Source organism: Acartia tonsa, chromosome 12 (assembly GCF_053477335.1).
Source record: "Acartia tonsa isolate MP-2025a chromosome 12, ASM5347733v1, whole genome shotgun sequence".
Taxonomy (NCBI): domain Eukaryota; kingdom Metazoa; phylum Arthropoda; class Copepoda; order Calanoida; family Acartiidae; genus Acartia; species Acartia tonsa.
The window spans coordinates 30,482,493-30,554,581 of record NC_137271.1 but is presented as its reverse complement, the minus strand read 5'-3'; the positions used below and the strand labels follow the sequence as shown (position 1 = coordinate 30,554,581).

The window sequence follows — 72,089 nt, the reverse complement described above, 5'->3', positions numbered from 1 at the left end:
AATACAAGCTTTTTTATTGATGTTTACTTTTGTCTACCCTTAATGTCCCGTTTTTTGGCAAAAGATCCCACTGTGTTGCTTTGCTTATAACATTATACTTTGTTGTCCCAGGAATTAATATACCAAAAATCAGATCAATCGGATTATTAGATCACATGAAAATTTGTTGTTAAAAAAGTAAAAAAATCGACATGTTTAAAATGAACGTACGGACATTCTGGTAATGATTATAGAGTTGCTATGCTTTCTAAATAGTACCTAACTACTAAAGGAATCACCATGCAAAGTTTAAAATCAATAGGACAATTCTAACATGCCTAAATTAACGGAAAAAGCTATCCGTTACGGACGGACGGACGGACGTACGGACGGACTGACCCTAATTATAGAAAAGCGTCGCTTTTAAAAATATTCATATGAGTAAAACTAGCACATTTTGATGTTATGTTATATGGTTCGATGCTTATGATTGTAGGAAAAAATGCATGTCATGATAGATAGAATTTTAGTGGGACAGCAATCCAATATTTAACCTTATATAATATCCTAAACTAGCGGTTACGCCCCTAGAGGCCTCTAGTGGCACTTTAAATGTTTTTTTTTAATATTTAAAACATGTCTATTGCGTTAGACGTTTATGTTTGCGTTGAACTCTCTTTCTAAAATCGAGAACGTAAAAAAAAAATTAATTTTTAAAAAAATTCTCTTTGGAGGGTGGTGCTACCCTCCCCCAAAATAGTTAAAAACCTTCCCGGGACCTATAAGAATCTACCCTGTCAAGGAGAACCCGATCGGTTCAGCAGTTAGCAAGATCCTTTGGTACAGACACACATACAAACAGACAAACATCCTGTTACTTTAGTATAAGGATAATCATGTGTCATCTCCATTCAATTGAACGATTGAGGACTTTCACATTTTATTTAGCACAGAGGGCGTGTTGACGCTTCGGGTACAAGTCCTCTCCACGTCTCTGCATTTTGAATCGCCTAGGATAACTAATACCCATCGAACAACCAACCCTTTGATTGCACGACTTTTGTCTGAGAAGTCCTAAATGTGCATGTTAATGAGTTGCGCCTGTTTTGGGCCAAGGCATACCTCATACTCTAACTATCTACGTCGCGCATCTGACATAGCAGCAGAAAGAACCATTTTAGATGTCTTTACTTATAAAGCAGTGTCGGACCAAGATTTGAACCTGTTATGTTCCAAACAACGAGGGGATGCGCTAAGTGTTGAGACACGGTAGCGAATACAGAATATGCTATTAAGCTCCTACTTATGAACAATTCATCCTTGTTTTCTAAGGCATCCATTACTAACACCTACGTTTATTTCTCTTTTTAACCAAGGTATTAATTTTTGGAGACAAGTATTAAGAAACAAGGATGGAACAACTAAGGTGTAGCAAAGCTAAAAAAAACTAATAATCGGTGATTTCCCTCAAAGGGACTTGGGAGCATAGAACGCCCCTCCCTTATTTTGAACTAAAGCGAAAATAAGGTAAAGTAGTTATTTTTAGTATGTTTATTTCAAAAATGATCGCTATGTACTTTAAGGGAAATAATGTTTTAAGCAAGAATAGAGAATAATAATCTGTTCAAATCAAGAATAAAAAATCTGAGAAATAAATCGACTAATCAAATATTAATGCCCATCAAACATAATTCCCTTAGTTGCTATAGAAGATAGATTGTTAATTCTTTTTTTGTTGATATAGTTGGAAATTTCTATTTAAAATCAAAATACCATATATGGATAAAATATTTTTGGACATACACAGACATACAGATAGAGTAAGTTAAAAAGTAGAGCAGGTATAACAGATAATTTCTACTTTTAAAATGCATCTCTACCACTGTCAGGAATTCTGGGTTAGTTTAATGGAAGATAGAATGATTATCCTTAAATTATCTTGTGAGGAAAAGCGCAGTACATTAGTCTAAAATCATCACAAGAATCAATATTAAATTTGAACTTCCCGAGAACTATTTAAAATTTTCCTAAACTGGAACAGATCTATAGTATAGATGTATAAACAGATAACTACCTCCCTTTCTTTTTCAATGGCCTTTTTCGTCTGCTTCTAAATAATTTTCTGCTACTTGGCTTTGTTAATATAAGCGACACCATTGATTGATTTTCAATGACCCTGTAGAAAGGTTGCACAAGGTGGTTTCGATGGGAAGATACAGTTATTTAACCCATTCTCCATCTAGTATTTTACTCTAATAATCGGTTCTTGTTATTAACTTGACTTAAAGAGACCAACAAAATCTTACTACTTTAAATATTAGAATTTAAAGACTTTATACCTATGATTCTTGAAAATATCTCTTCTTTCCTTATATATAATATTACAAATGAAATTGTTAGATCTTATCAAGGGCACTTTATAAGATATCTTAGCCAGGGATCTGAAAGGATAAGACAACAGTGGGGAATTAAAGTACACCCCAGTTATGATAATCAAAAGTACTCCTTATTTAGATAAAAGATTACTAGTTTGTCCAAACCAAAAAAAATGAAATATCCAAAGTTTTAAGCCAATGAATGTGAAAATGGGCTTTTAAAACTTTGGGTAACATTGTAATTTACCAGGGAGTAAGGGAGGGAACAATGGATCGAATATTCAATTTTTAGGAGTCTCAGACTTTGGGTACTGGCTTAATGGGAATGTGAAAGAATTTAGCAGTTTCTGACTGCGTTTGGGTACTAGCGCATGAAATGTCGCTACTCGATATGTTAGTTTTGAATATAGCAGACGAGTATCAGTTTGTTATGATATGGCTGGTTTTTCAAAAAAAATTCTCCAAAAAATATCATTTCAAAGATAAAAACTTTATTGTGATATTTGTGTAATAAACATTCTAAGAACCCTAATCTAAGAAGGGTTTAAAATCTAGAAATATGGGGGTTGAACGAGTTCCAGAGAGATTTTTCTAGTAATTAATTACAGAATGGTTACATCATTCTAATATACTGGTAATCTAATTTACAAATGATTGCTTTTTTTCTTGGAACTTTTTTCTTATTTTATAGTTTTCTCAATTTCATTAACACACCCTTTACCATTTCCTCCAAATTTTCTGGATTAATCTGGATTTCATGGCCTTTCTTTGAATACTCTTAAATTGAATTAATTTCCCATTGTCCCCTCCCTTACTCCCTGGTAATTTACAGTCCAAAGTCCCCTCCCTGGGTCCTACTACTGTTCTTTCATTAATTTTGATGGTAATTGTTTAACACAAGGAAAATGAAATTAAGAAGCGCAGCTATAACCAAAAATGGAAATTGACGGAATGGTTTGAATGTATGAATGAATCATAAATAATATAATAATATTATGATTTTGTTGAATGTCATGCTTTATTGCCACCCTATGTTATGTTTAATTCAGACTTGACCTTTTAGTGACCTTCTAGGGAACATGATTATTTTTTAATTTGTTAATCAGTTACCAGGGATCTAAAGGGATAAGACAATAGTCGCTAACTTGATTTACATATCCAATGATGATAAAAATAACCCCTCTGTAGGTTACACTTGGTGCTCAAAACGTTTGGACATTCAACTTAATGAACCAACAATCATATTTTACTAAAGTCCAAAAAGTTGTTAAGCCATCGAATAAGAAAACGTTATAATAAAACTTTGTGGACTAGTGTCACAAACAGCTCATTGCCCCCTTCCTCCTTGATTAGTTATTTATGAAACTTTTGGGGAATTTTAAAAACAAGTATGACAACTTCTTAGAAATGCCTTGATTAACACCATCATTTCTTATAAAATTTAATCAATTTACATCATTTCTAAATAATTTGAATTTTTAAATCTGATGATAGATTACAATTTACTTTTATATAACTTTGACTGTCTTGAAAGATTTTTAGCAGATATGAATTTATTTTTGTTATTTTACCGGGCTAAAAATACCATTAACAACATTTTTTTTTACTTTTAGCGTTTCCAAATCCATGAATTATTAGTTATTACAAAACTATTTCTGCTTTTAATCAGAAAGAAACAATTATTATGAAAACAAACTATTTGATTTTTTCTTTGTGGCTTAAACATAGTTTTGAGACCCCCTTAAGAAATTTTAAATTATCTTTAAACCCAAAGCAAGAGAGGTCTAAGGTGAGCTTTAGACAGTGTAATAAAGATAAAAAAGAAAGGTTAGATAATTTTCAAGTGGGTGTATTCACACCTTTATTTGTCCATAATCAACAGCATACTCAAATGTCAAACAAGCATCGTTTTTTCACAACAATCTCAACTTTTAGGGGGTGCAGTGTTATTTCTTTTAATTGACACCCCTCATTGGCTCTTTTATGGGGTTGTTGTTGACCCTTGTTAAGGGGCGTGTAGAGTAGTGCAATGGAGTGAACACCTAAGGAGGTGTATTCAACCCCCCCCCTTTAATTTTGACCTGGGAGTAGGTACACCCTTTTTGCAATCTTCTTGATCTAAATTTTTTTTTTGCATTGCCATATTTGCTTATGTGACAACTAATGTACTAAAAACCCAAATGTTTTCATGCCTAATGATGATACACAAAATTGCCCCTTATGTTATCTTCAATTAGTGAATTACACTCTACTTAATGACCCGACCTATGAAAATTCAACAAAATTATAAAACTTTGGTGACTTGAGTAATAAACAGCCCAATGTCCCCGTCCACATTGAATCAAACTAGTCTAACATCTAGTCAAAATTTATTATTTTTTTTTAAAATCCCTGTCTTTGACGATAACATGACATAGAAAGTGATTTTGGCACACAGTATAACCATTATCACACAATTATAGCATTTACCATGCTTCAACCATTTTCAAATCACATTTACACATATTTACTAAAATTCAAATTATCCTATATTGAAATTTAATATAGTTTTAAAACATTTTTCAGTATAGCTTCGAAAATGTTTAATATCCGCTGGAATAAAACCGGTTCTCAGTCACACTGAAAAATCATGTATATCATTGTATTACAGACAATTTAATCCGATTATTAGAATAAAAATCATAAAATCAATTCTAGTTTAGATAGTCCAGGACTTTGGCCCCTCGAGGCTAACAAAATTGGTAATAATCCTATAATTTCATTTGGATACCTGCGGAAAGCTGTCTATAGTAAATAAGGGTATAGTCCCTTTCGTGGCAATTCTTTGTATTTTCCACAGTAGGATTTCTCCTTTTTCTAGCTCTTGCGGATGGCTCTAACCCTGTGGGACAATCACCTAACCCAATATAACCTAACTTAACCTAAAATAACCTATAAAAAGCCATTTTAAACATACAACGAATCGCTCATTAAATAATTATTGAATACTATTTCTTTATTTATGAAAGTTGTAGAAGTTTTGTGATGACATCGATACAACCAGATAAAATGCATGAATTTAGCTGTTTGTCTTAATCTTTAAAGCTTGCTTGATTAATAAAATTAATGAGGGACCAGATTTTTATCATTTTCCTCCTCCTTCGAATATAAAGTATCTTGCTAGAGCCGCATCCGCTAAATCTATTATAAACAAGGATGATAACATCCATAAAGGCGAAGCTCTAAAACGGTGGGATAAACGTATTTTTATATATTTGTAGAGTGGCGGAACTGAATAAGCAGAATATAAATGTATAAGTCTAAACTAAAGTGTAAGCAAATTTGTTGAAAATTATAATACACAAAAACTTGTTGTCAACAAACTATAAAAATCAGCATGTTTTAAATGGACGTAAAAACTTTCTTGTAACGATTATAGAGTTGCTCTGCTTCCTAAATGAAATTCGTACCTAATTGTTATAGAAATCATAAGGCAAAGCTTGAAATCGATTGGACAATGCTAACATGTTTAAATTAAGGAAACAAGCAAATCCTGTCGGTTGGACGGACGGACCGACCCTAATTGCTTTTAACAAATTATAAAAGCCAAAAATTAACTTTAAAAAAGAAAGAATCTTATATAAATTTGCTAACCGAAAATAACTATTATATTGTAAACTTTTGTTTTCCATGATTTAAACTTGATATATCCTAGTTGGAATTTATCATTTTTAAACACAAAGCAAAAATCAGAAAACCGTGAAACTGATTTGTTTATTAACCTACTTTTTACAAGCGAAGCTTTTCTATAATTATGGTCGGTCCGTCCGTACGTCCGTAAAGGTTAGCACTTTTCGTTAATTTAAAGTTTAAAATTGTCCTATCGATTCCAAACTTTGCATGGTGGTTCCATCATTAGTTAGGTAGACTTAGAAAGCGTAGCAACTCTATTTTCGTTACCAAAAAGTATAATCTATAATTTAAGTATTTCGCTTTTGGATGTTGTCATCCTTGTTTAAATACATAGTATCAGCCCTGTTAGTACAGCTGTTTTTGGAAGTGATTTTTAATGCCAAGGCATTCCCCCCACTCTTACTATTTATGTCTTGCACCTGACATAGCAGCAATAGAAACTATTTTAAACGTCTTTAGTTATGACGCGGTGTCGCCCGAGATTCGAGCCTATCACTTCCTCGGTGACGAGCTGATGCGCTACATGTTGAGCCACGATCGCGGGTTATACTAATACACATAATGAAAAGCCAAACTTTGATTGCTACCTCAATTAAATTCGAGGGAGGGGGGGGGGGGCGTGACTTTTTTTGACACACTTTAGCTGTATGGGGGGGGGGGTACCACCCGTACAAGTGGGGTGTTTGTGTAAAATGTATAAATCCTATTCAGCCTACAGTTACATTGAATTTATACCCATATCAGAATAAACAGTTGGGTAGTTTACTGCATATCATATATGGCCAACTAGAAAACTTTTTTTAACAGAGATTTGATGATTATTTAGGTTAGGTTAGGTAAGGGCTCAAAAGAGCCTTGTAGTAGTAGAAGACAGTAAGGTTTCTAAAACAAAACATAAAAGGAAGGGGGTTCATGTGATTCATGTAAAGGTATGAGAGAAAGCACCTTATGTTGTATATGTTTTTGCTCATCAGGCCATAATTTGATGCATAAGTTTTGGACAAATATAGACATTCTTATAAACTCCTCGTCAGATCAAATGTAAAATGTACGTATAATCTTATACTTAAAAAGATACTCTTTCATTTTAAAAAAAAAATCATTATATATTTCGTAGTAACGATACTCTAATGGTAAAACTGTATCCTTTTTTTTTTCTTTTTTCCATCTCTCTATCACTCTCTCTCTCTCTCTCTCTCTCTCTCTCTTGGGTTCTCCATCCCTTCTCCTTTTGGTTTAAGGTTTTGGAAAGCTTCGCTTCTTCGGACAAAATCTTTCTTGTTTTAGTGGTGATTTATCTCAAATTAGTTTTATCTAAATCTGAATCTTAAATCTTAGGGTTAAACAAAGGTGACAGCATCCATAAGCAGCGAATCACAAAAAAACAAGGATTTACAAATGGACAAAGTGAATGAAGCATATGTTCAATGTTCAAAAATGTTCAAAAAAAAAGAAACTTGACCTCTGCTAAAATAAAATTCCAATAAGAGAGCGGTTATATCAGATTTCTTGTTTATTAAGTAGCGAATCTACTCTATAATTCGACTTGTCCGTCTGCCCTTATGTCCGACTGAAACATTTTGTGGGAAACGTGATTGGACGTTTTTGACGATTTTGACGTTCTGTAATCAATATAGTAGAGAATTACTTGAAGAAACTTGTAGTAAATATAATTTGATTACAGTTTTTTGAATAAATGGGAATGTCCTTTTACCGTCTAAGATTGTTTGATTAGTTTCTTTTACCTCCTAGATCAATGTAAATAATAGGGGTGTCAAATAAAAACTGTCCAATTTTTTAGATAATTAAAATAGCATATTAAAAAACAAAGTTGTACATTTCATTGTAAAACAGAGAGACCCACCAAAATCCATGTATTTAATGTATCTATAACATAATAATGTACAATTAAATGCAGAATAAAGTACATACATTTGTCTAAGTAACGATCATTTCTGATCATCAGAGTTTGTGAATAAAGTTTCTCTTTGAAAGAATAGACGACAGTTTGAATTATTAGATAAATAAATTACACCAAATAATGGGATCTTTCCCTAAGAAAACATGAAGGATCTTACCCCCCCCCCCACCCCAATTTTTTAAAATAAATTGAAAACAAAGGGAGGGGGGTGTATTTCTCACTTATGCTTAAAACCACAGAGGAAGGCACTAGCCCTGTGCCAAGAAATTAATATGACCTAACCTAAAGTAATAACAAAACAAAAGGAAAATTACCCCCCTTGCCCATTTATTATCAATTTATTTCAAAATAATGGTAGGGTTTTAGTGATTATGATTTACCTTTATATAAGAGTGGTTCTTCTTTACAGTAAAGCCTTTTTATATATGTTGAGAATAATAAGAATGGGTATCTCTTAAAATTGAACGTGGAGTGTCGATTTCTCTCCCCTTCTTCCATCATATACCCCTAGGAGGGCCTAGAGGCGTAGCCGCTAGTTATTGATATCAAGAATTTAGAAGAATGGGGGGTAGAAATAATCTCAACCAATAATGAATGAGCCCTCCTAAATACTTAATTTCTAAGCTTTGTATTAGCAATTGATCATGCCCAAACTCTCTTCCTTATATAGACCCAGCCATTTTTAGTCAACTCTATGGTCTGTAATTCACTGAGATGTTATAGACCAATCAACTTTATAGAGTTCATCTGAGATAATATTAAAATCGAATAAAACAATTAATTATAGATTAATGTGCATTCTTAATGATAACAAACAAAATTATCCTTGAAGTTTGGATACTGCTCGTTTAAATCAACTGATCGTCACATAACATTGAACTTAAAAGCAAACGAATACAAGAACGTGTTTATATAGTTTTCCAAAATCAAAAAAAATCCTCAGACAATTGTATATTGCCAGACAGAAGTACAGACGTACGTAAGGACGTTGATGAGTAGCACCCTTATTGGACATTCAGGATATAGTGTAAACTTTAATAAAAGAAGTATTGATTAGTCTAAAATGAACTCTATTCTCATAGATTTTGTTCTCCCCGCTGTGCATAGTTTCAGGAAGTAAGGATATGTCAATGAAAATTAAATTATTAATCTCACCCCAACTTATTTAAGTAAAGTTTTGTTATTTCTTTAATAAATGGGGAAGCAAGGGGTGTAGATTAATTATATCATTGATGTTCTCTCCTCCATGACTTAGTTTGCACTAAGTGTTAGTTTATTATAGCAAATCAAACAATCTATTTGTTGTCAATTTAGGTTGCTAATATTGACCCATTTATTGGTCAGTTCGTTCATCTAGTAGGAGAGGAAGCGATGGGTTAAAGGGGTAGAAGGAAGACAACTTTATTTTAGCCTGCTGTGTGTTTCACTTTATTAGAGAACATGAATTTCTGGTGTAAGATCCAAGTATTAATATATCCATTGGAGCATTACGTTAACTTGCATAACAGTGAAAAATAACCTTATCTGAAGGTTTTCTAGTTGTAGTAAGATTGGCGCAAATTTTTTTTGCGAATTTTTGCGCACACCTTTATTTTTTGGAGTATGGGTTTCTCCATAACTTTGGTTTGTCTCCTTTTGAACAGTTTAAATGATACCACCGTTCTAACCACAAAGAAACCAAAAAATAATGTGATCCCAGTAAAAAATTACTGATTTGTTAAACAATATAAAATTGATGAAATTTCTTTCAATATTAATAAAGTGAATTTATGTTTTAAATGACCAAAAATATATTTTGCTTTTCCTTATTTTTTATTTAAATAAAAAAAATGGTGTATTTTTATTATTTTTTCATCAGTAAAGTTTCAGTAAGTTAAAATACCAACAACAACAAATACTTTTTATGGTAGTTATAGTTATTATGTGTTTTTTTATAATTTGCATAGAATAGTCATGGATGTAGTCTTGCAAATCTTAAGAGAATCCCAAGCAAGTTTTGGGCATAGTATCGTTATCCTGAAAGGCACAGATCAATTGACTGCGCCGTTTATGAAATTGGTCTGTTTGGCTTTTGGGATTTTACCAAACCTACTTTTGATATATCACGGTTGGACCCTCAGATGTCAAAACTTTATTTTAGTGTTTGGCCAAAATGACTTAGCAATTGTATTTGTAAGTACGTCTAATAACACCCTTTGCTATTTTTAAAATCCTAGAAAATTTTTTTTGCAAGAAAATTGCATAAATTCGCAACCTTTTTTAGAACCACTACTTAACTCGAGTTTTAAAACTTTTTATATAAAATCCTTTTTACAAAAAATATCAATAATTACTTAAAATTAAACCTGAAAGAAAAAAATTCTCATTACACATGTTAATTTTCATGTTTTAGGTCTTTTTTTGAGGAAAACATAACTTCTCCTTTTTTGACAATAATATATTTTTTTAACAATTCAAAGTAAAATATAATAAAACTTAAACGATTTTTCTTGAATTATCAGTTGAAAATTTCATCAAACATGCAATTTAAGTGATGAAAATTTAATAAAATCATTTTTTGAATGTTTAGAATTACCAATTTTCTACATTTAAAACAAAATGTTAACAAAATTTAAAAACATTCTAACATATAACTTCAAAAATCAATAACATTTTATAAAAAGATGTTTCAAAAAATAAATCATTAAAAGGTATTAAAATGCATTTGAAATTACTTAAAATTAAAACGAGAACATCTTTTTACACTGTATTCAGTGTAATAGACTTTAAATGACATGATTAGTGAATGAAATATTTCCCAAACTCATTAAGCCTTTTTGTGACTATATTAAAAATAATTTATTTTGTTTTATATCGTTTTTTTATTCAAATATTTGACAAAATTTTCCCTACGTCAATAAAATAAAGTCAGTTTTTTACTGTTTCCAGGTTTTTCTTTATAATTATAACAATTAAATATAATATAAATCTTCATTATCTTTTATTTGAATTATCATACACATTAAAATGTGAAGTATAAGCTAGAATAGCACTTTTTTCAACGAATATTTTAATGACATTATATCAAAATAATTCCTCTTAAATATCACACAACATCTGATTGGGAAGTATAGCCATTTCCTGGAGGTATAATATTTACAAAAATACCATTAATTCTGTTTTTATCAGAAGTTAAAAAAATTGAACAATTCTAAAACAATGGTTGGCTGTCTAGATATTGAGTACACTAAGACTACGGCTCTGTTCTATTGAAATAACGTTGCAAAAAGAGGGGTTCTGAAAGTAATCTACCTAATTTTTTTTAAAGAACCAACAAGTACTGTCAGTATCTTTTTTCTTGTAATCTAGCAGACAATCAAATCATAACACAATTTTCATGATAAATATTTCAGGTTTCTACTTCACATTTTAAAAAATATTCTGATCAATAAAATGTTCAAAATTTTACTTTGTACTAATTGAAAAAATATGTTGTAATTCTTATTTTAAAGTTACATTTTTATCCCTGACAAAATCATAGACGACTTTTAAAGGCATCTTATCTAAACTTTTTGAAGAAAAACTTAAAAACGTTAATTAAGTATGAAAACTATTTTCTTCGATTTTTCTGAAGTTATTATCACATTCTATGGGTTTTTTATTATCATTTACTTATATCGATATTGCCAAACATTGTACCCCAACTTATTCATTTAATAAAAAACGAAGCGTGATATCCTTAATAATTATATCCATTAATCTCTCTCAAGTAGTGTCAAAGTTATGGGTTAATATCCACGATAGTCTGATAGTTAGATATCCTTTTAGGGTATTAAATGGGTGGCTTTTACACTTTTAAGTCGCGCAGCTACTCTTTGACTATGTTGTGTTGTACATTTTGATGGAACAAATATCTATCAATAATTTTAAATAAATTAAGTTTTAATAGTAAAAAAATGACTTGATGAAAATTTTAGGATTTACAAGGCATTTATAAAAGCAGTAAAGTAACTTTAATATCTTATTTATAAGTAACAGTTCTATATTAGGTCTTACATGATAGTAAAACAAGAACAATAATATCGAAAATTAGCGCAACATTCAAAGTTCATTGTATTTTAAAAGAAAAAAAGCCAAAAAAAGAATTTAAAAGAGAGAGAGAGAAAGAGAGAGAGAGAGAGAGGGGGGGCGTAGTGGAGAGAGCAAAAAAGAGAAAGATGTAAGTCAAAGATAAATAAAATAAGTAAAATCGTTGTTTTACTGATTTAATATGTGAAGCTTTAAACAAGTAACGGGATGTCGGTTTGTCTGTCTGTCTGTCTGTTTGTGTGTACCGAAGAATCTCGCTAACCGCTGAAGCGATCGGGCTCTCCTGAACAGGGTAGCTTCTCATATGTCCCGGGAAGGTTTACAACTTTTTTTTACCTATAGAAACTCGAACGCAACATAGCAAGGTATCTTAGAGACTTGAAAGCAACATAGATAGATATCGTATTATTTAAAAAAAAAAACATTTAAAGTGCAACTAGAGGCCTCTAGGAGCGTAGCCGCTATTATAAAAAAAGTGTTAAATATAATAATAATGAATTTAGAAGCACTATGCTAAACAAAATTCCTAACATATAGTTAAAAAGTTTGGATCACGGAAAGAAAACAAAGTAGCGGGTTTCGTCGTTTTTTCACAGTAGCTTTTAATATGTTATTTTAGGTTATGTAAATGTTAATGATTGCCCCGCAGGGTTAGAGTCCCCCGCATGGGCCAAAAATATGAGAAAAGCTAATGTGAAAATAAAAAGAAACCAGCTACTTCGTTTTCTTTCCATGATCCCAAAGTTTTTGTGGAAAATATTTTTTTCTGCTTTCAAAATTAAATCATTCATAAATTAAAAGAAGAAAAAATCTTTGTAAATTAAATTATTTAGTTCATAAGAATACAAAACACGAGGACACGTACAAATATTATAATGGTTAAATTTATCTCAACGCATTATAGATAGCTTTCTGTGGATATTAAATTTAAAATTTATGAGATTAAACCAGTTTTATTAGTCCCGAGGAGCCGAAGGTCAAGGCTAACAAAGCTGGTATTTATCATTACTTTATCGGCTACTTTTTGAGATACCCTTTTCCATTAACCCTTAACGCCCCCCCCCCCTCGTTTTTTTTCTATCTCATTTTCTGGGTGTGAAAGATAGAGGGCTATAAATAGGTAACTTTTTAAATATGGGTATGACTCATAATTGAGAGTTAAAATATTTTGAATATCCAACAGGGGACATGCACAAAAATGTTTAGCACCTTAACTCTAATAGGAGCTTAGATAATAACGCCCCCCCCCCCCCTCCCGACCGATAAAGGTGCGGCAAGTGGCCCGACTGTTAATGGTTAAGTAAGCAGGAAACGACTCACATAGACCGCCAGTCTATCGGTTCTGCTACAAAAGACATATATCTATTTCCTATGATTTGTTTATGACCACTGAATATCTGCATCTAAAATTACTTTGTTTATTAGTCCATCCATGTTGTTATTGATGTTCTCATCCTTGTTAGTATTGTAATTTCAATAGTTTGGGATAAAGATAAAAATAGAAATTTATGCATAATACTTTTTTGGAAGATTATTTACTATACATTGTCAGGGGTAAGACAATGGCGGATAAATTAATGTATATCCCAAATAACGATACACATAATTACTCTTTTTTAGAGCAAAATTTGTAGTTGAAACGTTGAACATTCAACCTAATTAACCAACCAATCAAAATTCACGATAGTTCCCAAAGTTGCTAAGCGAATGAATAAGAAAACGTTATTATAAAACTTTGGGGACTAGTGTAATTAAGAGCCCATTGTCCTATCTCTGTGTAAGATGAGTAATGTTCATCCAGTAATTGTTTTTATTGCTTAAAAATTGCAGAACATAAACTGTAAAAATTTAATAATAATCAATCACAGATTTTACTCTCATGTGAAAGTAACAGGATGCCTGTCTCTGTCTATCGATCTGTAGCTTATATCTAGCCAGCCGTTGAACTTATAGTTTTCTCCTTTGTAGTGAAGCTACTTGTAGGTTCAGGGAAGGATTTTGACGAAGGGTAATTCCACTCTTGGAATAAATTGCAATTTGTAATAAAATTATGTATTGTTTACTTTTCAAATCCCCCCGGTATTTTTATTTTTAGTTAAAAAAAATTACAACAATATTTTATAAACCTTCCAAGGACCTATGAGAAGCTACCCTGTTAAGGAGAACCCGATCGGTTTAGCGGTTAGCGAGATCCTTCGGTACAAACACACAAACATACAAACACACAAAATATTTACAAAAAAAAATAATATTTAAATTATTTTTTTTACAGTGCATTCTTGATTTTATCTGTATTATTTTTTATACATCGGCCTTCATTGCACAGTTATTAAAAGATTCATCTAAGATTGTGTGATATTTTTAAGTGATTTAATAAGAAAAACAAAGATGACACTAAGCATAAGTAGCGAAGCACAGTAATATTTTATATTCATCAAGAAAATAAACAAAAAAATGGATAGTACCGGACAAAAAACACCAAAGCTATCTTGTAAAAGATTTTTAAAAAGAGGTTAACAACAGTCCGACTGACATGAACGGTTTTGGTAGCGAAGCTACTCAGACTAAATAATTCACTGTCTGTCTGTCAGCCAATTCGTCCGTAATGCTACTGGGGATATGAGATTTACTCAGCATCTATTAAATATAGATTTTTGATTAGCGGCCAAATGGCTGAACGGGCGGGTAAGGTTCGTATATCATTTAAACCAGTAATATACAAACGGCCATTTCAAATTATAATAAGGATCTAAAATAGCCAAGACCCTATAATTCAAATGTAGGACTTTTCTGGCCGGAGAAAGTTCTGCGATAATTTGATGTTACCAATAATGCAAGCATGTCATAATACATTGAACATTAAATAACCAATATAATTTGTTACAATTAACTGTATGTCTGTCGGCCAGTCCGTCTGTAACGCTATTGGGGAAATGAGATTTACTCAGCTGCTATTAAATGTATATTTTTGATTAGCGGCCAAATGGCTGTACGGGCGGGTTAGGTTCGTATATCATTTAAACCAGTAATACAAACGGCCATTTCAAATAATAATAAGGATCTGAAATAGCCAAGACCCTATAATTCAAATGTAGGACTTTTTTGGCCGGAGAAAGTTCTGCGATAATTTGATGTTACCAATAATTCAAGCATGTCATAATACATTGAACATTAAATAATCAATATAATTTGTTACAATTTCGATCTTTTCGATCGATCTAACTGACTAAAAAGCTTAAAGCAAACGTTTCATGTACAATATACAAGTGTATATATATTCCTATTATCCTTTAGCACACAGACACTAATATAAAAGTTTTCTTTCTGTAACAAATCTGGTGTCCACTCAATTTTGCATATTTTTTTGAGATTTAAAATCAATTTGAAAATATTATATTCTGAAAATACTCGCAGCTTTAGCTAAAAGTGTAAATGCGTCTTAGATGTGTTGAAAAGAGAGACTGGAGAGGGGGGGGGGGTTGATAAGCATCATCGAAATACGTACAAAAATGGATTTATAATTGTCTCTTTGTAGTGAAAGATCTCGCTAACCTAATATATTTTGTAATGTGATCAACTTATGTTTTGAGAGACATAAAACTTGCTTTTTGGCAGATTTTAATTGACACTACAAATTTACAAAGAGATCTTCAACTAATAATGTTTACAAGAAACCTGGAACTAAGAAAGAACAGTAATATTGATTAATTGATTGTTTTGATAGACTAAAGCCATCCAAAGACTTCAATTTTAAATGTAAGGGAAACAATCTAGAATGCTTTTTTAGCATTTTGGACAGAGCTTTTTATAAAAAAAATTAAAGAATAACATGTCCAAAATAGACAGTCTACTGGTATATTAGCAGTAATCAAATTAAAAGTTTATTAGGAACCATATAACATATACGTATATATGTTATATTTTGCCAGAGACTCAAAGCGCAAAAGAAGTGGCACTTTCCCTTAAAGCTACTTGTTGAGCATAGAAACCCATCCTCAATTTAAAACAAATTTAAAACAAGGGGGTTGAATTTGTTTCCTTGGATACTACTTTAGGTCATGCTAGGTTAGAGTTGGGGTTCCCGCAGGGTTAGGGTACTGCTATAAAGACAACGCAGGATCCCATAAATGTTCATATACAAAAAGGGGTTGTTGATCAGTGCTCGAAAGGTACTTTGTAGTAAAGCACCAAAGAAGTATTTACCAAACAGTATAGTTAGTAAAATAGTTTATTTAGGAAACAATAACATGGAACCAAAATAAAATACCAAAAACATCTCGAAAAAAAATCTTTAATCTTAACAACTCTCAGCAAACTTGTAAAAAACAATTTTAAAAAAAGAACTATAGAGTAGGAAGCTACTCTACAACTAGGCTCTATATCTGTCCTTCTGTCCGTAATTTTAGGGTGAACCTACTTACCCTTCAAAAATATAACATTTTCAATAAAAACAGAGCAAAAGCATGCGGACTGGCAATAAAGTTGCTATTTTTAAAATGTTACCATTTACATGTCGGACCATAGACCATATCTGATTATAATTTGAACTTAATTATTAATGATTACATATCAACAAATTTATCATTATTTTATCATTAACTTTCAAACATAATAGATGATTTTTGAAAAATTGGTTAACACTTTTATTTTATTAAAACTTAAAATATCGTTTTGATAATAATCCATGATTGTTCTTATAAACTCTTCAAAAATATATTTTTGAAAAGGTATTAGCTTTTTTTAAAAAAGTCTTTTATTATATGTTTGTCCTTTAAGATCTCACTAGCCACCTAACTGGTTTGTCTTCCATTTTAGGGAAGCATAATTTAGCTCTCAAACTGGTTTTAGGAAATATTATTTTAAAATTTAAATCTTGTAGTAATTTTTAAGGCTCTTTTCTAACCCTTATCTATCCCCTCAAAATTGTAGTTATTTTAAGGGTTTTTTCTGCCCCTTTTCCTTCCCCTCAAATACAGTTTCCTTTGATTGTAAGAGAGAGAGAGAGAGGGGGCAATGGACTGTTTATTACAATAGTCCCCAAAGTTTTACAATAATGTTTTCTTATTCGATGGCTTAACAACTTTAGGAACTTTAGCGAAATTTGATTGAATGGTTTATTAAGTTGAATGGTCAAAAGTTTGAACCACTAATTTTAATCTACAGAAAGGATAATTTGATTATCATCATTGGGGATGTAAATTAAGTTATCGGCCATTGTCTTTTCCCTTTAGATCCTTGGTTGATACTAGGGGCGAAGCTACTATAATATATCCATATAAAGTATTTATTACTATTTTTAAAACTTTTAGAACAGCCACTAGGCAAAATCTTTAAAATCATTAAATTTTTCCTATTTTCAGACTGCAACAATATAAAATGTGACTTATACATCTAGGTGTTAACACAAAATAAATAAATTCAAGAAACAGCAAACATGAAAATTTAAGATTGCTAAATTTTTATTTTCTTGTTCAAGTTTGTTGTATATTGTCCTGTATAGACAAATTTCCTAAATAATCAGCCGGCAAACGCCCACAACTCTCCGGGAAAATCAACCTTTTACAATTTACCTTGTCTTTGTTTAATAACAGAGCTACTTGGCTTGGCTTTTGAACTATACATCTCCCACTACGCATTTACACATTACCTTACAGAACACACATACCTCTACGGACCCGGACAAACTACACGTTACACAAAATTTACACACACATCTATCAACTTGTATTTACTGAATATGACTTAAAATTATGTTTATTTTAAGTCAATTAAAGTTTACTGTTTAGTTTTATTTTTCTGCAATAGTGTAAGATTTGCTTTTACAATATTGCTTCTAATCCGATCAATATCCGCTGGAATAAAACCGGTTCTTGGCCACTCTGATATGTATAGCAACATATTACCGACCATTTTCCATAAATATTTAAAATAATAAGCATAAAATTAATTCCAGTTTTGTTAACCCGGGCCTTTGGTCCCTCAGTGCGAACTAAACATTTTATAAATAACTATTCTACCTTTGGATATAAGTGTACTTGTTTTAAAAATAGTATTTTGTAGCAAGCAGAGATATTAAGGAGTGGATATAAATATAATTCATATTAAAACAAATCATGTTTGAGGAGTGGACTTTGCAAGATAAGGATTAATTGTGTATTGAATCAGCGTTCGATACTTAAAAAAGTATTTGTGATTTTAAACTCTCAATATTAAATCAAAACAAAATCCTAAACAAAAAGGTTGTAAAAAAAGGTGAAGAAAGCAAAATATGACTTAAAAGGGGAGCTTTAAAAATTTTATTTAAGTCCTTTGCCTCAAACAGGTGCTGAGGTAACTGTTGGTGGGCACTCTACCACCACCCCCCTTCCCCAAACTAATAAAGGTCTGAAAAGAGCTCCGACTGTTAAGGGTTAAGAGATGTCCCCTTTAGTACATTTGTCTCCTAATATACTTGACCTCCTAGTACGTTTGTCTTATAGAAGGATCGTCTTCTAGTGCGTTTGTACCCCTAGTGGATCAGCATATAGTGCCCAATAAAAAATGACGTCGTACAAAACAAATGACCAATGATAGGCCAGTATACATTATATTTGTAAATTGTATACTGGCCTCTCATTGGTCATTTGTATTTTATGACGTCATTTTTTATTAGACACTATACGCTGTTTCGCCCCAGTACGATTGTCTACTTTTACATTTATCTCCTAGAGAGTCTGTCTCCAAAGGTTTTGTCTCCTAGGACGTTTGTCGCAATAGTATGTCTGTCATTCAAGACTCAAGTACATATGTCGGTGTACCATAACTAATCCTTAGATTACATATTAACAAATTCACAATTAATATCTTTTTAAGGAATGAACCTAGCTGTGTAATGAAAAAAATCCACCATTAAATAATAAAACTATGCGACATTGCAGTGAGAGAAAGTGAACTTGATCAACTGTGAAATTTGTTAAAAATAGTAATAAGTTATTTTTAACTAATTATTAGGTTAAAAATTATTTATAACATGGTAAGTGGTTTTTTATCATTTATTTCAAGCATTATTAGGTTTTACCACATAAATAGGAAATCAATATTAAAATAAATCATACAATATGATTAGGAAATGAAATAAGATATTAGATTTTTGTTGTTAAAATTAGTAGATTTTTCAAAGTCATATTAATTGGAATTAAAAATAGTATAAACAGTTTGAAATTAAATTAGCTAGCAAAGAAACATATTACTGCTGCGTTACTTAAAAGGATTCTTGTCCTTGTTCAATAACTTAATTATTAATAATTATAATGTATGCGTTATAAACAGATAAATTTGTTTGTATTAATTATGTCCTATATTAAACCATGTAAGTCCTATGCTATTATATGCAGTAGTAGGGTCTTTTTGTAGCTTAAGATTTCGAACCGATTCAGTTCTTCAATGTAGGTAAGCATCAAATAGGTTTTAGGTTATTTTTTTTCTAGATTAAGGCCTTTTGGTGGTTTTAGGATATATTTCAGCATCTGCGATTGGTAAGCATCTAAGTGCTATGGGCGCAGCCGCTAGTTTTGTGAAAAGCACCACTGCACTGTTTTAATTCTAAACATCACATGGAATATTCAAATATTTTACCTAGCTTACTATGACTAAGTTAGTCAGTGGCGTGCACAGGGCTATGCCAGTTTGTCACCCCTATACTCTCCTTCCCTTCGCCCATGCGCCCAAGTAACAGATTGACTTACAGTTAAACCAAAAACATTTAAACAGGATAATTAAGGGGAGCCAAATGTCTCCTTTTCTGTCCAAACTTCCGAGAATTTTGCTAAGTAACACCCATCAGACAATCAACTCTTTGATAACCTTTATCTGAGAAGTCCTAAATGTGCGTGGTTATAAGTTGCGCCTGGTTTGGGCCAATGAATTCCCCTTATTCTAACTATTAATGTAGCGCAACAGATATAGTAGCATCAGGAACTATTTTTAACGTCTTTAGTTATGACGCGGTGCAAAGCGAAGATTCGAATCTATCACCTGCCCGACTACGAGCAGATTTACTACGTGTTGAGCAACGGTCGCGGGTTAAACCAAAACAGTAATAGAGTAACTCTGGTAATACAATTTTATAGATAATATTTTATAATTAAAGATTACAATTGTATTTAGACCCAAGATTTGGAGCTGGCCATTGATGAATTTGAGGCTTTTGCTGAAAATCTAAAAGCTGAGATAAAAAGAAGAGAACAGGTATAGGCATTATAATTGATGGATTTATGTGTGTATATTTGCTAAGATCTCGTGAACTGCTTAACACAACATTCTACAATTTTCAGCGAAGTTTAGTAATAATCCAAGGCAGGTTTTAGTCCCAAAAACAGAATATTCTTGAGCACCCTTAACCCCCCGACAACAAAAAAATGAAGTCGTACACAAGCAGCATAAATAATAAGCAGTCCTCTTTTCACAGCCAGAACCGCAGTTAATCGCTCAAAATTTTGGACAGCCTTCCTTTATGTCGCAAATCTGTATTAGGCTTGGGATGGAGAGGACATTGGGCTATTTATTACATTAGTCCCCAAAGCTTTTTAGTCGTTGGCTCTTCAACTTTGGGATCTTTTCTTGAATATTTATTGGGTGTTTCATTAAACTGGGTGTCCAAACGTTTTAAATTTTAGATTTTACTGTACTTTTTAAATAAAAACTGAAATATATATATTTTTTTTAACTGTCTTAAAAAACAAACAAAATAAGGCATTAATTATTAATTATAAGTGGGGTAAAATTGATTTTAAAAAAGATCTCATAGTAAAAAATACTGTGGTTTATTTAACCAACAACAGAGGTGGATTCTTAAAAAAAAATTGCCACACTAATCGCTAGGTGGGGCAAAATTGTTTTCGTGAAAAATTTACCAAAATCACATTAAAAATCTACAAAAATTAAACAAAATCATAGAAGGGTTATTAACATAAGATTTAATTTAATTTTTGTAGATTTTTTATGTGACTTTGGAGGATTTACCACGAAAACATTTTTTTAAGAATTCACCTCAGATCTGACTTTATTTAACCAACATACCATGAAAAAAAATATTGCATAAAAAAGGAGAAAATTATTCGCCCTTGAAAAAAATTGTAAATTATTCTGGTTTATTAATATCATACATCATTTTGGACACATTGCAAGATAGAAATTATAAAATGTATACAAGCATAACAATGTCCTTAAGTAGCGCAGCAATAATCTACAAAAAAGGAAATAATAATAAAAATGATACATTCAGAGCTGGATCTTTAAATCATTTTAGTGGTGAGCCAGATCGGGGTGAGCCGAATTTCAGCCAATCACAGCGCGGCATTTCATAAAATGCTGTGCTCTCATTGGTGGAAAGTTGGCTCACCCCGATCTGGCTCACACTAAAATGATTTAATTTATCTCATATGTGTTTGTGCATACACCTTATGTGAGCACTAATGACCCCTCTGTCCCCTATTTTAAAACAAAATTTAAAATTAGAAGGAGGGGTAGGGTTTAATCTGTTTATTTCTTTAGGCCATGTTAGGTTATATTGTGTACTAGATAACCCCCGCAAGGATTAAGACTCCGCAGGTTTAGGCCCCACAGAGTCCATGGGTTTGGTTTTAGGCTATTTATGGATAAGCATCAAATAATTCAAATGCAAGAAATCAATATCATTAAAACTTTGTTGTTTTAAAGATCTAAAGAAAAAAGGACAAACTTATACTTTTCTACTTTACTATTTGATAAAACTCAAAATAAGATAGATAGGGAATTAGATTTGTATAAACAAGGATGACAACATCCATAAAAGCGAAGTACTGAAACGATAGGACAAACGGACATTAACACTTGTATAGTGTCAGAACTAAATAATAAGAATATAAATGTATAAGAGTCGAAGCAAAATTGCAAGTAAATTTGTTGAAAAACTGCTTGATAAAATTCAAATCAATCGGATTATTAGATCACATAAACTTTTTTTGTTAAAAAAGTAAAAAAATCAACATGTTTACAATGGACGTACGGACATTTTGGTAATGATTATAGAGTTGCTACGCTTTCTAAATCGTAACTAACTACTAAACGAATCACCATGCAAAGTTTTAAATCGATAGGACAATTCTAACATGCCTAAATTAACGAAAAAAGCTATCCGTTACGGACGTACGGACGGACGGACGTACGGACGGACCGACCCTAATTATAGAAAAGCTTTGCTTTTAAAGATAGTACGTGTTTTTTTAATATAGAAAATTAGTTTATTTTTCCATTCATTTTCAAGGGTGCAAAATGTGGAATATGGGAAAAATGAAACTGTTCCTTTGTATGTGTGTGCAGTAAGGTCATATTTTAGGTTAATTTATAGGTTTATAGATTAAAACTGCCGCAGGTTCAGTAGGTATATTCCCTGAAGATTATAGCCCTATCGGTCAAGCGGTTACCGAGATCTTAAGATTAAGACAGACACACATCGTTTTACTTTGCATGATGATTCTATTAACAGTTAGTTAGTTAGCGTAATAACTCTATAATGCTAATTTTAATTTTTGTCAACATTTTTGTATGATATTATTATTAGAATAGACACGTTACAATTATTCTATCGATTTCAAACTTTGCATAATGATTCCTATGGCAGTGATGTACAATCTAGAAGGCATAGCAACTCCATGATCGTTACTTTCATTTAAAACAAGATGATTTTTTTTACATTTTAACAAAAACAAATTTCATGATATAATTATCCTATTCGTTTGATTTTTAGAATAATGATGCTTAGAACAACAAGGTAAAGTATCATAAGCAAGGTAACTCTGTAATCAAATCCTAAAAATAAAGCATATTACAAATTTATTTGCAATTTCGTTCAGACTTAGAAATTATGTTCTGCTTATTAAGTTCTGACACTGGAGAAGAGTTATTGTTCTCTTGTCCTTCCTTCAGATTCTAAGGTTTTCGCTTTTATGGATTTTGTCATCCTTGTTTGGTATAAAATTACTTTAATATATACGTAAAATAAAATCAATTTCACCCTACATTTTTATCGTATTTATATTTACTTACATGTTTATACTTTCTTAGATTTCCTCGATTTTTGTTTTTTATACCTTTTTCATTATATTATTGTACCAGGGGAAAAGGGAAAAAAATCCTTGTAAGATTGAAATTATTGGTGGAAAAAATTGGACAAAAAGTGCCATAACCCAGTAAAAACAGTAACAAGCCCTTTTCACTCCACAGGGGGGAGCATAGGCCGCTGACAATTTGTCAGTGTTTCTGTAACCATGTGGCCCTAAGCCCTATGATTGCGGTGTAAAGCGTCCATTTGCCCATCAGACAGCCAACCCTTTGATTGCACGACCTTTGTCTGAGAAGTCCTAACTGTGCATGGTAGTGAGTTGCGCCTGTTTTGGGCCAAGGCATTCCCCCTACTCTAACTATTTATGTCGCGCACCTGACATTGCAGCAGTAGGAACCATTTTTAGCGTCTTCAGTTATGACGCGGTGTCGGATCGAGATTCGAACCTGTCACCTTCCCGACGACGATCGGAGGCGCTACGTGTTGAGCCACGGTCGCGGGCCATAACCAAGTAAAGGTTGTAAAACATTTATCGTCTATTGTCTTATCCCTTAAGATCCATTAATAATGTGAAGATATTAGTAAATCTAGAATATGTCTGCCATAGAGTTTTTATGTGGTAAATTCGATCATGAACACAGGATAAGGTCAATGGTGAAAAAATTAATGTAAATTATTTGATTCCCCATAACATTTAATTATAGCAGTGGTTTTCATATAGGAAGGAGACTTTAAGTTGTTTATTACACCAGTCTCCAAAGTTTTATAATTGCGCTTTCTTATTCGTTGGCTGAAAAACTTTGGGGACTTAGTTTTTTTATTAGTTGGTTCTTTACGTTGAGTTTCCAAACGTTTCAATCACTAAATGTAATCTACAGAAGGGGTAATTTCTTGTATCATCATTATAGGAATGTACATCAATTCATCGGGCATTGTTTTATCACTTCAGATCCCTGAAAAGTTTCCTATATCTGGGAAAGATTAATATTTAGTATATTGTCCTGTCCCTGTAGCCATGAGTAAATTTGATACTTAGTTGAGTGGGAGGCAAAACAAGATATTCACCACCATAGTCTTCTTATTATGGTGTTCTTACATTTCACAATATTTATAATGAGCGGCAATGCCCCTAGAGGCCTCTAGTGCCACTTTATGCTTATTTTTATTTTAGATATCTAATTTCATACATAATTTTTCTATAGATAAGCTGTTGTTTTTTTCCATGTTTTTTATGATACTGTTGCCGCCCTGTGGGATAATTAAAATATTTTTTTTTTATATTTTTCGTCGGATTTCTCTCGGGAGGGTGGTGGTACCATCCCCCAAAAGAGTTATAAACCTTCCCAGTACCTATGAGAAGCTACCCTTTTAAGAAGAACTATTTCGTTTGACAGCGGTTAGCGAGATCCTTCGGTATAGACACACAGACATCCTGTTATGGTCTATAAGAATGTTGCAAAATTTAGTTTTTATCCACTTACATAATTTTTAGTAGCTAAGATACTCTATAATTACCTTGATAAAGAAATATCTTGTCAAAGAACATCCAGTATACTTGGTCCGTCAGTCTATCAGACATGCTACAAAAGCCATTTTTATTGATTATGAATATGAAGATTTGGTGACTGTTAAATGAAATTATTTTAATGGACTATTGTGATTGCTTTAGCTTCTCTATAACCACAGTTAAAAAAGTAATTACGTCCCTACTATGATTTTTTTAATGCATAACTTATCTAAGATATATTTCATTCTAGGATAGCCTTAATAAGTTAAAATAAAAGAATAAAAACTTATTGACAGAAAAGAAAAAGCTTTCTTTATGAATAGATCAAATAAAGACATTTTGTTGTTTCCGAGTAACATATAGAGTAGCTGCGTTATTGTAAATACATAAAAACTCTCAAAGATAAAGAAAATAAACATTAATTAACAAGCATAATCAAGATCACAAATAGCGCAGTCAGAACAAATCAAAACTATGTTGAAAAGAACAAAACTGATTGCTCTTATAATATTAGAGTAAAATAGTAAAGGGACCTTGTGCCGACTCTCAATTTTGTCCTTGAAATTCAACCAATAGAATCGGAAATATTAACACAGCCAAGTAGCTGAAAACTATTTGCTAGCAGACGAAAAAGGTCCTTGGAAAACGGAGACAGGTAGTTCCATCTATACTATAGATCGGTTACCCTTATAAAAAGAAATACTAAATAAAAAGATTAAATTGTAACTTTAATGGACAATCATATGGTTGGACGTACATAATTTCCTATTGAAACAGTAGCTTTGCGCTTTAAAGAAAGCCTAAGATGCCGAGTTTTTACCAGAAGTTCGAATTTTATTGAGAAAAATCTGATATTTGTGTCTATGGAAAGAAAACTCATTTTAACTCGCTACTCTTTTTTATTCGCACCTTTATGGGATGTAAGTGTTTTTTAAAAACCAGCAGATAAAGTTAATATAAGATAAAGTTAAGACTTCCAAACAAGGGTTGTGTTCTGCAAGGGTTGGTTGTCTGCAGGGCGTTGACACATAATAGGGATCTTAACTTTGGGCGTTGACCACAAGATCATATCTATAGTACAAAGTAGAACGTCTTTTTGTATGTTTTTTTTTTGTACCGAAGGATCTCGCTAACCGCTAAACCGATCGGGTTCTCCTTTACAGGGTAGCTTCTCATAGGTCCTGGGAAGGTTTATAATTATTTTCTTGGGTGTGGGACACCCACAACCTCACCAAAAATGATAAATCCCCCACCAAATTTCTTTTTTTTTTAAACAAAAATTAAAAATATGGGATCGACTAACCCCCCCCCTCCAAAAAAAAAAAATCTCCTCCCAGAATATAAATTTTTAAAAATTTTTCTTTTAAATCTAAAATTCTAAAAATTATTTTATATAACAAGATCTGTTAAAAATATTCCAAAATAATAACTTGTGGCGTACATGTCCATAATAGTTATTTATCACATCGTATTATAGGCAGCTTTATGCTTTAATTTTAGATTCTTTCATTTTAATATACGTGGATAATTGCTTGTAATACTATGCTAAGGCTGAGAACCGGTTCTAATACAGCGGATATTAATCGGTTACTTTCAATCCATACTTTAGTTAGACAAGATGCTGTGAGTATTGGTGCAAAAAATATGACGTAACAAAAATAATTAGCCAATGAGAGGCCGTTATTGACCAATGGCGGCAATGGTAGTGGACTCTCATTGGCTAATTTTTTTGTTACGTCATATTTTTTGCACCAATACTCACAGCATCGTTAGACAAATTAGAACCCAATACCTACGTATTATCTGGCGTTTAGATAATTATTTTTCTTGCTGTTTTCTCTGTTTACTGTTTTATAAGAATCCCTTCCCCCCTAAAAAAAACCCAGAGGTGTTAAGACTCGCGCAGTTAATGTGAAGAAATTGGAGTGATGTGTAGGTTGAAATTTTATCGAAAATTACTACGCAGTGAGCTAAAAACAGTGTTTTGACAATTTTTACATTTTTACACATGTTTATGTCATGGCTTCAAAAATGTATTTATCCTAAAATAAAAGGAATAAGATTTGTGTCTTTCTCAGTGTGTGTAGCAAAAGATCTCGCTAACTTTTGGACCAATATGGTTCTCTGTTGGTCCATGGAAGGTTTATAGCTATTTTGGGGAGGATACCTTTACATCCCCAAGTGAAGTGATTATTGTAATGGAGATGTCGACTTACCCTTTATCTCATTTTATGTAACACTCCCCTCATGTGCCCCTAGAGGCATTTATGAGCGTAGCCGATAGTTATGTATTTAGTAAAATTGTGAACAAATCAAATTTATGTTTTTTTAGAATAAGAGATTAAGCTACAGCTCCTCAAGTCCGACAGGTAAGACTAACATAAACTAATTCATAGCAGGGATTTAAAGGTATAAGACAATACCCGATAAATTCATGTTCATCCCCTTTATTATGTTACACAAAATTACCTCTTCTGTAGATTTAAATTAGTGGTTGAAACGATTGAACAATTAACTTAATGAATCAACCAATCAAAATTAAACATGAGTCCCCGAATGTTAAGCCAACGAATAAGAAAAAGTTATTGTAAAACTTTGGGGACCAGTGTATTGTCCCCATTCTCTCTGAATTCCTAGTCAGGTAGTGTGTGCCATGAAGGAAGGGGACATTTGGATGTTTGTTACACTAGTTCCCAAAGTTTTATAATAATGTTTTCTTATTCACTGTCTTAACAATTTTGGTGACTTCTAATTGGTTGGTTCATTAAGTTGATTGTCTTAACATTTCAAAAACTAATTGTAATATACAGAAAGGGTAGTTTTGTCTATCATCATTGGGGTTGTACAACAATTTATCAGCCATTCTTTTCTCTTTAGAGAGGGAGAGCTGCCATTTCTACAACTAGCAAAATCATGATAATTTTATTTTCAATAAGTGTGTGTATTTTTGTCAAATTCAATATGTTGATTGAATGTTGCCCATGCCCATAATGTCAAACATTTTCTTTCTAAAAATTACACTTAAAACATTAATTTTATTAATGAGATAAAAGTATTTTGTCATGACACAATTTATTTCCAATCATATCGTATTTTACCATTTCTGAATTGGTGTTTTAATTAAAATAAACCAAAATTTTAAAGTACAACCGTTTTTTTTTTCAGAATGTGCTGTCAAAAATCTGGATAACTTATTAGCTGACATTGAACATTTTAGGTGAGCGGTTTTATTATTATTTCTTTTAAGTTTTAAGATACACTTATTCTTATAGTATTTCTATTATTCTCATTTCCCTTATGGTTTTGGTTGATATTCGCTGGATTAGAACTGGTTCTCAACCATAATGATAAATCATGTAAAGCGTCGTATTACAGTCAATTTGCAACGATCATTTAAATAAAAATTAATTAAAATAAACCAGTTATTAGCCTGGGCCTTAGGGCTAACAAATCTGGTTGTAATATTATAAGTTTTCATTTTAATATCCGCGTAAAGTTGCTGATAATATGATATGTTAATTAAATAACTATTTATAATTTCAGTGAGCAAAGACGACTTTCCCAGAGTTCCTCTGGCAGAAACTCCCGCGTACTCTCTCCGTCAACTGTTCTGCCAAGCAGCGGCATTCGTCCTCATAGTATGTGGGTAAGAATCTAGACACAGCAGGGAGGGAGAGGGCATTAGGCTGTTTATTGCACTGGTCCTAAAGTTTAATAATCACGTTTTAAAATTCATTGGATTAACAACTATGGGGACGATTATTGAATTTTAATTGGTTAGTTGATTAAGTTGAGTGTCCACACTTTTCAGCCACTTATTGTAATATTAAAAATGGGTAATTTTGTGTATAAACATTTCGGATGTACATCAATTTACCGATATCTTATCCCTTTAAATGAACCTAGTAATAGTGTCTAACTTTTTATCTTTGTGATGTAACAAAAATCGAAGGATGAGAAGGGAGGTGGGAAAGGAACCCCCTAAAAAAGAGATGGATTTTTGTTACGTCACAAAGATAAAAAGTTAGACACTATTACTAGGTTCCCTTTAAATCCGAGAGATAGGAGATTTTGACTGCTCTACAATTCCCTTTGTCTGTTCGTCCGTCAGCCAGTCCGTAGCGCTGTATGGGAAATTTAGTATTTCTCAGTTGTCTCAAGATAGACAGACAGCTGATTTTTTGCGAAGATTTCTTATAAATGTGAGTATCCAGTATTTAATTTTTTTTGTCCGTCATACTACAAAATATAAATATAAAGATATGTGTGAAAGGTTTAGTGATGAAAGGTCTCGCGATTATTGTTTTAACAAATGCTCTTTTAATCTCCTATTCCGTATATTCAAAATTATTTATTTTGTGCGATTCTCTAATCATAGATGTTGTCATCCTTTTATCATATTTTATTCTTTCATTAAAATCCACCAAGCCAATTTTCCTAGGACGAAAGCATGGAGCGTGATTTGGACGACCTAACACAGAAAATGGTCAACAGTTTCAAGGGAATTGGAGAGGAGGAAAATGGTTTAAAACCTTCAGAAACAGAACTAGGTAAAAATAAAGTCAGTATGTGTTTCCGCTCACCACTGCACTGTACCATTAAGGTCCAATTTTTCATTTTTTATGAGTTTTCTATACTTTAAAGCCATTTTAGATTCAGATGAAAAGAATAAATAGAGTAAATAATATGTTACAAACTAATTCAAACTTCAATTTAAATATTTTTCATAGTTCAGCTATATTATACAAGATCGTTGTGTTTGTCTGTCTATTTTTTGACCGTTCTGGGAATAGATCTGTAAATGAACTTTGTTAGAGATAGAAAGAACATTAGTTTCTTAAATTAATTTACTTTTTCTACTTTACCTTAAAACCACTATAGCTTTAGAATACAAAATTCAACATTTAGGAATTTATTATCTTATTAATTTATCTCTGGAACCTTAAAAGATATCCAATATATTACAATTTTTAGTTAAGATGATTAAAGTCTCTCCACATATTATGACGTCATACGATAGAATAACAAATGAGAGCCAGCATAAATTTTACCATTGGTCAAATGTGTATACTGGCCTCTCATTGGCTATTCTATCGTATGACGTCATAATCTGTGGAGGGACTTTAATCACCTTCTTGTCAACTAAATTATACCCTATACAACAATCATAACGTAAGTAGTAACAATTCTCGTATTCATTCGAATCCGGTAGATAAGAACCGGTTCTCATCCATACGAAAAAACTATGTCTAGCATCGTATTATATCCGGCACCACGGGGCTAAAAAAACTGGTTTTAATTTTTATAATTGTACATTCTATATCCGCGGAAAGCTGTCTATAATACGATGCGAGAAATAACTATTACTGTAAAAAGTATATTAATCTATTACATATTAGGAATAGCAATCGATATGTTATTACTTATATGTTGCATTATATTTTCATATACTTGCAGCTGGCTAAAATAACGATACCCCCATCCATCCGCTAACCTTCTACTGTATAAACAAACTGTCCAAGAAATGAGATCCATATTAGAAACCTAAATTGACGTAAAATTTTCCCTTGTCAATATATCCACGTTTTCTTTATCCATTGGAATAACTTTGAAAGAAATTATGGAGAATGGGCCGGGATAGTTGAATGAATGAATAATTAGTATTTTTCCAAATACTAGATAGATACTGTATTTTATAAAATATTTGGGGAATGAGAGGTTGCAGATTAATTCATTTGCCATTGTCCTCCACTTCCTGCAAAGAAGCTTAATCTTCTAATAGCTAAATGACAGTATAATGCCGGTTTTTAATGGCAAACTTTAACATTTCCTAAATTCAAAGCAGTTACAAAGATTTTAACTGTAGGAACTTCTTTACCAATCAACTGTTATGATAATAAATCTATTAATATAGATGTATAACCAGACAACTACCTGGATCCCTTTGTTAACGGCCTTTTGTCGTCTGGTAGCAAATTGCTTTCTGCTCTTTTGTAGCGATTTGTCTGTGTAAATATTCCCGACGCTATTGGTTGATTTACAAAGACATAATTGAAAGACAGCACATGGTCCTCGGAATGGGAACATACAGTTATTTAACCCCTTCCCCTCTAAATATTGTTTTACTTCAATGAAATGTTATATTCTACAGCTACTTAATGAACTAACTAAATGATTATTAACATTATTATGTACCATGAACTTTAGTTTTCCTCTCAATTTTTTCTGATGTTTAAAGTCTGTCTTTGGAAGTTTGTGACTTTTGTTCACTTTTCTCTATGAAAATCGATATTTTCAATACATTTTGTCTCAATAATGCCTATATTAACCTCCTAATTTTTGGAGGAAACTATAAGAAAAGAAAATAGAAATTATTCCATGTTTAAAAACCAATCCCCAATAAATCAGTCAGAGATTTGGCATTGCCTGCTCAACTAACCGTCCAAATATTCAACAAAAATATATTAATGTCTTTCAACATGTTAAAAGAAATCAATTTGTCTAATCCTGATACGGTTTATGGCTGACAGCTGTACACATTTAGATAGATAGATAGATAGATGGATAGATCGATAGATAGATAGATAGATAGATAGATAGATAGATAGATAGATAGATAGATAGATAGATAGATAGATAGATAGATAGATAGATAGATAGATAGATAGATAGATAGATAGATAGATAGATAGATAGATAGATAGATAGATAGATAGATAGATAGATAGATAGATAGATAGATAGATAGATAGAAAGATAGATAGATAGATAGATAGTTAGATAGTTAGATATATAGATAGATAGATAGATAGATAGATAGATAGATAGATAGATAGATAATGTATTTTTACTATAAATTCGCAATTAAGGTGTTTACTGTCCATATCTTATTTGTTTAGTGTGTGCTGTACTTTTAAAGGCAGTGTTGTCCTTGTATTTTATGATTTATGTACAGCTCTCTCCTTTCAGGTAGTTGTTCAGCTTGTGAGAAAAGTATCAAAGATAAATCTATCATAGCAGGTTGCTTTTAATTTCCATATATGCTTCACTGTTGATATTTTTCCTGGGAATGTGTCCTATAACTCAAGAAAAGGAATATAAAAGTAAAAGGATGATAACATCCATGAAGACGAAGCTCTGAAATGATAGGATAAACGAACATTGCAATATGTAAAGTTTCATAACTGAATAAGCAGAATGTAAATATATAAGTCTCAACATAATTTAAAGCATTTTTTTTTGCAAAACTGCTTAAATACAGTATAATATTTAAGGACATACCTACATTTTTATGACCTGACTATAGCGATGCTACGCTTATATCATTGTACCTTGTTGTAATAGGAATCAGTATTTCAAATATCAGATTAATAGAATATTTATATGACATAAATAATTGTTGTCAAAAAGGTTAACAATCAACATCTTTAAAATGTACATACGGACATTCTGGTAACGATTACAGAGTTGCTGCGTTTTCTAAATCGTACCTAACTGTTATAGGAATCATAATGGAAAGTTTGAAATCGTTCGGACAATTTTGACATGTCTGAATAAGCGAAAAGAGCTAACCGTTCCGACTCAAACGGACGGACCTACCCTAATTATAGAAAAGCTATGCTATTTTTTTAAAAAATCATTAGGGAAAATAGAGATGCTTTGTATTAATTATTAGAAATTAATAGGTATACATTTTTAAATTGTCGGATAATGATAAGAAAACGAAGTATTTTCACAGTAGCGTTTTTCCTATTTCTAGCTCCTGCGGGGGATCTAATCCTGCGGGGCCAGTTTCCTTAATTACCTTGCGGGTCAATCTTTAAAATCTACCTAACCTAACCTAAATTAAATTATCAAAAGCAACTGTGTAAAATAGGACGAAACCTGCTACTTCGTTTTCTTTCCATTATCCAAATTGTGTTTAGATGGGAAAAAGTTCCACCCCGACTGTTTTGAATGTTCTGTTTGTAATACCAAGTAAGTGCAATTATTTGCTAAAATAAAACTTAAAACTAAAATCATATGTAACATACAAATTAAGTAAGTTATAGGCTATTTGTACCCAAAGTTTTATAACAACACTGTCTTAGTCATTGGATTAAAAACTTGTATTAAATTTTAATTTGCGTTCTAAACTTTTACAAATAAATATGTATACAATGAGGGTTATCATTATTTGTTAATGTATAATTTATTGTCCATTACCTTTAAATCTCATTACTTTTTTAGATTAACGGACAAGTATTACATAGTTGACTCCCGATATTACTGTGAAGAACATAAAAAGGTTATATTTAAATTAAAGGATAACATATGTCAAGAAAAAATATGCCCATAAGACAATGGCTTCGTGTTATTTTTCTTAGTGAGAGATTAAGAGCACTAACCATGAAGAAGTATTTTCTTCTTATAAATATGAAATTCATGATGGTAAATAAATCTAGCATTTCTTAGAAGAGTTTGATATCAACAAAGCATTTGATACCACCAACAGCTTTGACTTTCTTAATACAGATATTTAGATATATTCTAGAATACTTTTCATTTTTTAACTTTGATTTGTCTAAAAACAGTTTTAAACTGACCAAACTTCTCTTTTTAGTGTTCAAAATTTAGCGATGTATATAAAGTATTTTGGTTGCTTGATAAACAATTTTATTTGAGTGTTTGCATGTATTTATTTTGATAAAATCTTTATTTTAAAATCTTTTTAATTCAGGCGGGTTTACTAGACTGCCATAACTGTGGAGACAAAATAGAAGGAACTGTAATAACATCCAATCAGGCACCACAAATCTTTAAACCATACCTTCAGAGGTTAAAATATGTTTCTCTCCTGTTTTATTACTTTTAAAGACAGAAGATGATAACTAATTAACTTTTTACATGTATTCTCATAACTTTTATTGTCAGCCCCGACCTCTTTTTTTTAAAGTCATATATAAACCATGATTTTTTTGACGAGGAGTTCTGATGAATGTTACGAAGGACCTAGAAATTGGAAATTAACATGTTTTTTACATTTTTAGCAGCAAATTTTGATTCATTAATTTTCAAATATCCTTTTTCTAAATTCCATTGGACAAAACTCCCTTTTATCTTAAATAGTTATCCTATTCACATTACTTATTGCTTTTTAAATAACTAGTGCATCTAAGGGCACTTGAAGTTAGGAGGAGGGATGACGTAATTTTAGTTTTTTAAAGTAAAAAATTGGATAAGAGTAATTATTTTTTATAGAGCGAGTTCCCACAGAATAGTTAAAAAAAACTTCTCAGGACCTCTCAGATACTACACTTAAAAGGAGAATCCCATAGGTTCAGTGGTTAGTGAGATCCTTCGGTTCAAACCCACCGATAGATTGACTTACAAACATGTTTATGTATATTAAGTGGCACTTGTGGACATAATTGTCCTTGTTTATGTACAATATTATGTGACACTTGTGGACATAATTGTCCGTGTTTATGTATATCATGTGACACTTGTGGATATAATTGTCCTTGTTTATGTACAATATTATGTGACACTTGTGGACATAATTGTCCTTGTTTATGTACAATATTATGTGGCACTTGTGGACATAATTGTCCTTGTTTATGTACAATATTATGTGACACTTGTGGACATAATTGTCCGTGTTTATGTATATTATGTGACACTTGTGGACATAATTGTCCTTGTTTATGTACAATATTATGTGACACTTGTGGACATAATTGTCCTTGTTTATGTACAATATTATGTGACACTTGTGGACATAATTGTCCGTGTTTATGTATATTATGTGACACTTGTGGACATAATTGTCCTTGTTTATGTACAATATTATGTGACACTTGTGGACATAATTGTCCTTGTTTATGTACAATATTATGTGGCACTTGTGGACATAATTGTCCTTGTATATGTACAATCACACCCCTCCTTAACCGAACTTTAGATTAAAAAAATTTTCCAAACATTCCACCGTGTTCCAGAAAAGCCAAAAAATGACAAAAAATCATAGAGATTGTATATTTTAAAATTTTGATGAAATTTTATTTAAATAGCAATAAGTATCCATATATCTTTCAATATAATGGCGAAATTTTAAATATCTCCATCCTGGCTGGCACAGGATGCCATCAAACCTGGCAGGGTCATATAGGTAAAGAGTAAAAATATTTTGTTTGCCTTAAACTAAGCATTTTGAGTTACCAAATACTAAAATATCCTATACTAGTACATACCAATATGAAATTTAAGTGTTTAAGTCAATTTTAGGGTCCAGGTATGATCCTGCAGGTCCCGATCCCTCAGAAATCTTCAAACAGGTCTTGAGACCGCAATTTTTGACCTATAGACTTCAAATTTTAAACACAAGCTTTTCTAACAAGTATGTATGACCTACTGAAATTATATGAAAATTTGCTGCCATTTTCCCGCCGATCGCCGCCGCCGAAATATATATTTTGAGATTTTAAAGTTTACATACAGATGAGCCTATTTCTTATTTATTTTCTGTGTGTATATGTAGGGAGGGAGGGGACAATTGGCTGTTTATTATAATAGTCCTCAAATTCACAAAATAGCGTTCCAAAATAGCGTTGTGGGCATAACAATTTGTGGGACTTTTTATTGAATTTTTAATGGTTGGTTTATTAGTTGAGTGTCCAAATGTTTCAATCACTAATTGTAATTTATAGAAGGGACAATTTTGTGTATTAGCATTGGGAATGTACATTAATTTCTCGGCCATTGTCTATTTCCTATAAATCTCTGATATGAAAGGCTTTCATTTTATTTTCAATTTACTTGAAAGGAAGCATTTTTCTATCTTAACCCTTACAGATCGGGCCCCAATTCCCACCTTAATAGATCGGGGGGGGGGGTCATATTGACCCCCCCCTCTATCTCGGCTTCTGTTACAGATAAAGACGTAAAATTTTTTTCTGGTGGTTCATGTGTATTTTTAGAGAAAATTACTTTTTCTAGTCATAGCGGTCAGGCCGCTCCTTAGCCGCTTTTTAGCGGCCAGCCGCTAAATTTTAAAACAGCTGTAGAGCGGCCAATTTTGCAGCTAGGATGATCAAATTTTAGGACGAACTTTTATTTTTCATAACAAAAAAATTACTTTTTCTGATCATCGCTGAAAAACGGCAAATAACGGAAACCGTTATTTTCGGCGGTTACGGCGGTAAAACGGCGGTTGGCGGCGCCAATTAATATTTATATCTGTTTATTGTTGCTCAAGAATTTACCAAAAAAATTTATAGGTCTCTAGCTGTAATAGAAGCCACGATATTCATGATATATGTCTGTAGTAAAAGCCGGACAAAAATCGGTCATAAAGTCGGTCAGGGTGCGGTCAAACGGTCATAACACCACTTTTCTCATAAGGTCATTGATATCTTAGTATTCACCAAAAAAAATTTAGGTTTCAAAAGTCATAATGTAGAAATTAAGATTTATTTAGAATTTTTTTTTAATTTTGGTGCTACCCAACCGACTTTGACCGGACACCACGACCGACACAGACCAGATAACCTAATAAAATCAACTCTTGCCGACGCATAATTACTAAACTTAAAAAGTCATGAAGTCACAGCTCTCCATCTTACCTACAAAAAAAATGACATTGAAAAAACTAGAGGGGGGGGTCAATATGACCCCCCCCCCGATCTGTAAGGGTTAAACAATACAAAGTCTACTTGTCTTTTTTAATAAGTATGAAAGCACCTTTGGAAAAAGGTTGCTTAATAAAAGGGTGAAGGGAGTAAATAATGCTAATGAATTAAATAAGAATATATATTTGAACTAGGAAACCACATAAAAATTTTTTAACTTCTAGCTTTAATGGGTTCAGATGTGGATATAAGTGGGGCATTCCCCCCCCCCCCCCCCAATAAAAAGGTAAAATGGTTCAGATAAGAGCCTAGACATTTAGGGATAATCTTTATTTAAAACTTTTCTCTACTTTTAGTTTAATTGAATATGTGTTGGAAATAAGTAGAAAAATAAATTACTTTTATATCTTAAAAATTGTTATTTTTTGATAGACCCAGTATCTTTAGGGCTTAAAAAAACAAACTTCGCATACCTTTGCATACACAGGGTAAAGTTCTCTGATGTTATACATTCATCTAATATCACCATGTAAGAGGATTTGCTTGGACTTTTTTGGTCTTAAAAGATCTGGAACCAAACGTAAAATTTTCATTAGAAGAAAATTGTCTATTTTACAGAAATCGGGTATGCTAAGAAAACCATCTACAATTACAACAAAAAATGGAGATTTAACTTCTTTTAAAGGCTAAACGTATAAATTATTACATACTGATTCCAAAAATATAGGGTCCATGATGATTTGAAATGTAGTTTAGTTGGCCTTAAAAATAGTTGTTTACAATGATGAAAAGGAACTTAACTCCATACCTCTGGTATAATTGCACATAAAATTCTTATTTTTCATAGTAAAAGCTAATCCTTTCGGCTATATTTCCAAAAACTTGTGTATATTACTAATCATTTGTTTAAAATTGTATTTTCCAAAATGTAAAAAGCGATTTTTTGTCACTCGCTGGAACATAGTGCATTCGGACAATTGGGCGTTCAAATAGGACCTAGTGGTAGATAGAATCAGTTGAGAACAAAATCCTAGCCGTTCCTTCTGGCCAGATATCGCCATTTTAAGATTTTAAGTAAAATTACACTAAATATCCAAATACAAACTTAAATTTCCTTTCAATTTTTTAGTATAATTTTAGTGAGACAGCCCCAAAACAGAGTATCTTTGTTCCTGTGGCCAAACTAACTGCCTGGAGTTCCTAACAGAGAGTTTTTTTATGTGTTAACAAAAAATAGGGATTCGAACCCATTCCCAAAACTAACCAACGTGGAATAGCTGTGTATTACAGCATGAGGTCAGTATTTTACCACTGACAGATAGACAGCAAGGCCTATCCTAACCAGAAACCTGATCATTCACCCACAGGCCCCAGTGGAGCACCTTTGAGGTCTGCACCACATGTTTACTGGGGTGTTGTTCACCTGGACCCTAGGATTAAGCAGGTTGAGACCAAATGGGGCCCTTAGACTCCCATTAACCCTGGCCAAGCTCAGAGTGATGTTACACACCCGGCACATGCCCTGTTCATGAGATGCTCCCCTGCCAATCACAGATCAGCCCAGCTGCCACAGATGGATAGCTGCAGGTGGTTGGCCACATATCTTCGCTGAAGATGCAAATTAGCACTACCCTGGTCTTGATCCTTCAGGAGATTATGGTGGTGTGCATCTTGAACTATACCCTGAACCTGGGAGGGTTCTTTCTGAGGGAGTTGGGGACACAGTTACTGTTTGAAACTATCCAAGATGGAATAGCTGTATATTACAGCACAACAGTGGTAATTTGTATATTGGGATCGGGCAATGCTGTTGTTTGTGATAAGCAGGGTCAGCTCCTTGTTGAACTTGTACCTGGGGACCCCATAGTCAGGCCCCTGCACTAGAAGTTTGGCCTGGTCTTGACCTGGGGGGCAGTTTGATGCAGTTGCTGGAGGCACATTGAACACCGTGGGGGTGTACAACTAAGGAAGCCCCTGTCCAGTTTCACGGTTTCCTCAGTCAGCTCAGGTGCACCTTGACCTAAGGGAATTTGATGGTAACATTGGCTGTGGCTTGCAGTGGCCCCTTGAAAGCAGCCCTGGCCAGACAGTTAATTGTACGGCTAGAGCGCTTCTTGCCTTCAGCCGCTGGTAGTGGGAAAGACCCCATCCCAGGATTGGCAGGGCTTGGGCCACTTGGTTACTGTGAGTGTGGGCGACCATGGCTACTCTCCCAACTGATCCATACCACCAGCTCAGGTCTGTCAAACTGTAACTGTGTCCCCAACTCTATCAGAAAGAACCCTACCAAGCTCAGGGTATGGTTCAAAATGCACACTACCATGATCTCCTGAAGGATCAAGATCAGAATGGGGCTAACTTGCATCTTGAGAAATGTATGCGGCCCACCACCTGTAGCTATCCTTCTGTGGTGGCTGTGCTGATCCTGGAAGGGGAGCATCTCACGGCCTATTTCACGGGCCAGGTGTGTAACATCACTCTAAACTTGGCCCAAATGGCAGGGTTAATGGGAGTCTGAGGGCACCATTGGGTCTAAACCTGCCCAATCCATGGGAGCAGGTGAACAACACCCCAGAAACCATGTGGTGCAGACCTCAAAGGTGTTCCACTGGGGCCTGTGGGTGAATGATCAGGTTTTCTGGTTAGGATATGCCTTGCCTTCGCTGGCCATCCATCTATCAGTGTTAAAAATACTGACATCATGCTGTAATACACAGCTATTTCACATTTGTTAGTTTTGGGAATGGGTTCGAATCCCTACTTGTGTTAACACATGAAGGCACTTTCTGTTAGGAACTCCAGACAGTCAGTATGGCCACTTGAGCAAAGATACTCTGTTTTGGGGCTGTCTCACTAAAATTATACTAAAAAATTGAAAGAAGATTTAAGTTTGTATTTGGATTTTTTAGTGTAATTTTACTTAAAATCTTAAAATGGCGATATCTGGCAAGAAGGAACGGCTAGGATTTTGTTCTCAACTGATTCTAACTACCACTAGGTCCTATTTGAACGCCCAATTGTCCGAATGTTTGGAAAAATTTTTTAATCTAAAGTTTGGTTGAAGAGGGGTGTGTGCAATATTATGTGACACTTGTGGACATAATTGTCCGTGTTTATGTATATTATGTGACACTTGTGGACATAATTGTCCTTGTTTATGTATATTATGTGACACTTGTGGACATCATTGTCCGTGTTTATGAATATTATGTGACACTTGTGGACATAATTGTCCTTGTTTATGTATATTATGTGACACTTGTGGACATAATTGTCCTTGTTTATGTATATTATGTGACACTTGTGGATATAATTGTCCGTGTTTATGTATACAAATATTATGTAATACTATTTACCTAAATTAATTAGTAACCCTTTACAAAGTCATAATATTCTTAAGAAAAGATATATTACTTGGCGCTTTCACAAAAGTTACATGTGGAGCAGCGAACCCCTTCTTACCCCTCAATTCAAAATTGATTTAAAAATTGGCGTGGGTATTTTTTGTTTGTTTGTCCAAAATCGAGATGGGTGTAGTGAGGTCTTACAAACGCCTCTAGTTTATCTATTACCATAGTTCAGGTTAGGTTAGGTTAAATTTTGTACTGGCTAGCCACGGAGGGTTAGTTCACAACCTAGGCCCTAAATGGGTTAGTCATCGAGAAAAAAATGACCCCTTCTCCTTATTTTCAATGAATTTCAAAAATAAGGGGTGGGGATATCATTGCTTAACAGGAGCTTTGTGTGATATCACCAATAACTTGTTTATCAGCATTTAACCCTTAACGGTCGGGGGGGGGGGGGCGTTGAACGCCCCCCCATCCGGTTTTTTCTATCTCATTTTCTGTGTGTGAAAGGTAAAGAGCCCAAACTGCTTGACTTTTTAAGTATGGGTATGACACATAACTGAGAGTTGGAATTTTTTGAATATCTCCATCCTGGCGGGCACAGGATGCCAGCAAACTTGGCAGGGTCATCCAGGTAAAGAGCAAAAATATTTTTTGACTAAAACAAAGCATTTTATCATACCAAAATAATAAATAATCCTCTAGTAGTACATCCTTATATGAAATACAGGTGTTCAAGTCACTTTCAGGTTCCAGGTATGATCCTGCAGGTCCTGATCCTCCAGGTCTCCAGAAATCTTTAAAAGACTCCTATGGCCGCAATTTTTGACTTAGAGACTTCAAATTTTAAACTTAAGCTTTTCTGACATGTCTACATAACGTATTAAAATTTCATGAAGATCCGCCGCCGTTTTCCCGCCGACCGCCGACTGCGGCGGCTGGCAGCTGCCAAGTACAGCTGCGGCCGCTGAAATTTATATTTTGATATTTCTAATGTAAAATTTACATAAAGATAAACATTTTCTGGAAAAAAATTTTCTTCTAGCTTCAAAAATAAGAAAATTACAGCCGTTTGAAATTTTTAAGTAAAAAAAGACCTAAAAACAAAGGTTGTTAAATAAAAGGGTGAAGGAAGCGAAAATTGACTTAGACTTATAAAAGGTCGGAAATTCATTATCAATTAGGGGACTTGCACAAAAAAATTTAGCCCTCTAGCTCTAATAGGAACTGAGATAATGAGGGGGGGCGTTGAACGCCCCCCCCCCGACCGATTAAGGTGCGGCTAGGGGCCCGACTGTAAAGGGTTAATTATATGATCCATTCAGTTGCTTGATTAAATTCTCACTAAACATACACGTTAATTGGGTAAGGTATTAGTTTAAAACAAAAACAAGGACGACAACCTTTAAAGAATGGAAGTTAAACCAAAGTAGGCAGGCAGAAGAACATTTAAATGAGGCTTTTGGGAGGCATAGGAAGAAAAGCTGCGCAGCTGCCAGATAGGCTGTTTTATTAACTTGCCTAATTCCTAATTGCAGATGTTATTTTATACATTAGAGTAAAACAATAGAGGGGGGAATGGGTTAAATAACTGTAGATACTGTGCCGACTTCCAATTTGGTTTTTAAATATCAGCCAACAGCATTGTAAATATTAACACAGAAAAAAGAAGAAGGGTATTTTCTAGCAGAGGAAAAAGTTCCCCAAAACAGGGGCATTGTAGTTTTTCATACTTTCTATACATTCATTTTTTGTACTATGTGAAAAATGGAATATAATGTAGAGTTGTGCTATAAATCTTGTTTGTCCCCATGCCCTTGAAAAAAAATAAAATCTGTTCCAGATCAGGGATCTAAAGGGATAAGACAATGGCCGGTTTATAAATGTACAGCCCAAATTATGACACAAAACTACTCCTTCTGTAGATAACAGTTAGTAGCTGAAACGTTTGGACACTGAAATAAATGAACCAACCAATCAAAGTTATTTATCCAACAAATAAGTAAAGGTTATTATAAAATTTAGGGACAGCCCGCTATTCCCTCCCTCCCTGGTTCAAGATACACAATAGGATAAAACAAATTATGCAAAAATAATTGCATATAAATAGTATTTTTTGCATATAATATATCATAACTTATTTTAAGAAAACAAATAATATAAAAGAAACGTTTTCAAGGACAAGCTATAGAGTACAAAGGTGGGCTCGGCAGCCGCGCATAAGCATCAAATTTTAACCCACTCTGGTGTGCCAAAAAAAATCAAAACTATAGATTTACCAACAGGTTTAGACATCCAGCTGAATTTAGAATTTATAATATTACACGCAAATGATGCGCAGCTGCCGAGCTCTGGTACAAAGAGATGCTGTATTATATTTAGGTTTTGTTCGTGGATTGATAAAATGAATATTTTGATATTGAGTATTTGATAAGTTGAACAGAAAAAAGTACATAGAATACAAAATACAATTAAAATTAAAAAGCATTTCCCATAAGGCATACCAATGAGAAACCCATGTTAGAGCAAGAGAATAAGAAAGTAATTTTAGAAAGAAAAAAATGTTTTAATAAAACCTCTCTTTACCCCAATAAAACAAATATAAAGAGAAGATTAAAAATGGCCAACTTTTTGTTTATACTGAACATACCATTCCGTTCATTTGTCAAAATGTGGAAAACATTTTGGGAAACAAGGAATTGTTTGTATGTATATAGTCTGTTAATCCTAATATAAAAGTAACATGTTGTTTGTGTATCTATCTGACTGTGTGTGTTTGTTCATCATGAAAAATTGCTAACCTCTATACCAATATGTTTCTCCTTGGTCCTTGAAAGGTTTAGAACTATTCAGGGGAGGGTACTGAAACAATACAGAGAGATATCACCTCTTGAATAGATATTTAAATTTCCCATTTTTAATTAATAAGGTGTAAGATTTTTTAGAAATTTGATTATCATCCTATAAAGAATTTAATTTGATTTGTGTGTGTTTGTAGAAGAAATACCATCCTTCCTGTTTCAAGTGTAACCATTGTAACAAGGTAAGTTGAAATATTAATACTCTATGCGAGTTATCCTCTGATAATGGGGTAAATATTGGCCAAACGTCAATTTATAGACGTGGTCATATCTCCTTCCTATTCCAAGTGTAACCATTGTAACAAGGTAAGTTGAAATTTTAATACTCTATGCGAGTTATCCTCTGATAATGGGGTAAATATTGGCCAAACGTCAATTTATAGACGTGGTCATATTTCCTTCCTGTTTCAAGTGTAACCATTGTAACAAGGTAAGTTGAAAGGAGCGCAGCTACTATGTAACAAAAATCTTTTCCCTCAAAGTTCATAGTTAAGCACAAAAATCCCCCCTCCCTAACTCGAATAAAAATATAATAGGTTGGGTAGTTTTTTCACGTGTTTGTGCATTACTTTAGGTTGGGCTATTTTGTGTAGAGGGTAGCCCTGATAAAGTTAGGTCGTCACAGATAACGCTCTGAAGTTAGGGATTACGAAGGAGTTAGACACAACCAATTTTTATTTTAACTCTACTTTTTTATTTTAAATGGGAGAGGGTGTGAATTTGAGCTTCCTTGAAAAGATTAATCAATGCAAAAATTGATAACAGTTTTAAGAAACAGAAATAAAGAAAAACTTACACAGATAGACATATATAGACATTATTCATGCTTATATTTTACATAGCAGTGTGTACAAATTATAAAGTGTATGTAACTAAATAAGATGATAAAATAATCTAATATAAACACATAGAAATAGGGGAGGGGACATTGGGTTGTAAATTACACTTGTACCCAAAGTTTCATAACTACGTTGTATATTTTGTTGACCCAAAAACTTTGGGTACTTTTATTTAATTTTGATTGGTTTGACTAAAACTATATAGTAGTGTCCAAACTTTTCAACCAAAAGATTTTACCTATAGATGTGGTAATTTTATTGATCATAATTAGATATTTTTATCATTTGTCTTATTCCTTAAGATCCGTGTATAAAATGTAGAATAATATATTAGAATGATATCAAATTACTGGCTACTTCTTGGCGCTAAATATAAAAGATTATCATAATTAATTTCTTTTTATAACAGATTACTTCATATTTTTGTTTTTTTTTCCCCAATTTATATATTAGCCAGCTGCTTCGCCCTAGCCATTAGGGGCTTTTCCCCAATAGGTAAGTCCCCTTTTATATAGTTTCGTTCGTTCGTAATTTGCTAAAACATTGGGGGGAGGGGGGGCATTTTTTTCACTGTGGCTTCGTCCAAAGGTTTGCGGTTAGCGGGATCGTATGCTTAAGACAGACGGACAGACATTATTCTTCTTTGCATTATAGATTAAGCCTTTTTTTGGTTTAGAGTCTGAATGGAAAATACTATACGACTGCTGAAGGTGAAAACCTGTGTGAATCTGACTACAAGGTAATTATAACGCGTTCGCTAGTTGTCTGGGAAGTTTCATATCATACAGTGTATCTGTTAGAGGTGTTAATTTTCCTAAATATTTAAGGTGTCGATAAAGGAAATTTTTTTTAGGAACGGGCAAATAAAGGTGGTGCAATCAATGAACAGCTAGATTCCTTATGGCTAAAACTAGTGAAATGCGGGGATCTAAAGGGATAAGACCATATGGCCGATAAGTTGATATACATCTCCGATGATGATACACAAATTTGGTGGAAAATTAGTGATTGAAACGATTGAACACTCAACTTAAAGCCCCCAAAGTTGTTAAGTCAAAGAATAAGAAGATGTTTTATAAAACTTTAGGGTTTAGTGTAATAAACAGCCCAATCATAGGCGTCCAAGGGGGGGGGGGGGGGGGTAATGGGCCATTTGGCACCCACAAAATTTTTTGAACAATACCCCCCCCCCCAAAAAAATTACTCCTACCTTGGGGGTGCCGTAGGCACCCCCAACGATTTTGGGGGGGGTAATTACCCCCCCCCAATTGAATGTTCTTTTAAAAAAAATTTTACTGAAAATTTTTTTTTTTTTGGGGGGGGGGAGGGAGTAATCCCCGCCCACCCCCCTAAACCATCCCGGGGATCTATGATGTAATTGTAAAGCACTGAAGATTCCATAAAATAGATACCTAACTAAATTAAATATTTCATTAAATAATGAAAAAGAATTTCTATAGGCGATTTCTTTTGGGAGGATGTCAGGGTGTCTCAAAACTAGTTATAAAACTTACCAGGACCTATAAGACGCTTCACTTTAAAGTATAATCATATTGGTTCATTGGTTAGTGAGTTAATTATTGTATTTTTATGTTCTAAAGAATGAGATACTACTATATATTTGAATAGTAGTGGCGCCCTTAGCATCTAAGAACTCGTGTTTTCTAAAGGGTAAAAAGGGAGGAGAAAAATAGCCTAAAACCACTCAAAGGATTGACCTATAATAGTGTGGAACCATCATGGGATCTATGTGAAGCTTTCCTAAAAAGGAGAACTCAGTATTAAAAGTAATGAAATCTGAAGCTATAGTCAAATAAACCTTACTTACTACTTTATGTTATAGGATAGTACTTTTTAACTTAATAGATTAGGTAGGTGCTTTTTTTACATAATTAAATTACCCCCCAAAAAAATTTTACCCCTGGGGTAAATTAGTTTGGGGGGGTAATTACCCCCCCCCCCCAACAGATTTGGGGGGAGTATTTACCCCCCCCCCCCCAACAGACTTTAAAGGGGACAATTACCCCCCCCAATCAAATTTTACCCCCGGGGTAAAAATTTTGGGGGGGGTAAAAAAAAATTTCGGCGCGCTTCGCGCGCCATTTTACCCCCCCCAAACACGAATTACCCCCCCCCCCCTAAATTTTTTTACCCCCCCCCCAAAAAAAAGCTTGGACGCCCCTAAGCCCAATGTCCCCTCTCTCTCTTAGTAAAATGTCTATTTAGATTTAAAGAACTAACCAACAAATTCAACTTGACTACAACAAAAACAAATGTTAGAATATACATATATCAATAAAAAGTTTTAGTTTTTCACTTGATATTTGATATAGAATGAATGTTTTTCTTGTAAAACACTTCCGAGATGGATTCTTAAACAATTGAATCATATGATCGGCAACGTACAAAAAAGTTTTTTTTTTGTAGAAAAAAGCTTCTAGTATTTTATTTCTAAGTCTAGCGCCCCCCCCCCCCATCCCAGATCTTAATATATGTTTAAAAAGATAAAAAAAAATTGGGTTTTTTTTCTAGTAGCGATTTGCTCTTGCCCAAAGAATATTTGTAAACCTTCCATGTACCTATAAGAATCTTCACTATAAAGGATAACCGTATCAGAGATCTTTCTCTACAGCCAGAATGTTCAAAAATTTAATTAAAAAGTTAATAAACTTCTAAAATCATCTAAAACTATTTTTTACAAGTCTAGTATATATTTTTAAGAAAACATCTCAGATAAAAACTTATCTATCTATCCTGCTTCTTCAATAAAATTCTAGTAGCGAAGCTATTCTATAATTTTATTCTAAACTAGCGGCTACGCCCCTAGAGGCCTCTAGTGGCATTTAAATGTTTTTTTTTATTTTAAATATCTAATTTGAGAAATAATTTGTCTATGTTATCAGCTGTTAAATTCATGTCTCTACGCTAGCGACACTATGCGGGAGAAATATTTCATTTTTTTTCGATTTTATTGTGATTTATCTTGGGAGGGTGGTAGTACCCTCCCCCAAAATAGTTTTAAACCTTCCCGGGACCTATGAAAGGCTACCCTGTTAAGGAGAACCCGATCGGTTCAGCGGTTAGCGAGATTCTTCGCTACAAACAAACAGACAGACATCGTTCTACTTTGTATTATAGATTAAAGTATTGATAGGTTGGTTGGTACTGGCCTTTTGAAATCTATAATTTTGTTATACGCATCATATGAATATAATGTATATTTAACTTTTAGACTTAAAATTTACAATTAAGTACAATTTGTAAAAAAAATCTCTGAAGCATTTTTAACTAAAAAACTTTGTTATTCTTGTAATGTGAATGCTTTTTCGGTGTTTGTTTTTGTGAAAAATATAAATCTTTGGAATAATAAAATATTAAAATAGTCAGTCAAAGGTTTTGCTAAAGTTAAACCTACTATTTTTTATTCATTTTTTAAAAATAAACAAGTAGTAGTACATCTATTCACTATTTTTTTCGATAAGTACGTCCGTTTGACTGTAACTTCCCAGGCCTCAGCGGATTTTTTTCATTCTTAATTTAAATCCAGCCAGATTTTTCACTTTTACCTATAAAACTTTTATTTGGTTTTAATATGGTTTTAAGGATGTTAGTAAATGAGTGTACCTATACATTTGAAAAAATGTATTTTCAAATTTTACAACATTTTTTATTTTTCTAGAAAACGAGAGAAAAATGCGCCCACTGTACACTTCCAATTATAGATCAGGTTTTTTTTTAATTTATTGAATATTTATTTTACAATTTGATTTATAGTATGAAGTAGTATAAATATTTCTAAAAGGAGGCTTGTTTTTTTATTTAAAGCAGTTGGTTTGGGAATAGTCACTTTCGTGGCAACGCCCCTTAAGGGGCACTTCATCGTATTTTTAAAATGGCTTTTTATATGTCATTTTAGGTTAGGTTAGGTTATATTGGGTTAGGCGATTGCCCCACAGGGTTAAGCAATTGGCCCCACAGGGTTAGAGCCCCCCGCAGGGGCTAGAAATAGGAGAAAAGCTACTTTAAAAAATACGAAGAATCGCCCCTTATGGCGCGTTGTCACGAAAGGGACTATATTCACAAATAAACACTTTTATCCCCCCCAAAAAAATGTTTCAAATAGTTACAGTAATATAGCCTAAAGGCATCCTAAGACTTACATTTCAAAATTCCAGTGGTTTGCGAGATATTGACGGACAAGCAAACCTATTTTTTATAATACGATTTTACTAAAATTATTATTAAAATATATATAACTAGCGGCTACGCCCCTAGAGGCCTCTAGGGGCACTTGAGGAGGAGAGAGTCAAATTTAATAACACAATTTCTTATTTTAAATTTTTAAAGAAAAAGTAAAAAAAAAATTTGGGGGGGCGAAAATTTTTTTTTTTTGGAAGGGGGTGCCCCCCCTCATTTTAGTTTTTAGTTAAAAAAATGAAAAAAAAAATTTGGGGGGGGGAGGGTATTTTCATTTTTTGGGGGAGGGGGGGTTGGGGGTGTCCCACCCCCCCCCCAAAAAAAAAAATAGTTATAAACCTTCCCGGGACCTATGAGAAGCTACCCTGTTAAGGAGAAACCGATCGGTTCAGCGGTTAGCGAGATCCTTCGGTACAGACACACAGATACACAGACACACAAACATCCTGTTACTTTAGTATAAGGATAAATGTTTCATTTAGATTTTGACAGCGTTAGACAAGAAATATCATCCCAACTGCTTCAGGTATAGATATTTGCACAAATTTCAAATTGTATAAACCACAAGATATTATGTAATTTTCTCTAAAGGCATAAAATTACACAATGGCTAAGGTTGTATCATTCGACAAATCTTTTACTTGATATTCTATATGTATGTATAAAAAAAGACAGAATTACTTTATGGTATTGATAAATTATTTATGGGGTTGATTATATCATTTGTATAGAATTCAAAAGTTTGAAATAGATATGATGATTTTAACAAGCCCAAATTTATAACCAGATATTCTAAGGATAGACCCATTCTAAATTTTAAAAAGCTACTCTCTTAACCAAAGGAATCTTGAGTGATAAGACAATGAATGATAAATTAATGAATAACCCCAATCACGATAAATAAAACTAACCTTATTTATCGAACATTGTTAGTTTGTAAAGCCCAATCAAGATTTAGCAAAAATCCAAACAAATATAAGAACGTGTTAATAAAACTTTGGAGCTCAGTATATTGTCCCTTCCTCCCCACGTAACAATCATTTTAATACTAGCTGACTTTATTCTTACCCAAAGTGTATAAAAGAAAAAAAAGTAAATAGTGAAATAAATAAGAAAATAGTTTGAAGTTTTGCCTTCATCCAATACAAAAGAAAAGAAATTGACAATTTACTGACAAACAGTGAGAAGAATAATAGTTATTTCTCGCATAGTATTATAAACAGCTTTCCGCGGGTATAAAATGTACAATTATAAGGTTAAAACCAGTTTTTTTTTAGCCCCGAGGTGCCAAAAATGACAATAAATTTTCATTGCCAATTGTTATAGGGAATCTTCACAAATAAAATCAGCCGTATATCTTAATTGGCAGCGGAGAAAATCACCTTTCCTCTATATCGTTACAGATTTACTGCCTGAGGGACAAAACAAACAAAGTGAATTATAGAGTAGGTTAACAACAAAGAAAAATATATTTACATACAATTTAATCTTTATACTTACATTTCCTCCTTATGATATTGAAACTTCTCTATGATGAGGTTATAACAATTTAACGTCCTAAAACTGAAATAGGGAGTCACATCAATTTATTGTCGATTGTCTGTTAGTTTGTTTGGGTAGCCATTGTTTCTTAGTGTTAGGACCTAAGTAGTCATGGATAAGGACGAGACACTTTTCTATGGCCAATAGGGCTATCAAGCTCCACGCTAAAGTACATTATACCTTGACCCGCTGTATCAAGGGAGCTAAAGATCCAAAACATGCATTAATCTCCCTTCTTACACAACCCTGTTAAGTTGTGTGAATGTATTCAACTCAGAAATTCGAAATGTTACTAATACAGAGCATGTTACCACTTTGCCACGATGCTCCTTGGTCATTTTTTGGCGTATTGGTCAAATCCACTTCTTATATACACATAAATGATCATAGTTTAGAACAGTTTGACTTAACAAGCGCATTTGGCTGAACTTTAAGGAAAATACGCGAAAAAATTATCTGCTTTTAATTCAGAATCACCATCTATACATATTTTGAAAGATACCTCTAAACTTATATTTTATTTTAATTGAAACATTTTGTTTAACTTCCTTATTAACCTATCTAGATGTGCCTTATGTGACATACAGTTGGACAGCGTGCCTTTTGTTCAAGATGGAAAGTAAGTATTTTTTCACAGGGATCTAAAGGGATAAGACAGTGGCCGATTGATTTCCATCCCAAATGGTGATAATCAAGATATCTCGTCTTTTAATAACAATTAGTGGTTAAAACCGTTTGTACACTCAGCTTAATGAACCAACCAATTGAAATTCAGTTCCTAAAGTTGTTAAGCCAACTAATAAGAATACGTTATTATAAAACTTTAAGGACAAGTGTAATAAATAGCCAAATGTCCCCTCCCTCCCTGATTTTTTAAAAGAAAAAAACAATACTTGTCGGGTAGCTCTGGACATAGACATCCTAGATACCATATTTTCTTGTGTTATTATCTGTACAGATATGGGTTTTTGAAAGATGAATGCCGCGTTTATTTAATTCGCGAAATTAAAACAGAGTATAAAACTATTTATTTAGTTATTTCGCTTTTGTTGGTACAGCCTTCGTAGTAGAAAAACAAATTATCTTCAATTCATTTTTGTTGCATATTAATTAATGCATCTTTTTAGAGCTGTATTAGACATTATACAAATGGCTAAAATAAAAATTTTAAAATTTTAAATTCTTAAGTAGTATACTCTGTTGAAAATATATCGACTTCGTTCAATCAATCAATGTCTAAAAAATGTTGAAAAAACGCGGCATTCATCTTTCAAAAACCCATCTCAGTACAATAGGTGTTTTTTACTTCCGTATATTATCAACAAAGTGATCAATTTTCAAAAAAAAATCAAAGATCTTAAAATTTAATTGAAAGAAAAAGTTTTTTTTGTTTTTCCTAAAAGTAAATTTTAAGCACTGACCCGCCTACCCCCCTATTGAAGGGAGGCGTTATTGTCCAATTTAACTTAGCCTAACCTGAAATGTAATAAAAAAAACTACCCCCCCCCCCCCCACTTTGATATTTAATTTATTTCAAAATAAGTGTTATATTTCCTCGATTAAGCACTTTTAGGGAAATAGTCCAGGTATTTATCATTTGCAGTTCTGATGATTTGCTATTTATTTAATTTGCGGCACTGATGGTACACGTGTGTGTAAATATATTCAGGTATTTACCTGTCAGACCCATCAAACCTGCCAACCATATCTTAATAACATCACAACAAAAGATCTTACAACAGCAAAAGAACAGAAAGAAATGGTTTTGGGCTTATTTGATATAGTAACTGCAAATACATTTTTGGTACAGCTGCCTAAAGCCACCTGCAAATTAATAAACACTCAAAGAAGAACGTACAAAGATGGGAGGGTGGTGTTCCCCTCCCAACCACACCAACCCCCCCCCCCCCACAAAAAAGGTAATTTAAGATCCCCCAACCACCCCAAAAAAAAGGCTTGGACGTCTTTGGGAACTTTGTGCTTAAAAACTTTTTTTTCAGAACACTAAACAGGAATTTTTATATTGTGTTTATTGTATGTATATATTTATTAATAAAAAAAGTCTTTTGAGAAAAATGGCTCATTTTCTAGTTTATTAAAAATATCTTTGGTTTTGTATTGATAACACCAGACAAATATTTTTTTATTACATTTTTGTTTGAACAATTAAAGGAGGTAAATATTCTGGGTTTTTTGTTGCCTCAAATTCCTGTATTTTTATTATCTTTTTTTAATAAAATGAGGAAATGTCTATTGCATACCACTAAAAGAAAATTATAATATAAATGAGTAATAAATTTTTTTATTATCTTTAATAATCATAGAGGCGTGCAAAAAATGGGTGTATCAACCCCGCTGGCAAAATTATACACCTTTCTACTCCACCCTTGCATAATAAGGGTCCAAACTACCAGATGCAATCCCCAATCCCCGAAAAAATAACTAAGGGAAGTGTCAATTTACCAATCAAAGGACGCTTTTTTGAGTATTACCCCCTTACCCCTGACAATTAAATAACACACCACCACTTGTTAGCTGTATTACCCCCATTTAGGCCCCCCCCCCCTCCCCGCAAAAAAAATATATTACAGCCATTCTTTTAGTTTTGTATCACTATCTGTTTGAAGCTTAAGATCTTGGTAATCGCTGTGTCGAATATTTGCTAAGATGCAGAAAACAATACATATTGTCTCAATAACAGATCTATAGTATAGATGTATATACAGAAAACTACCTCCCTTCATTTTTCAAAGACCTCTTTTGTCTGCTTCTAAATTATTTTCTGCTACTTGGCTGTGCAATATAAGCGATACCATTGGTTGATTTTCAATGACCCAATAGGAAGGTTGCACAAAGCGGTTGCGATGGGGAGATACAGTTATTTAACCCTTTCTCCCTCTAGTGTTTTACTGTAATGTCTCAATTTTCCTCAGTTTAAGAATTATTTATATTTTAGAAGCATCAATTGTAGAGAGTGTTATGTAAGGTAAATATAAATTTTAAAGAAACTCAGATTTAGCAGGGACTTTAAGGGATAAGGCAATGGACGATAAATTAATATACACCTCAGAATATAATCAACAAATCACCCCTTACTGGTAGAAAATATTTGGCACATTTATTTTGTAACATACGAGTTTTAAAAAATTCCCAATCCAAAGAATGAGAATGTTTAAAATACTTTTGGTTCCAAAAAAATCTACAGTCCTATGTCCCCTCCCCCTGGGTTATTTCATAATTTCTTAACTTTCATAAATTTTAAAAATTTAACAACTATGTAGATAATAGAAACTATGTAATATTTGTTCCAGTACCGCTTCGAATCCGATTAATATCCGGTGGATTAGAACCAGTTTTCAGCCATGCTGAAAACTTATGTATAGCATCGGATTATATCCAGTTTTCTACGAATATGAAAATGTACAATTACATGATTAAAACCCCGATATGCCGAAGGCTCAGGCTTAAAAAACTGGCTTATAAGCTGTTTATAAACAAATGTTTTTATTATTTAGATACAAAGCTGTGCAATGCTATGTGTGTTCTAAAGGTATTGTATCCAGGTAAACATATTTTCAATCTCGAAAATTAAACATCGGATCTAGCGCAGGCTTTCTGTGATCAATTATCTACAAAAAAACGGTTACCGTTAAAGGCTGCTAGCGGCCAAACGGATAAACATATATATTATGTTACTACAAACTTTGGTTATAGTCCCTTTTGTGACATCGCCTCTTATGGGGCGTTTCTTTGTATTTTCAAAGTAGCTTTTCTCCTATTTATAGCCCCTAACCCTATCCTTAACCCTATCTCTAACCCTATCCTAACCCAATTACCCAACCCTTTAGGGCAATATCCTAACCTAAAATAACGTATCAAAAGCTACTGCAAAGATACGACGAAACGCTATTTTTCGCGCATTTCTCTGCACTGCGAGAAAATTATGCATTATTGATTTATGGCTATTCCAGATTATTTGTAGGCCTTCTTATGCTGCTTAAAACAGTGTGCGAGCATGATCTGTACGTTCAGTCGTTTTGAGGCCAGCAGTCTTTAAAATTCATAGATTTTTGACAATATCCGTTACCAGCAATATTTTACCGTGAACTGCAGTAGATTCATTTATTAATATCTACCAATCTTTTTGAGAATAGGGGCAAAGCAACTATAGTTAATAGGAGAAATATCTATCTATTCAGCAATGATGAGAAAACAGCTTTGATAACATGCGAAGGAAGAAATTACCATGAACAGTGCTTTACTTGTATTGTGAGTATTTCAATGTTAATAGTCAGGAATCTTAAGAGATAAGACTATGGCAGATAAATTGATACATAAATTTACCCCTTCTGTAGATTAGAAATGTTAGTTGAAACGTTTGAACACTCAACTTAATGAATCAACAAATCAAAATTCACGTTGTTGATTAAAGTTGTTGAGCAAACCAATAATAAAGCGTAATTATAAAACTGAAGTAAATTCTTTAAAAAACTTTTGCCCCACTAAAATAAGTTTGCCTCACTAAAATTTTAGTGAGGCAAAATTATCCTCTCAAAATTTTTAGTTTGCCCCAATGATTTTAGTGGGGCAAACTGATTTTAGCGGGGCAAAAGTTTTTAAAGAATTCACCTCTGGTGTTATAAACAGATCATCGTCCCCTTCCCTCTCTGGTTATTTGTAGCAATGCTACTCTACAAGTCGTAAGTGTATAAGTTGTAAAATTGCTTGCTAGAGTATAGTTATTTCTAGCATCATATTATATCCAGCTTTCTACGAATATAAAAATGTACAATCATAAGATTACAACCCGTGCCTTTGGCACCTTGGGGCTAAAATAACTGGTTTTAATCTTATAATTGTACATTCTATATCCGCGAAAAGCTGTTTATAATACGATGCGAGAAATAACTATTCTTCTTTTTTCTATGATTTTTTTGTGCTTCGCTATTTATGTATGTTATCATGCTTGTTTTACATAGAAGACTTTAAAAAATTAAACACTATTAAATTTTCAGGGTTGCGGCACTGGATTGGCAGATCAAGGGTTCCGTAGTGTAAGAAACAGCGTGCTTTGTGGCAGCTGCTCTACCCCGGCTAAAATCAAACTGGTCTATAATAATAACTCTAAAAATCCAATGGTCAATGCATAATTAATGCGTGTATTAACTATTGTGATGTATAGTCCCTTTCTTCCTGACTTGAGAGCAATGTATGTATTTTGTATATTAGCTTTTAGTTCTTGTGTCAACCGTTTCGGAGCAAGACCTTTGCTCTGCAACACGACACGAACATAAAAGTGAACAGTTGTCTTAATATTAATGTTATTATTGTATGTTAATCTTGTATTGAATTAATACACTTTATAAGAATATTTAGCTGTTTGTTCTTGCTATTACTACACGTCATTTTGGCGCAGTAGTGTAGTACGAATCTATAGCTCAGATTTTCTTTTAATTGTATTATTTCTTTGCTTTTGGTTTTTGTTCAGGATATTTGTAGTGACCAGGATGGACATTTCTGAATGGAGGAAGATGTCTCAGGTGGAGAAGGATGAGTACATGATTACTTTTTGGGGTACGGTCAAGAATGAGATTTATGCTATTGGGACTAAAATTGATAATGTGGCGGCGGAGCTGGGTGGGCGTATAGCGCCACTGGAGACGAAAATTCAAGAGTTGACGGATAATGTTGATACTAATGTTGCTGCAGTTACTGGAATGGCTACTCGGATGGACGATTTAGAAGATCGTCTTAATAAGGTGGTGGAGCCTAGTGTTGATAATGATATAAAGACTGAGAATGTGACCGTTGTGGATGAGTTTATGACTGGCCAGCAGCGAATTCTTGAAAAGATTGCCCAGCAGAATAGTTTGAATGACCAGCAGAATGGTTCGAATACCCAGCAGAATGGGTCGAATAACCAGCAGAATACCCAGCAGAATGGGTCGAATAACCAGCAGAATGGTTTAAATAACTCTATGCCGTGGCAGAGGACGGCTGGCGGATCTGGAGGATTTGGAGGATCAGAAGAGAAGCCTAAATTGTTTGCTAGTGGTTCTCGAACTATTTTTGGTGGAATGCAAGATCATGAAGATAAGATCGAAGCTCGAACTGCTAATGAAAAATTTTGTTTCCTTGAACAAGAAAGTTTGGTGGTGTTGCCAACACTTTCTATGGACAATTTCAAAGCTCCGATTGCTAATGAAAAATTTTGTTTCCTTGAACAAGAAAGTTTGGTGGTGTTGCCAAACAGGTTAGGGGGGGGAGAGTGTATAGGTGGAGAGGACCAGGTAACAGTCAAGGAGATGGTGAACCAGGTCGAACCTCTGGAGGAGGAGAGACATGTGATGCTGGACCAGGTCGAACCTCTGGAGGAGGAGAGACATGTGATGCTGGACCAGGTCGAACCTCTGGAGGAGGAGAGACATGTGATGCTGGACCAGGTCGAATTCCTGGACCAGTTATGCTTAAAGAATGGAGAGAGGGTGAACCAGGTCGAACCCCTGGTGAAAGAGAGATATGTGATGGTTAAGAACACCATGTCACCATTCTGTCCATTGAAGGACACCACGACACCATCCTGTCTAGTGAAGGACAACATGTGGGTGGAGGACACCAACATAATGTCCAGGGAAAGATATGTGCCGCCCTGGACATGTACTATGTTGGTGGAGGACACCATGAAAGGGGAAAAGGTGCCGCCCTGGACATTGCAGGACAACATGTGGGTGGAGGACACCAACATAATGTCCAGGGAAAGATATGTGCCGTCCTGGACATGTACTATGTTGGTGGAGGACACCATGAAAGGGGAAAAGGTGCCGCCCTGGACATGTATCAGCAGGGAGAGAAGGATAGACATGTGTTGTTAAAAAATTATCCTTTTATAGTTTGTTTCTACAGGGAGACAGTTGAGTATTGTTAAAAATTGTTAAAAATGTATTCTCTCTATCCTTTTATAGTTTGTTTCTACAGGGAGACAGTTGAGTATTGTTAAAAATTGTTAAAAATGTATTCTCTCTATCCTTTTATAGTTTGTTTCTACAGGGAGACAGTTGAGTATTGTTAAAAATTGTTAAAAATGTATTCTCTCTATCCTTTTATAGTTTGTTTCTACAGGGAGACAGTTGAGTATTGTTAAAAATTGTTAAAAATGTATTCTCTCTACAGTTTATTCCTTTCTACAATTTGCAGGGAAGCAAGGATTACATGTATTTCTTTCTATAGCTTATTCAGGACAGACGTGTATTGATTAAACGAGTATTTCTTTCTACAATTTGCAGGGAAGAAGGATTTTCTCTACAGTTTTGGATTGTATCAACAGGATATACATGTACTACGGCCTACGGCGATTTGACGGCGGTGTGGCGGCGATCGATTTTTGTAGTTTTGCAATTAAGATATCTATAATTGAATAAGTATTGTATCTGATAGATTTGACGGCTTATAAAAATGTATAGAAGTTGTGCTTCTGGAAGTATTTCTATTTAGGAAATAAAACTCGCAGATGTTATGTTGACATACAAATCATAGATTATTTGTGGAGCAACTTTTTCTAGAATGAACGAAAATTTATCTGCTATTGTTATATCCCTGTATATTACTGATCTTACTCGATTTTTTGGGAATGAACGTCAATTTATTTTCCATTGTTGTATCCATTGCTAATAAATGTAGATCTCTGATATTATTCGAATTAGTGGGATAAATGTTAATTTATCTGCCATTGTGGTGTCCATGCATAAGGTTAGAATGTATAACATATAATTTGGAAAGCGCTGACATTGTTTAAATAATAAGAAGAGAAACGAAGCAACTCTATAAAGTTTGTGATGGAAAATAATTTGATTTATGGTAATTATTTGAATTCTGGAAATATAACATTTTGTTAACTATTGAATACGAGTTTATGAGATTATGTTATTATGAAAATCAAAATATATGCATTTATTTTTTTTTGTGTTTTGTTACACTGGAATTGGATATTTGGATATATTTATTTTTGTTTCAGACTATTGTGGTGTCTAACAGAGATAAGAATAAAAAAAAATGGAAGATGGATTAATTTCAACGAAAATAGGAATACAATTTTGTAAAATTGTTAATGGAAGAAAATTGATTTTATTAAATGTTAATATCGTGATTTTATGAAAATTGGATAAAAATTTGAAATTAGATACTTTAAAAAGTATTAGAATTTTGATGAAAGGCTGTAAATTGTTTTAAAAGTTGAGTCAGTTATTATGGTTCTAAGTATTTAATTTTAAAACAATTATATTGCGGTTTGTGTATAAATAAGAGTAAAGCTACTCTTAAGCTTATATGAATGGAAACAAAATATTTTGAATATGGTTAAAATGTGCTATGAATAATAACGATTGTACTTGCGTGAAGATAGATATGTGATCTTTGATCTGTGATATATTATTCATAGTACGAAATTTCTATTACAGATAGAACAGAAATTTTGTTTGTTTTGTTTTTGAATTTACGTTGATTTGGATTGATACATACTTGTCATCATGATCAGTAGAATGTGATATTTGATATTTGATATTTGATTAATGGGCGGAATTTTTGTGGATTTAACTAGATTTATTTTAAACAATTAAATGGCGATTTAAGATTGGAATGCATAACTCAGCAAAAAATTTTTAATGAAGCAAAAATTGTTATTCAGTATTTGATTATGATGTGAGATAGAGAGAGAGAGAGAGAAAGAGAGAGAGAAAGAGAGAGAGAGAGTGAGAGAGAGATATGTGTGTGGAATTGGATTGTACAATGGACATATTATATGTGGATTAATTATGATATGTGTGCAAAATTGAAATGTATAATGGACATATTATATATATATGAATGAATTATCGGAAATATTTGTATAGTAGGAAATGAATGATTATTGGAAATATTTGTATGGAGAGAAGAGAAAACTTGTTGATGTGTGTACAATGGATATATTATTTATGGATGTTTGTTGAAAATAAATCGGAAATATTTGTATAGTAGGAAATGAATGTTATTGGAAATATTTGTATGGAGAGAAGAGAACACTTGTTGATGTGTGTACAATGGATATATTATTTATGGATGTTTGTTGAAAATAAAACTTTGTGCAAGTTTTGACAATAGATCTAGTATATATAGGATTGTGTAGGGAAGAGATGTCTATTGTGTATATCTATATCCAATGATGGGTGATGCAATATAGATTAATACTAAATGTGTTGTTTAGACTTGGTGGTTAAATGTTGCAAGTTTAGTTTGACCTATATATGACTTCTATTGAAACGTTTTCGAATATGATGTATAAACCAAGGATATTAATATTCATAAAAATGGAGCATTAACACTCGTATAGTAAATGTTGATATATGATTTATATGATATATGATTTTTATTGTAATGAGGATATGATGTATAAAAACAAAGATGACAGCATCCGTAAAAACGAAGCAATGGAATGGCAGGACAAACGGACATCAACACTTGTATAGTGTCAAAATTAAATAATCAGAATATACATATAAGATTCAATGCAAAAATTGTAAGCAAATTTGTTTGTAATAAACAAGGAAGACAACATTAATAAAAGCGAAGTATTGAATGGTAGGACAAACGAACATCAACACTTGCATAGTGTCAGAACTGAATAATCTTTGTAAAAACAAGGAAGACAACATTAACAAAAGCGAAGCATTGAATGGTAGGACAAACGAACATCAACACTTGTATAGTGTCAAAACTGAAAAAATAAGTGCATAAGAGTCGATGTAAAATTGTAAGTAAATGTGTTAAAAAAGAACTGATTGAAACAGATTGATGTTTTACTTACATTTTATGAACTTGCTTATAGAGTGGCTTCGCTTATAAACCGCTTAACACGTAGCACATCTACTTGTTGTTGGGTAGGTGATAGGTTTGAATCTTGGTCTGACACTGAGTCATAACTAACAAAGTTAAAAATGGTTCCTACTGCTACTATGTGAGATGTGTGACGTTAAAGTTAGAGTGGGGAAATGTTTTCTTGAAAAAGGTTGTGCATCTCAGAGTGTTGGTTGTCTGAAGGGTGATTGGATGCTTGACACTGTAATCATAAAGTATTGTACTTTGTTGTCCCAGGAATCAATATACATCAAATCAATCGGATAATTAGATCATATGAAATTATTGACATCGCAATCATAAAGTATTGTGCTTTATTGTCCCAGGAATCAATATACATCGAATCAATCGGATAATTAGATCATATAAAATTATTGGATAATTAGATATTTTAACTGCTTCGATTATAATGTTGAATTTTGTTGTTCCCGGAATTAGTATACAATCGGATAATTAGATCATATAGAAATTTGTGGTCAAATCAACATGTTTACAAATGGAAGTACGGACGTCATAGAAATGATTATAGTGTTGCTACGTTTTTTAAATTGTACCTACCTGCTGCAGAAATCACCATGAAAAGTTCGAAATACAAAAAGTAGATAGATGTAAAGTATGGATGGGCGGACCGAATCTAATTATAGAAAAAAACAAATATATCAATAACACAGGGTGGTGAATCAAAATGGTCGTATGGATGGGCGGACCAAACCTAATTATAGGAGAAGAATTATATAAATAACACAGGGTGGTGAATCAAATTGCACTCAAACTTGAAATTGAAACATTATGTGTTGCTCAATTTTGGATGAATCAAATTAACGTGAATAGATGTGGGCGGATTTCAATCTATTTAAAAACTTGGAATATAATGAACGTATTGCGAAAGTTTTGGTGGATCAGAATAAAATGGAAAATATTGAGGGGTGGATTGAAATCTACTAAAACTTGGAATTATAATGGATGTGTTAAGTTTTTGTTTAAGCTTAAATTTTATTAAGGACACTCGATATAGAATAGTATATATTGCGATTTAGTGATGTTGATTCAGCAAAATTATTTATGAAGCTTAGAATTTCATGAAGCAAAATTGTTATAATGCATTAGATATTTGAGTGGAGCTGTCTCTCTTCATGGAGAAGGGGGGTGGGCAATAATTTGGCAAGGAAAGTTTGCACTGTCTCTCGAAGTTGGTATGCGCAAGGTGGGGTGGTGCAGAGAGGTAGCAGCAATGATGAGCAGGAGTTGGGCGTTGTATGCGCAAAAGTTGAGCTGCGCAAGAAAGTGCTCTCAGGTATAGAGAAAAATAGTTAGTTGTGCTTCAACTTTCAAGATTCTAATACATAAAAATAGTTGTGGATGATATAAGTTATTATTCAGATATTTCATTGAATAATTAGGTAAATTTTTTACTGTATTAGACTAATATATTGTATTAAGAATTATTTTTATGTTGCTCGATTATTGACAAACATTTGATTAATATTATATTTCTTAATACATTTTTAAGAAGACATGTTGAAATTTTATTTGTTAAGTGATAACATTTAAGTATGGCATCTAAAATAATTGTATTATGTTTTAGATTGGTCGAAAAGAGGAGTAGTTGTGGTGGTTGAGATACAGTATTACCTGTTGGTGAGTTTTAGTTTGATAAGATTTTAATGATGTTCAATATTGATATACATTTGATTAATGTTATATATACTAATACATGTTAAAGAAATTATTTTATTTTGTTGAGTGAAAATAAAATATGTATTAAATAAGTTTTGGCATCTAAAATGATTGTATTTTGTTTTAGATCGGCCGCAAGAGAAGTAGTTGGTGGTGACTGAAATTTAGTTTTGAATTTGGCCATTGTTTTGTGTTGACATTGATATTATTTGAGAGTGGAGGCTGGTACATGATACACTTTGATCTGACCGATTATATGTTGAATTAAATGTTGGTGGAGAGAGAGTGGAGGCACATGATACACTTTGCTCTGACCGATTATATGTTGAATTGCTGCTGGAGAATCTGTTTATAGATTAGATATGAAGTCTGTTGAAGTTCAGAATGCTAAACAGGAAGCTAAACAGGAAGCTAAACAGGATTGTTTAGTGATTGGGTCAGTAATATTGTGAAACATGCTATTGCTGCTGGAGAATCTGTTTATAGATTAGATGTGAAGTCTGTTGAAGTTCAGAATGCTAAACAGGAAGCTAAACAGGAAGCTAAACAGGATGCTAAAACTGTTCTCAATAATGCGGTCAAGAAGCTTGGAGTATCACCAGGAAGGTAGATATCAAGTTCAAGGTTCCTGTATTCTCTGGCAACTATAAGGAGATTTAGTGATCATGAAAAGTACCTGAAGCTAACAACTGAGTGCTTGCACAAAACTCCAAAGGAAGCCTGTGCTGGATTGACAACATATTTGGAATGTATGGAGCTGCTGTTTATGGATTTACTAATATTCTGTCTATTGTGCAACAAAATATGTTTCCTCATGATGTACTAGAGCTGATGATGTTACAGATTAAATACTTGCAAACAATGATTGATGAAGCTATTTTTGAGCTTGAATATGATATCTTGCAAACAATGATTGATGAAGCTATCTTTGAGCTTGAATATGATATCTCTATATATGGGAAGACTATTACTGATCTTGGCAAGAAGAGTCTTAAATCAACCAGTAGTGGCAAATCATATGCAACTAATGATAGTACTGGTGATAGTGATGATCATAATCCTACTGAAGCAAGTCAATCTGTTGGTACTGGTGATAGTGATAATCATAATCCTACTGAAGCAAGTCAATCTGTTGATACTGTTGTTGCAACCCTTTCTCAACCTGTTATAAGTACTCCAATCAACAGTCCAACTGCTGCCAAGGAGAAGAAAAGTAATTTATTTATAGATTGCTAGATTTATAATAACTGTTGAAAAGTTTTGAAGACTTGGAGGTGTTAAATTTAAGCATTTAAGCAACAGTTGTGGATAATAAGACGTCGGAGAGTAGTTTTGAAGTTTAATTTGAAAATTGAGGATTCGTATGTCAAGGATAATGAAATAACATTGAGTTAAATGAAATATGTTGATATTGTAACATTTTGAACAGATGTGCACAGTGTGCCAGATTAACGTAAATAAATGCACAGTGAGTCAGGTAGATACAAAGAGTTAAACGAATTATGTTGATATTTATTTTGAACAGATGTGCACAGTGTGTCAGGATGATGCAAATAAATGCACAGTGTGTCAGGATGATGCAAATAAATGCACAGTGAGTCAGGTAGCTACAAAGAGATGTATTTACAGTTGTCAAAATGAGAAGTATTTAGTTGATAGATAATGATATACAGAGATATACACCATGGGCTAGAAGCTATTGTGAAGTTGTGCAGAATTTTAAAATAGCATGCATTGTATCTTAAATATATTTATGACTGATAAAACGGATATTTGTAAGTTGTTAATACAGTGGGCAGTCAAAGTATAATGCTGGTTAGTGAAATTTTAGCTGTTCTAAAGAAGGCGGGGCTTAAAGTTGATGTGGCTGTTGTAGATTTGACTGCCAGGTTGGATATCTTACTTGTCAATAGCTGGTGTGTTTGTCGATAGTTAGTATTGAAAAACAAAATGGATCAGATTTCGAATCAATCTATGGCGAAGGTTTTGGTTGCTTTTGTTCGGCTGCAGTTTTCTCTGTGTTTGTTGTTTCTGTTCATTGTTTTCAACGTTATCATTGGTTGGAGTGTCGACAGTAGCATCATTGTTATAACGAAAATCATTGGCAGTTTCTGTATTTTGAATGACATGTCGATTTTTGGAATCTAACAGAGATGTTAATAGCAGTTATTGTGGTTGTCATTATTAGGCTTAAGTCATGCCTGACTATGCAATAGATATAATCTCCTAAATGATAAATGTGAACAGCAGTTCTGATTTTTGATCTGAGACCTCAAACATTTGGCAGGTTTGGTTACTAGAATGGTTGAGTTAGATGCTCGGTTGGCTAACCTGCAGGATCAGCAACGTATTTTGAATCAGGAAAGGGTGAATTTTGGGAAGTAGTTAGAGTCGATGCTAGAAAGGATTTGATCCCAATTTTTTGAAGAGATTGGAGGCTTCTTGTGGTGGAGGTGAATGGCTGTTGTGTTGTTTGAGAAAATCACAGTTGCTAAGTGGAAACCAGTTTATAACTAAGTTTATAACTAAGCTAAGGTCAACTGGTATAGTTATATCGTCTGTGGTGTTGTAGCATTGGTATGGTTATGTCATTTGTGAGATGTTGATGGATTGATGGATAATGATGGATTGATGGATATGAATGATACTACTATGGTTGGTATGGTTATATCATTTGTGAGATGTTGATGGATTGATGGATAATGATGGATTGATGGATATGAATGATACTACTATTATCAAGAAAAATCTGGCAAAAGAAAATGAATATTATGATCAAGAATAATTATAGTTTTACTGTGTATTAATTCATATTTTATTTTATTTTTATGTATTAATGTTTAAGTATTTGTTGAGGCAGTAGTAGTCTCGAAAGGTTTAATATTAATGCTTTTATAACAATGCATCTCTAATGACATGTTTTTAAATCAATGCATTCTGATGGTTATATGTTAATCAGTGTTTTTATTTATCATGCATTTATAATAACTATGTTAATCAATGCATTTCCAATGTTTATGTGTTAATCAATGCATTATATGTTAATCAATGCATTTTTCAATGATTATATGTTAATCAATGTTTTTTTTTAAAAAAATAAAAAAAAAAGAAAAAAACACATAAAAAAAAAGGAACATATAAAAAACATAAAAGAGTTCTAAGGAACCAAAACAAAAAGAAAAAAAAAATGTATATGAAATGTTTAAAGATCTGGAAATAAAATAAAAAAAAAAAAAAAAAAATTATGGCAGGTGTCATACCAGATCAATTATTATCTATTTAATAAGCATTCAATGCTACTTATAATATATATGATAATTAACATGTAATAAACATATTGTTATATTCAATCTGAAATATTACAGTTTTGAAATCCATGTTCCTGTTAAAGCCAGGGAGAAATGTGATGTATAGTCCCTTTCTTCCTGACTTGAGAGCAATGTATGTATTTTGTATATTAGCTTTTAGTTCTTGTGTCAACCGTTTCGGAGCAAGACCTTTGCTCTGCAACACGACACGAACATAAAAGTGAACAGTTGTCTTAATATTAATGTTATTATTGTATGTTAATCTTGTATTGAATTAATACACTTTATAAGAATATTTAGCTGTTTGTTCTTGCTATTACTACACGTCACTATATTATTTGTAAATTACTAGTAAAGCTACTATATTACGTAGACAGGACAATGAAAATGAAATAATCTTCCTCAAATTCTCATCTAAAAAAATTTCCTTCAGATATATAATTAGTTTGGTGTATTTTTCCGCTTTCTTTAAACAACTACCTCAATTTAAATTTTCCCTTTTACTATGTAATTTCTATTTTCTTTTGAATTTTTAACCTTGAAAACATTTTTCCATAAGATAAAATTGTAAAAAAAGCTAATTAATGTACTAATATATTGAAAATGTGATAAAATACAATAATTAATAAATGCAAAACTAACCAAATATGAAATAATCAAAATATAATTTTCATGGATCTTGTTTTTTTAGTTTTTTAAATTCACTTTTAGTCAACGTTTTTGTGTGTATGTTATTTTGTCATATTTGTTTTGGTACTCTTTAACATAAAAATTCTTGTTAGTTAAAGCAAAGCCTATTCATCTGATTTTTGGGATAATGATTATTTAAGCGAGGCATCTCTATGATCTAATCTGAAAATAAAAGTATGTCCTTTTTTGGTATCCTGTATTTAAGCAAATTTACAACAAATTCATATACACGTTTGTTTAGAGATACAAATTAAGTTCTGATACTATACAAGAGAACTTTGCTTTAATCTATGTTGTTGTCCTTGTACAATGTTAACCTGGAGGAAATATTTTACCTCTATTTTCTTTTTGCCTTCATGTACCAAAATAAATTGTCCTAGCCATTTTACTGATAGATACACAATATATTGGACGGTTTGTCTCAAAGTAACTGATGGAGCTAACAACCCCCCCCCCTCCTCCAAACCTCACTCCTTTTTTTAAAAACAATGTAAATTAGAGGGATGTGGTAGTTTATCAGGTAATCTTGTAAGGGGGGGGGGGTGCTGTCCTTGACGTGTCACAAGTGCAGGTCCCACCACCCTGGATACTAACTGTTTCTGTCCAAACGCCCAGGGTAGTAGGTTAAGTAACCAGACAACCAACTCTTTGATTGCACGACCTTTGTCTAAGAAGTCCTATCTGTGCATGGAAATGAGTTGCGCATGTTTTGGGCAAAGGCATTCCCCCAATTATTCTATATATTAATGTCGTGCACCTGACAAAGTAGCAGTAGGAACCATTTTTGACGTTTTTAGTTATTAAGCCAGATTCGAACCTATCACTCCCTGACAATGAGCGGATGCGCTACATGTTAGAGCACCGCAAGTAAAGAAATCGCAGAGAAATGCAAAGAAAAATAAGCGGTAGTATGTTTCAGGCTCGCTAAGCACTTTGAGGGAAAGTACCTGTATATCGTATAGATATGATAGATACATTTATTTAAAAGGTCAATGCTTTTGGGATCTAACACATTATCCAAATGAAAACAATTTGTCACACGTTCGTAAGTATGCATTGTATGGGGAAACAAGGATGACAACATCCATAAAAGCGAAGCACTGAAACGGTAGGACAAACAGACATTAACACTTACATAGTGTCAACTGAATAATCATATTATAGAATCGGAGCAAAATTGTAAGTAAATTTGTTTAAAAACTGATTGATACAGAACATACTTACATTTTTAGGACTTGATTATAGAGTTGCTTTGCTTATAACATTATACTTTGTTGTTCCAAGAATCAACATACCAAAAATCAGATCAATCGGATGATTAGATCACATAAAAGTTTGTTGTTAAAAAAGTAAAAAAAAGTGTACATGTTTAAAATGTACGTACGGACATTCTTGTTGTGATTATAGTGTTGCTACGCTTTCTAAATCGTACCCAACTACTAAAGGAATCACCATGCAAAGTTTGAAATCGATAGGACAATTCTAACATGCGCAAATTAACGAAAAAAGCTATCCGTTTGTGACGGATGGACGGACGGACGGACCGACCCTAGTTATAGAAAAGCTTTGCTTTTAAAAAGGGGAAAGGCAGTATCATTTTATTAGTGATGCTATAAAAATGATTATCTGTCTATCTATCCATCAATATTTTTTTTTTAATAAGTAGATAGATAGATAGATAGACATGTTGGATAGAAAGATAAATGAATGTTTAAAAGCTTCCGTTTTCTATACATTCTAAAATAAATTGTCTTTCCTTTTTTCACCACTTTTCGATAAATTTACCGAAAAATATAAAACAGAAAAACATATTCACTTTTTAGGTTGATATTAAACCTTTTTTTTTGAAATATAGTTTCGATTCTTATAAAAATTTCTAGCAAGTAATATTTTAAGGAAATGATAATTTTCAATAAATATGATAGTATAAAGCCGAGATCTGTTTTTACTCCCCATCAAATGTTTAGCAAGATATATTTTAAAATAGTAAATATTATAAGAGTACAAAAGTTTTCTCGATTGTAGCTAGATAAAAATTTTAAAATAAAGTGATGAAAAAAGGGAGACGGTCTGACCAACCCGAAAGAAAGTTTACATGACAAAAGTAAGAAATGTATTTCTTTTTAAATCTGTATTCTTGAATAGTTTTGGGCTATTTTACTGATCTTCCATCTCCGCAGTATTAGAACCAGTTCTCAGCCATACTGAATAATAATGTATAGCATCATATTACAGACAATTTTTCACAAATAATAATTAAAATCATATATTCAATACCCATTTAGTTAGCCCGGTCCTTTGGACCTTTCAGGGGCTACCATAACTGGTTTGAAAATTTAATAATCAACAGAAAGCTGAGCTGGATCTTTAAATCATTTTAGTGGTGAGCCAGATCGGGGTGAGCCGAATTTCAGCCAATCACAGCACGGCATTTCATAAAATACTGTGCTCTTATTGGTGGAAAGTTAGCTCATCCCGATCTGGCTCACCACTAAAATGATTTAAAGATCCAGCTCTGTTAATAATAAGATGCAATACATTACTATTCATGATATTGTTTATATTTATCATGAAAGAAAAATACTTATATTTTGCTGATGATATCCTAAGTAAACATGTACAAAATAGCAAAATTGACTTCCTGCAAAACTTGAAACTAAACAAACTAAACCTTTATTTGTGTTTCCATTCTTGTAAACTAAGCACTAAAAATATACTTCATGTGTGTCACCAAAGTACATCATAATAAGAGCATTAAGCATTCTAACTTTGTTTTGGGAGGCAACTAGGGGGATTGCATATGAATATAAAAAAAACATCAATTATGAATTTGGGGGTGCTGTAAACATAGGTAGACAATTAAAATTCTTAAAAGTAATTCACAGAAAAAGTATCAATTTTTCCACCGTCAGAAAAAATGTTGGATGTGGGGGTGTCCCTAGGGGCCATAGCCACTAGTGAAACATTTTAGTGTAATAAGATTTTCATTTCTCCTCTTGCTTTTCTATCTCCAAGAATTTGGATTTATAGAGCACATTTGAGGATGAATTATTTTACTACTTTCCTGGACCCTAAATAGAAATCCAATAGTGTAGACTAAACACTGTGAAAGATTTCAATAGATATTTCTCGTATTCATTCAAATCCGGTGGATAGGAACCGGTTCTCATCCATACGAAAAAAACTATGTCTAGCATCGTATTATATCCAGCTTTCTACGAATATAGAAATGTACAATCATAAGATTAAAACCAGTTTTTTAGCCCCGAGGTGCTGTTTATAATACGATGCGAGAAATAACTATTATAACATCGTAATATACTCAGCTTTCGACGGATATTAAATGAAAAATTAAAAGTTTTAAATCATTTTTGCCCGGTAAAAAAATTGAAAAATTGAAAAAAAATATTTCTATTAGTATAACGCCGAAGCTTCTATAATGAAGAACTAGAATCTGTTCGGTGGTCAATAAGATCTTAATGGGCAAACAAAAACCTTACTACTTTACTTTTGGTTGTTATTGATGTTTAGAGATGTATTTGTCTAATATCCAGCTTTATTCTACAGGGATCTAAAGGGATAAGACAATGGCCAATAAATTTATGTGCATCCCAATGATAATAAGCAAAATTACCCCTTCTGTCGATCACAAAGAGTGGTTGAATCATTTGGACACTTAACTTAATGAACCAACCTATAAAAATTCAAAATTCTTCAAAATTGTTTAGCTAATGAATAAGAAAACGTTATAATTGAACTTTGGGGACCAGTGTAATAAAGTAACGAATTTCTTCTCCCTCCCTGTTTATCCTAACATCTGAGGTGGATTCTTTAAAAAAATTTGCCCACTAATCGCTTTGTGGGGCAAAATTGTTTTCGTGAAAAATCCTCCAAAATCACATAAAAAATCTACAAAAATTAAATAAATTCTTATGTTAATAACCCTTCATGATTTTGTTTAATTTTTGTAGATTTTTAATGTGATTTTGGTGGATTTTTCACGAAAACAATTTTGCCCCACTAAGCGATTAGTGGGGCAATCTTTTTTAAGAATCCACCTCTGAACATTGATAACACAAGTTTTATATTTTTCTTTTTACAAGAATGCACATTACGCTGCAGTAAATATCTTGGATGCCTTTTTAGAAACAAAGCTTTTCTATAATTAGAGTAGGTCTGTCTGTATGTCCGTTTGCAACAGTTAGCTCTTTTAGTTAATTAAGGCATGTTAGAATTGTTCCATCGATTTCAAACTTTGCATGATGATTCTTATAACAGTTAGGTACGTAGTAGAAATTGTAGCAACTTTATAATCGTTACCAGAAAGTCCGTGTTCGTCCATTTTAAACATGCTGATTTTCAATATTTAACAACATTTTATGTATGATATAATTATTAAAAATCATTCTATCAATTTTAAACTTTTCATGATGAGTCCTATAACATTTAGGTACAATCTAGAAAGCGTAGCAACTCTATAATTGTTACCAGATAGTCCGTACGTCCATTCTGTTCTGCGTATTAAGTTCTGACACTCTACAAGAGCTATTGTTTGTTTGTCCTTCTTTTGCTTTTATGGATGATCCATGATTAGAAGCAAAGCTTTTTAATAGGTCTTTTGGGTCGGTTTTTAGGTAGCCTCTAACATACCGAAAAAGTTCATTAAATTTTTTATACACAAAAGCACACACAAAAAGAAAAGATATTTATCTTATCATTATAAATTTCTGTCCGCGGATAGCAGAACAAAAAGGATAGGATTTATTCAAGATTTTTGCCTAAATTTTTATGGTTGGGTGGGGTAAAATCTAATATATTTTTAAAAAGGTGTAAGTATATTTGTTTCAAGGGAGTTGGGGTAATACGATACATGGTTTTTCAGTGTGGATTAGAAGTGGTTTTAATTCAGCGGATTTAGAGCTTCATGTTTTCATCCTTGTTTTTTCATCATACACAATATATTTTCTTCAAGAAGAAAATTCTTTTTTTTTAGAATTTATTTTATTTTTACGGGTATTTGTAAAAATTCCCAAATAAAATTTTGTATCAGATCTTCCAAGCTTTTAGTTTGGGGGGAGGCGGTAAAATGAGGGTGTTCAAGGGTTTGGGGGTAATACAATGTATTTCTAAAAATATCCCCCCAGAAAAAAAGGTTAAATCTTTCATAAAACCACTCGAAATCCCTTCTGAATTCAGGAGTGGTTTTATGAAGAACTTTTTTAAAAGCAAACTTGTTCAAAATTTTAAATTAATAATCTTTGCTTTTCTTGTAATGATTGTTCGTTTACTCCTAGGGTATGAAAATTGAACTTAAAATTTTCAAATCTAATTTTCTCAAAAATTAGATTTAGCAAAGGGTGTTATTAGACCTACTTTCTGATACAATTGCAAAGTCATTCTTGCCTAACACTAAAATAAACTTTTTTCATCTGGCCTCCAAGAGTGAGTCATTATCTCTAAAATATGCTATTACTTGTAGATAATTCTTTAAAACCAGAACTCGATATGCGCCATGCATAAACGTTATCAAATTCTTTATGAACATACATAAAAAGACATCCTATTTATTCCATGTAAGAATTGCATCTTGTTATTATATTTTTGTGTTTTATTTTAAACCAGACATAGCCAGTTATGTTATTTATTGTTAAAATGCAGATTTTCTTTGGTTCCCGATATTCAATACTATCTTTCATTACCTGTAACAGGCAGGGCTCAGCAGCCGCGCCTCAGCCTCAAATCTAAGCCCGCGGGCCGCTTGTGTGCCAAAAAAAAGATGGATTGTCTGATTAGATTCTGGTTCAGACATCCAGCAGAATTTTAAAATTATAATATACTATTTCTGAATTTCACTGATGCTTTTAAACGGCTGCCGAGCCCAAACAAGGATCGGAAATAGAACATGAAGTAATATATTTGTTTACTGTTTTAAACTAAAATTATAGAATCATTAAAAAAAACTCCTTCCCCTTCTATAAATTATTATATTCCACCAATCGCATAATTCTACTATTTCAAAGGGTGAGGGGGTATTTAGTTTGCAATGTTTCGTCTCCACTTTAACCATGTAAATGCTATTTGGTATTAAAAACTAATTGCGTGCTAATAGTACTTGAGGGTGCAAAAAGCACAAACAATTATGTAAAATGTACATATAATACTAAATACTTATGTATGAAGATATTTGAGATTAGGGTGATTCACAATAGATAATATAATATACTAGAGTTGGCTCAATATAACTATATCGCTATTGGCTAGTTTTCTATAAGTACAAATCTATTATCTATTTCTCAATAAATCTATTTTCCTCCCCCGCCATTGCTATCTAAAAGAAAGAAGTAAATATTTATTAATTTAAATGATTTTAAAAAGATTTTTTCAATTATATTTTTTTCACATTACCATCACCAAAGGGTTAATATGATTAAAATTTTAGTTTTAATATTTTAACACAAAGGAAGTGTCGCCACAATCGAATTCTTTTAAAATACAGTTTTCTTAGATTTACTCTATTAAGGACAAATATCTTTTATTTATGAAATAAGGATTAAATACTTCAATGTAATTCAAATATCTACATGAAGTGAAAAACTTAATTCATTCCATAAACAAATAGAATAAAGGTCCTATCGCTTTGGTCAATGAGAGTTTAATGAGGATTATTGGAGCACTATAAGTTTTAAACACTTTACCATTGGAAGACTCGAGCTCATTTATAGACGTTTATTTCCTATATAGATCTGTCATGGATCTTGATGCAATAAAGCAGGCCCTTTTGTAAATGTTATAAATTGGAAGATTTCATTAAATAAAAGTAATCGCAAATATACTTAGTAAATAATATAATTTTACAATGTGTAATGTGTAGATAATATTTAATTTTCGGAAGAAGTAGTTCCATACTGCTTTGATCGCCGTTTTCCTTAAAACAAATATAGTACAGTATACTCCAAAGTACTCTAATTTCCTTTAAATTAAGTTCTAAAAACACTTTCTTTTATTTGCTAGCTTAAGAAACAGGGGTTCTTTAATTAAATTCTGATTAGTTGGTTCAAACAAGCTTGTAGCTTTGAAACTTCCAACAAATAATCTTAATCTCAATAACTTTTAATTTTATTTATCATTATTAGATTAATTTATCGTCTATTGTCTTACCCCTTGAGTTTCCTGATGATTATTAGTAGCGAAGCTACTCTATAATTCAGAATTTCCGTCTGTCCGTAATTAATGAATTGGGGAAAACGTGATTTTCTCGGCTCCTATTCAAGATAGACAGCTGAAATTTTTAGGTAAAATTCCTATGACACCCCATCTAATCTGTACATTGTTTTGTCCATCTGTCTGTTATTTGGGGTTCTAGATCGATTCCTAGATTTTTTAGTTTTTGTGATTTTCTCAATTCCCTTTCAAGATAGAGGGCTAAAATTTTCAGGGTTTAATTAATTTTACTTTTTTTATATGTTCACCAATAATAGCTGAAATTACCAAGAAATAATTATTCCCATAATTTACATATTTCCATCAAGTTT

The 72,089-nt window shown here is 32.7% G+C and overlaps 2 protein-coding genes across 4 annotated transcripts; both read left to right on the top strand.

Annotated features, from left to right (window-relative positions):
• The first annotated feature begins 18,853 nt into the window (after window positions 1-18,853).
• Window positions 18,854-54,189, top strand: LOC145333552 (uncharacterized). Its single transcript, XM_080178714.1, has 19 exons — window positions 18,854-19,027; window positions 20,161-20,241; window positions 26,935-26,971; window positions 27,768-27,819; window positions 28,146-28,248; window positions 29,044-29,152; window positions 31,572-31,622; window positions 32,528-32,579; window positions 32,832-32,889; window positions 33,322-33,387; window positions 42,557-42,601; window positions 43,935-43,997; window positions 46,938-46,985; window positions 47,938-47,981; window positions 49,563-49,616; window positions 51,954-51,983; window positions 52,513-52,560; window positions 53,197-53,266; window positions 54,013-54,189. The coding sequence occupies exons 1-19, from the start codon at window positions 19,025-19,027 to the stop codon at window positions 54,145-54,147; spliced, it is 1,149 nt and encodes a 382-aa protein (XP_080034840.1). The 5' UTR covers window positions 18,854-19,024; the 3' UTR covers window positions 54,148-54,189.
• Window positions 54,190-56,046: 1,857 nt separating this feature from the next.
• LOC145333553 (uncharacterized) lies at window positions 56,047-64,540 on the top strand. 3 transcript variants are annotated; one of them, XM_080178717.1, is made up of 3 exons: window positions 56,047-60,176; window positions 60,468-60,520; window positions 60,687-64,540. In XM_080178717.1, the coding sequence occupies exon 3, from the start codon at window positions 61,307-61,309 to the stop codon at window positions 61,793-61,795; it is 489 nt and encodes a 162-aa protein (XP_080034843.1). In that variant the 5' UTR covers window positions 56,047-60,176; window positions 60,468-60,520; window positions 60,687-61,306; the 3' UTR covers window positions 61,796-64,540. The 3 variants fall into 3 exon arrangements, with proteins under 3 accessions (XP_080034843.1, XP_080034842.1, XP_080034841.1); XM_080178716.1 differs by having other exon boundaries at window positions 56,047-60,282; XM_080178715.1 differs by having other exon boundaries at window positions 56,047-60,520.
• The last annotated feature ends 7,549 nt before the right edge of the window (window positions 64,541-72,089 follow it).

Coding starts and splice junctions, on each gene's coding strand:
- LOC145333552 (XM_080178714.1), top strand. Junction 32,890..33,321: donor ACTGTGAAGAACATAAAAAG/GTTATATTTAAA, acceptor TTTTTAATTCAG/GCGGGTTTACTAGACTGCCA. Junction 51,984..52,512: donor TGTAGAGAGTGTTATGTAAG/GTAAATATAAAT, acceptor TTTATTATTTAG/ATACAAAGCTGTGCAATGCT.
- LOC145333553 (XM_080178717.1), top strand. CDS start 61,307: ATGTATGGAGCTGCTGTTTATGGATTTACTAATATTCTGTCTATTGTG.